Source organism: Trachurus japonicus, chromosome 8, assembly GCF_045865225.1.
Source record: "Trachurus japonicus isolate A0001 chromosome 8, Traja_1.0".
Classification (NCBI taxonomy): domain Eukaryota; kingdom Metazoa; phylum Chordata; class Actinopteri; order Carangiformes; family Carangidae; genus Trachurus; species Trachurus japonicus.
The window spans coordinates 9,674,824-9,735,771 of NC_140914.1; the positions used below are offsets into that span (position 1 = coordinate 9,674,824).

General features: G+C 42.0%; 3 protein-coding genes across 5 annotated transcripts; all 3 read right to left on the reverse strand.

The window, feature by feature from the left end:
• Positions 1-12,900: 12,900 nt before the first annotated feature.
• On the reverse strand, positions 12,901-30,155 carry foxk2b (forkhead box K2b). Of its 2 annotated transcripts, none has more exons than XM_085783659.1 (9): positions 29,606-30,155; positions 23,211-23,405; positions 21,464-21,617; positions 20,231-20,377; positions 19,305-19,498; positions 18,825-19,027; positions 17,604-17,849; positions 16,834-17,034; positions 12,901-14,767 (listed from the first exon to the last, which is right to left on the reverse strand). In XM_085783659.1, the coding sequence occupies exons 1-9, from the start codon at positions 29,920-29,922 to the stop codon at positions 14,562-14,564; spliced, it is 1,863 nt and encodes a 620-aa protein (XP_085639785.1). In that variant the 5' UTR covers positions 29,923-30,155; the 3' UTR covers positions 12,901-14,561. The 2 variants fall into 2 exon arrangements, with proteins under 2 accessions (XP_085639785.1, XP_085639784.1); XM_085783658.1 differs by having other exon boundaries at positions 12,901-14,773.
• Positions 30,156-36,653: 6,498 nt separating this feature from the next.
• Positions 36,654-37,433, reverse strand: tmem238l (transmembrane protein 238 like). The gene has a single exon (XM_085785380.1). It carries the CDS (start codon positions 37,290-37,292, stop codon positions 36,780-36,782), a length of 513 nt encoding a protein of 170 aa, XP_085641506.1. The 5' UTR covers positions 37,293-37,433; the 3' UTR covers positions 36,654-36,779.
• Positions 37,434-39,463: 2,030 nt separating this feature from the next.
• On the reverse strand, positions 39,464-41,653 carry pirt (phosphoinositide interacting regulator of transient receptor potential channels). Of its 2 annotated transcripts, none has more exons than XM_085785382.1 (2): positions 40,941-41,054; positions 39,464-40,481 (listed from the first exon to the last, which is right to left on the reverse strand). In XM_085785382.1, the coding sequence occupies exon 2, from the start codon at positions 40,463-40,465 to the stop codon at positions 40,058-40,060; it is 408 nt and encodes a 135-aa protein (XP_085641508.1). In that variant the 5' UTR covers positions 40,466-40,481; positions 40,941-41,054; the 3' UTR covers positions 39,464-40,057. The 2 variants fall into 2 exon arrangements, with proteins under 2 accessions (XP_085641508.1, XP_085641507.1); XM_085785381.1 differs by lacking the exon at positions 40,941-41,054 and adding an exon at positions 41,191-41,653 and having other exon boundaries at positions 39,466-40,481.
• Positions 41,654-60,948: the final 19,295 nt, after the last annotated feature.

Consider the following 60,948-nt stretch of genomic DNA (forward strand, 5'->3'; position numbering starts at 1 on the left):
CGCCAATTTTTTTGCAGCTTTTGTCGCCATTTTTCCATAAACAGATTAAAAAGGACTGAAACTTTCAGTCATAAAAAAAAGCACATCTATTAAAGGAGAATTCCGGCCATTTTTGACCCCTAAATCGTTTTCCTGATGGTCACCCAGTGTTGGGGGGAAAAATTGATGCAGGCACAGGAGTTACACCGTGGTTACCCAGCGCTTGGGATAGTAACAACGCTAACCCATCTTTCAACCACAACAAACACTCAAAAAACAATCTTGAATCCTTACGAGACACCACTGAACTCATATAGTGTACAGTATAAACAGTATAAACTTTGTGTTTTTGCATGTAGTCACTCACCTCAGATAGCCTAACTTTGAAACGTCCTGGAAAGACATTACTATCCGATCGCAGAGCGCCTGCTCTTCCCGCCACAGAAACACTTTTTCCTTGTTGTGATGATTTAGCCGGAATTCTCCTTTAACCTACTTCCAGATCTCAGTTTCCACTTCTGCAATAGAAATGTGAAAATGAGATAATAATCTGATGGTAAATAATGGTGGTGCTTGTAGAGAAGGATATTTTTCCTCAAGATCCTCTAGTGGCCGTTAGAGATACTGCACCTTTTGGCTGGTGGGTTGAAATCAAGACATGAATGGACATAAATGTCATGGATATGGGTAGTTTCATATGAAGCTGCGAGACAAAAGCTTCTTTCCTCAGCATCGACGCCCTCACAGTGAAATATGTGTCAGTCGGCATTTCCTCTCGACTCCTGTTCCTCTGATATTGAGGTCGTGTCACGCAACGGAGCTGGGAGGCCACGGGAAGCAGCAGAGGTGGATGTGAACTGTGTATATGTGAGAGGGAAATGTAGGACACATTGTCAGCGCTCTACATCCAGCAGCAGGACGTATGCATGTGTATGTGTATGTGTATGTGTATGTGGTGTCGCTAAAAATAGACGAGTGTACACAGGGGCCAGGCCTAAACTAGGGTTAAGTTCATGATGCTATGGGAGGATGACTGGGCGCCCGGTGTCTCTCTGCCTGCTGCTCTGTTGGGATAGCAACACCTTGAGCATGTTCTGTACTTATTGAATAAGACGGTTGCCATGGAGACTAATGGACAAAGCATGATAACTACAACTGCTTTTTAAAAAATTGGTTCATGTATTAAAGCCAACCGGGACATGTTGGCAATTTGGACCAAATTCGGTCTGTAACCTTTAAAACAATTTAGATTTCACTTTAGATTACACATCAGCATATAAAGACAGCCGTTTATCATAGCACTGTCACTTTCATTCATCACAACTATCCTACCTGCTACACTGTTCTATTTCATTTAGTACTTTTCATATTCCCATTCTTATTTTAGTTGTGTATATTATGTAACCTGCACATATACTTTAGTATTAATTGCACTCTTGTTTCTTTCAGTACTTATTTATTCCTGTCCCTTTTCTTTAACTTAAGCTGCCAATTCTTTTAAAGTATGAATATAAGTATAAATTTCTCCACTAAGGAATGAATGAAATCTTATCTTCTCATCTTATTACATAAAAAACAAAACAAAATGAAAAACATCAATGTGTCTTAGGGTCAATAAATGCTTTTAAACTTTTAAAATCAAAATTGAATCCTACTTTGGTATCTTGTTAAATCAAAGTATTAATATCAGCTTTGTTTTTTTTTCATTTCTAATAAAACTGTTTGATAAAACAATGTTGGAACTCAGAGGTGCCACAGGTGGTGAATATTACAGTATCACTCTTATGCCCCTAGTGGCGGTGAAGGGAAACAGCTTAACTGGTGGAATAAAAATAACAACAATGTTTTATGTTTAGATAGATGAGGATTTAGGTGTGAGCTCATGATTTGTTGCATCTTCACTTTGACTGGGGGGAAAAAGGTTGTTTTTATGATGCATCTAAGGTTTGACTTGCCCAGCTGCTCAGAACATATGAGTGTTTTCTACCTTGACACGTAGAAGAAACACTGAACCGATCTAATTTATTAGAGAGGTCTGACTTCCATCCGCATGGATTAGCTGAAATTCTACACTGCTCTCTTGAATTGATTGAAGGATTATTGAGAGAAGACTTGACCTCTGCCCTCGGCCCTCAGCTGAAGGTGCAGCTGTCCACACATTGAGGATCATCAGTAGCACAGATTTGGACGTCTACTAACTGGCTTCTTTAAGTAACTGAACTCGGTATTATATCTACAACACAGAAATGGAAACACAATCTGTGATTTGTGGCTTTCAATTAAATCTCTCCTAGGGTCTCATTCTCTCCCTTCTCTTATGTTTCATAAGTATTACTTACCTTGACATCTCGTTATAGATAGATTCCTCACTCTCAGTTTATCCCTGCTTTCGGCAACTCTCTCTTCTCAACTTTCAGTGTGAACATTACCTATGACTTCCTGCAAATGTGTGTTAATCAGCTCCAGGCTGTTTGTGTTCTGATTTAATTAAAAAAACAGTATATATTTCTTTACCTTTGTGTATTTATGTATATAGGTATGTGCAAATGTGACATGACATGATTAAAGGGAGACAAGTTCACATTGTGCTTCTAATGTAGATACTGTACAAATGAACATATGTATTATGTTATTAAAAAAAAAACAATAAAAAGGTGAGAAAGAAAAAATAAATCTCGAGTAGTCCTATTTCTTTGGTGGATGTGTTTCCTCCATTCAGACAGATAGCTACAGGTGTATTATAGCCCAATAAACTGAACATACACAGGTACATTTAGCTCATTTGTGTGGCTGCACCACTGATAAGGTCACATTAAACAGATTTAAGAATCCTACAAATGTATTTTATCCTATATTTAAGTTACTTTATAGAAACCTGTCAAAAAAAGCTACATTAAAAAAGCTACATTAAACCAAAGAGAATAAAACATGAACACAATATTCCAGGAGCATGATTACAGATCATGCATTTTATTTTCATATTGGATGTTTTGGTAAATGATTCCTCCAAGATAACGTGGTTTACCTAATCCCACAGTCTCACAGCAGTCTGTAAAATATTCAAGAATTTAATGATTCATGAAGATCGACACACATTTCAATCAACTTGTCGTCACTTCACCGAGACGTGACGCATTGACTTTGTTTTTATTCACACTGAACCAAAACTGCAATCTTTCCTGAACCTTCATCCAAATGTTTTCACTGCCTTTGGACTCTGAATGTGAACGCTGTCTCTAATGTGACAGTTTGTGTTGCCTACACACACCAACCCCCCTGCAACCTTGTCGTTTTTAATGAATGCAGTGTGTCTGCGTCATCCATTCAGTAAATACATTTCCAACTGAAATCCATTCGATCCAATGCACTGAGAGTGAAATGCATTTAAGACTAAGGCTTGTGTTTTTCTATTTTTTACTTGCAGTTCAAATCCAATGAAAACATCCAAACCAACAATGAGCATTTACCAAAACAATACCACACAGCTGGATGCTCATAGGTGGTCATTAAATTTTTTATTCATTCATTTAATCTTTTTCATTTTAAGCTTAATTCAGATTAATTGAAATTATTTTAGAAAAAGAAGTATGATGATCGAGGGACAGGACAATGTGTGATACTGTTCCTCATTATGTTTTCCAATTCAGCATCAGACTGCAGAGCGGATGATGACACTGGAATGACTGTACACAGACATATACGCACAACCACAGGTTTCACAGGTGCATTTTCCTTGTTGACAACATGTGCAGTATCACATGTTACGAAAGGCTCTGCCATCAGAGATCGGTAGTCCTGGAGACATGATGCAACGTATTCAATGGCCTGAGAATTGATCTCTGCGGCAACAGGAAGTCCTACGTATGGCGGGGTTATGGCATTCAGCTCATTAGAAAAACAAAACAACTGTAATGCATTCAGTTGTCTGCATGTTGGCTGTGTGGAAGCCTGTGTGAATGCTTCACCGGCAGAAGCTGAGGCGAAAAAAAAAAAACCTGCTGCAGTGTGAAAGCAGCTTCGTCGTTTCCTTGGGAACTGAGAGGAGGCCTTCAATCTCTGAGCTGAGTGCTGGGAGAGAGTGACACTGACCAATTAAGAGGCGAGAGGGCTGGCAGCGCTGAGCCTCTCATACGGCCTCGCTAAATTATCTTCAAGAGCTTTTTCAGTCACCTCAGTGAAGAACGTAATTAAAAAGCAACCAGGCAAAACTTCGGGGCGTTATTAAAGCCTTTCCCTCTGCTCTAGTTTAAGTGCAACCAACTTTTTTCATCACCTTGGATTTCTCTTAAAATGTTAACCATAGCAGCATGTTTTACATTAATGGAGTGGCACTCAAAGTCTATTAGTCTATTCGTTGTTTTTATCCAAATACCTCATAGAAAGCTCAATAAAGTGAAGGTTTCAGATGTAGATTCCTCTTTGCACACTTCAGTTCTTTCACTTTGCACTGCTGAATATGAAGATATCTGTATTTTACAAGTTCCTGTGCGCTGGTGTGGTTTCTGTTGCCCATTTAAATGAGGTGGAAAAATTATCTTCTCACCTCTGAAAGAAAACCCAAGAAAAAAAGAAAAGAAAAAGCAAGTGAGTGGTTTTTGAGGATGTAACAGCTCTTATCTCATGATATGAAAATCTTGGTGTCCTTAAATTCTGAGCCAAGGTTAGGTTAGGAGCCAGAAAAAAAGCTTTTGACCTTAAACTAAAAATGGTCTAGTTCTTTGTGAACATGAATGTGTCAATAGATTTCAAGGTAGCCGTTTTAACATTTCTTGTATAAAAACCAAGCTAAACTGACACATTTTTGGTGTGAGAGAAAAAAGGCACTAAAGAGCGAATAAAAAAAGGGCTTTAAGAGTAATTGAATGTATTACACAACAGGAGGATTTGTAATATGTGAGGAGTCTTTAACACTTCGACCTCATCATATTGCTTTCATTTCACAGGGGCAGTCAACTCCTGAACTGCGAAGGAACATCCCACTAATTACTCTGGACACTGAAAACAATTCAAAATAGATTAAGGATGAGAACCACAGTCTCTAAGCTTCTCATTTTGGATTAATGAAAATGAGATATTAGCTATCAGCTTTTGTCCCGTGGACAGTACCAGAAAGGTTCATCAAATGATGCTATATGAAGCCCTTTGAGACAAACTGTTTGTAAAAACGGGCTATACAAATAAAATTGCCTTGCCTTGCCTTCATCTTCAGGAGGAATGAATGTGCTCATGTCAAAGATAAAAAAAACAACAACAACCTTTCACTAAGTAGTTCACCTGCAGTTTGAGCTATTGATTGAAAGTCATGTTTGGATCCCTGATAAACAAACTGAACTCAGATGTGTCCAGGCTGCGTCTCTAAGTTCACAGGTCTTTAAATGAAAGCACAAACGCCTTCATCTCGAGCATTAAGATGAGGTTTGATGAAACATTATTCACATCGCTCACTAAGGTGAATACTTGATGGTATACAGAGAAGAACCGAGTATGTTCAGCTTTGTGGCTTCCTGGATTCTTGTGAATGTGCCAAGCAGACATGAGGTCTTGTGTTCTGCTCTGTTGAATCTTACTAAATAAATGCCTGCCTCCCTTAATCAGCCTTCACCAGAAAAACTTCCTCTTTGAATCTGACTTGTGTTCAACACATTTTATTATCAGGGGGTAATTACTGTAATGACTTCACAGTTAAAGGCATAAAGCTGAAGGATTCACACACAGGCCTCGCAGTCAATGAAGAAACCCAGACGTCTGACCACAAAGCAAAGAAAAAGCTGAGTAAACGAAAAAGATTATTTACTGATATGAAGGGTCATCGAGTCTCATATACAAACACATTGTCTGTGACCAATCAATATCTGTGCTGCCTCTGGAATAAACCAATCAGGAGGCAGCATCAGTGAAAATCAGCTGTCTGACCAAATAGGCTGCACTCTTGGATATGCAATAATCATGATATTGATAGAACAAACATGCAACACAAGATCTATAGCACTGGCTGTATTATAAGAGAGGCCGAAACATCTGTTGTCACAGTAAATACCCAAGCTCCCTTACATAGCTGTATTTTAATATGGTTTATACTGTCTAGTTGTTTGAAACATAACCCATCCGACGCATCAATAATGAAAGTCTCTTCTGTTTGTTGGTAAACAGCAACTTATCTTTAACCTGTCAATGGGCCAAAAGGAAATCTGGTAGAAATTTTGGTCATGAGATGAGGAAAAGGGAAACGGTTTTGGCGCCAATGCAGATTTTTTCCCCAACATTTATAACATCCATTTAGCACTGTCCTCACTTAACATGATATGTCATGATGGCTAAATTTGATTCGACAAGTTCAAGAAGCTCCGTCTCTCCAACTGGGTTGTACCATTTCAGAAGCTCCTATAAATGAGACCAAGAAATGCATCCTGCCTTTGCTGGATTTACAAGGATCCAACAGGTGAATCCCTAAAAATCCAAGCTTATTCAGGGTCCATTGTTCGATGGTAATGGAAATTATATGGCAGCAAACAAACAACACAGACAAAGGTTTGGACTTTTACACTCAGTTAAGCTCCTTACGACAAAGTTGTGTGACTTGTCAAGGTTGCTTTGCCACACGAGTCATGCTCTGTGGTGCATTTGCTATCATTAAAGCTGCACTAATCAATATCATTGAACTAACCCTCCGTGACTGTGTACAGTGGCGGAGCTGCGGGAGCTTTCAGCAGCCAACAGCGATACTGGTGGAGACCAAACTGGAGGTAAAAGCAGAGTGAAGATTGGGCTTAGATGGATGAATAATAAAGTTGTTTTGTGTCTGATGTTAAAATGTGTAACCCTCTGCTCATATGGCATCAACTTTATAGGAATTGTGTGTCTTTTATTTCGACATTCCTCGGCGGGAGCGTCTAAAAAACACTTTGTTGATGCCAGTGTGGAAAGTACCTCATACTCTACATAAATACTTTCCATGGAAACCATCAAGAGTCATTTGAAAGATGACAAAATCAAATAAAAATTCTTCACATGAGAGCTTGTAAATGACAAACTCTGAGGAATGTGCAGCCTAGTTAGAGGTCAGTTAGTTTCTGCTCCCCTGATCAGCCAAGACCAGTTCTCTACCTCGTGTCTAAACATTTGCATGTTTGCACAAGAATATTAATAGAAGGTAGAAGAGTTAAGTTTGAAATGTTTACGAGCCAACAAGACTGTGACAAACTTTATTTTTCACTGCAGAGTCAAACACACAGTCAGCCAGACGTGTTTGTGAACCTCTAAAAATGCAGTACGGGGTGGACAAACTCGCTGCACTCTCTCTTGAGCAGTGAGCCCCCCCCCTCCACCCCCCCTTCTGATGTCAGTCCAAGAGGATCTCATGTGATGTTTTCAGACCACTCAATGACCCAGAGGCTACGGCTTGATCCCGGCCCTCCGACACCCAGAGCGAGCAGCAGCCAGCCACATGTCCAAACCCATCCACGAGGGCAGCAGAGATAAAAACACGGGACAGGGAGAGGAGGTCAGAGTCAAGACACAGAGCAGAAGCGCCTCGTAATTCGCCTTTTCAAGGGTTTTTAGCGTCCCATTAGCATGTTAACATCAGTGGCGCGGCCTGTGTGTGTTGAGGCCTCTCACTGAGATGCCTGAGTGGCTCTCAGCGTCCATTTGCTGCTTCTGCTGCCAGAGAGGCTTTTTCAGAGCGCTTGGGGGGTGGGGGGGCGTTTGTGGGAGTCCTGTTAGTGTTTGGGGACTCAGGGATCCAGTTGTGGAGCAGCTGTTACCCTAGGTTACAGTCTCCACTGAGGGTCACAGGCGGCTCAGCTCATCCCTACGCTCCTCTGGCTGGCAACGAACGCCCACACAGCCTCCCAGAGTGGAGCATCTTTCCTCTACGCTCAAAACCACCCACATCTCTCTCTCTCCTTGTCTCACTTCCACTTTTTTTTCTCTCTCCCTCCCTCCCTCTCTCCCACTCTGTCTCCATCACACTCTCATCCCTCTGTCCTCGTTCCCCTCACTCTACGCTACTTGTGGAAATGGCTGCTGCTCGGCCACCGCCGGATGTCAGCGCCGATGAGGGGTAGAAAAAGAAAATTAGATTCAACATCTCAACATCTCCTCTGCCGTGCACCTCTCAGTCTGAACACCGGTGGCATCCGGTGCAGCACTTCTGTGACTGACTTTGTTCAAAAATGTTGTGCAGCCAAGTGTGTGTGGACGACGATGTGCAGATTTGCATGTTTTGCTCTGCACTGCCATCATGTGGTCGCAGGGAGCACTACAGCCATGCACCGGCTGTTTAAAGTGAATATAAGGAAGGTTTTTTTTTTCTGCTTTTAATCCTCCGATGATCCGACACAGCTGACCATAAAGACTCTGGAGGGACGACAGCTTTGCAGTCATCATGCTCTGTAACTCAAACCTCACATTTTTATTGGACAGTTCATGAAAGCTGTTGTTAAGAGGGAAGAATGTCTTTGTCGTGGAAAATCATCCAGACCACAAAGCAAAGTGTTTCCACTCCCAACAAAAAAAAAAAGCCTTTAGCTCTTCCCAGCATTGTGAGTTTTTCACCCTTTTAGTGGTGAAGCGTGACAACAGCAAACCACCAGGAGCAAAGACACAATCAGTGCAGGAAGGTGATTCACACTAAATGTGGCTCAAGTGTCTCTTTCATTGCGCCAGGAACTTATTTCCAGGAAAACGAAGCAATGAGTGTTTTTTTTTTTTCCACAAAAGCCGCAGGGAGAAGATTGTAGTTCATCCCTTTAAATGGTAAATCAATTCACAACGAAAGACAAACAAGCTGGCCAGAAAAAAACAAGTGATCTGCTTAGTAGGATGCACTCCATACCTTTGTACTGCCACTGTTTACATGCAACACAATAAGGAGCACTTTTTACAGTGTAGAGACTTTATATTTGGTGTTTTAGTAATAATAACAAAAGTGAAATGTGCCTCTTAGTGAGATATGCTTCTTTAAATATAAATATAATATCTTAAGGCATTTTAAACAGTCCTGAGAGCACAATGAGAGAACAGGGCTGTGTAAAATACCAGAAAAGCAAAAATAGAAATGAGCACAATGGATGAGAATGCAGTGTGGGACACACATACACACACACAGCGCATGAAGGAACTAATTTAAATAGAAAAAGCTTATTGTGAAGCAATAAAGACAAACTTTATCGTCCACCTGGGGCCTTGTGGTTTGTACAAAAACATAACGCACAGAAGATGAATAATGAAATAAACAGCTAAAAGAACATCAGTAAAAAAAAGAAAAAGAACAGAAAGGAGGCCAATATGAAATACTACACACAGTAACAGGTCTATTCTCCAGCTGCAGCTTTCACTGGGTATGAACTTGTTTCTGTGGAGGACTGAAAGGCTCGTTGTTTTTTTCCAGGCTTATGTCAAAACATGGATTGCAATAATTACCAAATAATTAGAGACAGATTTAGTCTCTTAAAAATAGCAGAATCACAAGAGGAAATCCACGTGGAGAGGGCACATTTTGTACGATCAGGACTTGCACTTTCATTAACTCACTCACTCACTCTCTTTCTCATCCATTCATTCACCCACTCTGGAGGAGAGGTTTGTCTTTTTATGGCCTCTCACGTTGTCCTCTGATCCCCGCTGTTGTTCATACGGTGAAGATTCGCCGCAGCTCCTCGTGGAAGCAGCAGCTTTAACATGCAGAGACAGAGATATTATCAGAGGATTAGAGTCCTGGAATAGTTTTCCTCAGGGAAGACAAACGGCAAGCAACCTCATGACCTGAGAGACCAGTTAATAAAAGACATCAGGCCCCAGTTTTAGATGAGCTCTTATGATTGGATCTTTGTTTGAGAGAAAGAAAGAGGGGGTAATTCTGAGAAGCGTTTTAATGAACACAAATCACGCAGAGAGGAGGGTTTTTGCTGATTTTGGCAGATGGTTTTCTCCTTATCATCTCGCTATAAGCTCCTCCAGCTTCTGCAGTATCAACATTCAATACATCTAGTTGCAACAAGCCCCTGGTTTCTATGGAGAGTCCACCTACACAGCCGGCTGGAGGCGACATAAATGTGTTCATAGTGCCAATTTCCCCCCCACACCCCCGGTGTTTTAAATGCCGCTGCTGCTTCCTTCCCACTGCTCGTCACCTTGTGTCTGTCAGTGCGCTGTGTGTGTGTGTGTCTATGTTGGAGCGTTTGGTGTGTGCTGTTGAATATTTAAAGCACAGATAGATCCCACAGATTGTGTGTTTGTTTGCATTCAGAGCAGCTCTGCAGTCTGGAGCAACGAGGTTATAGAGACTCATCATTAATTCGACAAACTAGCGCCTCGCTTTTTTCATTTTTCTTAGAAAGTCTGGGTCATATCTGCAGGTGGAGAATGAACCTGCTGCTAAATCATCACATCTTTATCCATTTTTGAAAAACTACCTTCAATTTTTAACTTGAAAAGTGAGTTTCTGAATAAAAAATTCATTCTGACACTCAACAACTTCCATATCGGTCATTTGTTGCTATGCAGAAAGAAAAAAATGTGGCTGGCACATACTTATAGACCACAGACTTGGACTAAATGTGATGTACACAGAGAAAATCTTGGTCACTACTACCAGATGATAATAGGCAGCCACATCTGGAAAAAAAACATACAGTATGTGGGGCAAAGGAACTGGCCACATGTTGGTCCACAGAGGTTTCATTTTGCTACAACCCCTGTAGGATCCAGTTGTATCCAGGGCTTTGTTGTCTTGGTAACAGATATAAATGCATAGCTAAGGGTTGAGGAAAGGTGGTTAAAGGGATAGTTCAACATTTTGGCAAATTGGCACATTGCCATAGGAGTAGGTTTGTTACCTTTAATTGTCGGTGCAAGCTGTTTTTACAACGGCGGAGCAGATTTACGCTACGGAGGCTAATGGGATTTCTTGGTTTCCCTCATCAAACACACAATCCAACAACTCTAAAATGCTCTGGTGGACAAGTTGTGACCTGCACATTCACCACGCTATGAGATAATAACAGAATGTTACGAGACAGAGTTGTTTTAGAGGCAAATGCAGAGACTGCTTGCTGAAAAACTGCCCCTAACAGGAACGCACATCAGTGGTTTTGCATGAATTTCCCTCTAAAACAACTCTGTCCCGTAACGTTCCGTTATTATTTCATAGCGTGGTGAATGTGCAGGTCACAACCTGTCCACCAGAGCGTTTCAGTTGTTGGATTGTGTATTTGATGAGTTTGATGAAGGAAACCAAGAAATCCCATAGCGTAGCTCTGAGCAGCTCACGGCTCTGCTCCACCGTTCTAAAAATAGCTTGCACCATCAATTAAAGGTAACAAACAAGGTCGTCTCCAGGGACAAATGACTTTATTCAAGATACTGAAAGCTTTTCCTTCTTGTTTAATATTAAATTCAAATTTGTAATCGCAGGACGGAAGTGGAGCTGCTCGGCACAGATGGACTTCAACGTCTAAAACTAATGCAGCCATAACAAATGGTCTGAGAGCTGCTGCATGAATCACCACTGAACATCTTCTGCTATTTAAAAAAAAAAAAACTTATTTATTTCTTTGACACAACACACACTAACACTGAAACTAATCTTGTGTTAGAATATGTAGAAAAATGTAAAACCATCACACCATCTTGTGAAATCTTTATCTTGTGATGCAGATAAGCAACTAAAAATACAACACACATGGCCACAGTTCAGTCCAACTATACTGTTGAGTGTAAACAGCCAGAGGTGCACAGGTGTTAACAACCGGTTTGTCTGTCTGTCAGCAAAGTATCCTGTTAGTTTGTGTTGTGCAGCATCTCTTCACCACTGTCAATGTGCTACTGTCAAAAGTTCAAACTTCAGCCACCTTTCACTTCTTTTTAACTGAACCATATGATGTTGAGGTAAAACAGGGAATTAAATCTTCATTTTCACACTAAATCCTGGATGCATTCAGCATCCGTCAAGGTTAATAACGCTGCTGCTGAGTGCCATGATCACAGTCTGAAGGTCTGTACCTCAGCACATCTGCTCGCTGCTTTGTTAACTGAATATTCAAGCGTCTTTCTGTGTTTGGCAAAGTGAGGAAACACCTACGACACAGCAGCTTTATTTAGCTCCTCCGACACAAAGCAGGAATGCAAGGGAGCTCTGCAGGGTGCAAACTGGATAATTGTTTCAGTGTCGCCGGGCGTTTGTTTATCCAAAAACACATCAGAACAACAGCACAGCTTTCATAAACCTCTAATGGCTTTATAATCTAATGAAGAGGGAATCAGCGCAGCGGCTCAGCAGCTTGCAAACCGTGGGAGGGAAATACAGGGGGAGTGTATTTGTGCCAGTTTTAAATTGAAATTGACAAAAAAAAAAACCCAACACAGAGTCCAGTCTGTATCAAAAATACACCTGCTGCTGTCAAATATGGAGAGAGATAGTGCGGCTAATTTAACGCTGACTCTGTCCAATGAAAAATAATGTATCGCCGCACACTGCCAAGAAAGGGAACAAGTGTTGTGATTTCATCTTGTTTTGACGTAATCCAATGCCTTTTCAATTGGTTTATGTAGTTTAATATGGAAGTAGGAGAGGTGGTGAAGAGTTTTCTTTCAAAACACCAAAACTGGAAGTGCACATTTCCTCTTCAGACTCTGACGATATGGAAAAACACAATAAACTGACATTTGTGTGGAATTTGTGTGACGTGATCCCTCTCCATTATAAACAAATTAAATTAATTACACAAGTGTTTTTATTGAGCGTGTGCACTCTTGCCTTAATACAGCCATCTTATGTGAAAGGACAAAGTTAATCTGCTGCTTTTTTTTTTTTTTTTACCCCCCTCGCACACACCCTGATCAACCTGAACATCTTTCCTCTGCTGCCCCCCAGTGGAACAAAGTGAAAGCAACACACACGCACACAGGTACAGAAAAAAAGGGCTTTAAATTAATTTATTAAAAAAAAGCATTTCTCCACTGAAGCAGAACAAACATCGTTTTTTTTTTCTTTTTTCTCTCCTTTTACTATTGTTTGGAACGTGTACAATCAGAAAACAGACTCACCAGGTCGCCAGAGCAGAGTAAAATAATCAAGCAAAAAAGAGAAGGAGGTGAGGATGAGGAGGGTGTGTGTGTTTGCGTGTGTGTGTGTGTGGGGAATGGGTGGCGGGAGGAGGAGGGAGTTCTGCCAACACCACAACATCAACACAGCTGGGAGGAACAAGGAGGAGGAAAAGGAGGAGGAGGATGGGAGAGATACTGAAAAAAAAAGAAAGAAAAAAAAAAAAACGAGGGAGGAGGAGGGAAATGAAAACACAAACATTTAATCAAGTGCAGGTTCTGGTTTTGGACAAAGCGGGTCTTTTTTTCTTTTTTTTTAACCTCTGTTCAATTTACAGTTAACAACTTCTCAGTCGGATACATGCAAGGTCAACATCTGGAACTACACATGGAGATTTCATATGCTTATATCGGTTATCTGTGCAAGTATTAAAATATGTAGGTATAACGAAGCAATTTCTTATGGATATGTCAGAACGAGGGGTGAGGGTAGTTTGGAGGGAGGGGGGGGGGGGGAGTAAAATATTACGAAAACTATTACACTGTTTCACTGAACAGAAAAACAGAAGTCCACTTAAAAAAAAAAGAAAAAAAGTGAGATTTCTAAACTTATTCACCGAAATGTCACCGACCTCACCCTTCTGTACTCTTCCTTTAATTAAATTATTACTTATCTAGGTAAGTGAAAATACATTTAAAAAAAAAAAAAAAAAAAATCCTATGCTCCACATTTTGAACAACAAAATACTGCGTATATCTACGTACAGCTGCGATATAAAGGAAGGTCAGTATTGTGAGAGGCTAGCTGCCAGAGTTTTCAGGAATATTGGCTCCGAGTTGATCCCTTTCTGGATGCGTTGACCGTTATTTTTCTTTCTTTAACCGTTTGGACGCTCATTTCTTTCTTTCTTTTCTTTTTTCTTCTTATTTTTGGCTCGTCACTCGTGCCAACGACGGATCCTGGTTTCGGGAGGAGGAGGAGTGAGGGAGTGAGAGGGAGGGAGGGGAGGATGTCGTCGTGTCGTCTTGCTGGCTGCCGGAGTCTCCTATCTGCTCTGAGGTAGATGCGACAGAAAGGTGGCGTCCAGCACTGAGCTGAGTCTCCCCGCTGGACCCGCGTGAGGTCAAAAGTCAGCTCTTTTTAAGGGTTAATTGTTGTTAAGGCTTCCTGTGGTCTTGGTTTTTTTTTTTTTAAGTCACTCTCCTGTTTCAGTGGCTCACAGGTTCTTCTTCTTTGTCCCGTTTTTATTTTGTTCTCAACCCACGTTCCAGTCTTTAAAGGGGTGGACTTTATTATTTTTTTCTCTCTTTCGATGCTCTTGAACAGAAAACCCAAACTGAAAATGAAAAGAATATCCTCTCCGTTTGGCACCTCTGGAGTCAGTGGTAGAAGGAGGAGAAACAAAACAAACGACGGAGCGGAGGGGGGGAGGAGGGGGCGAAGACAGGAGGGAGGAGAAAGTAGTGGTGGTGGTGGAGGTGGAGGTGGGAGTGGGTGGGGAGGGGGGTTGTGTGGTGGTGTTATGTGGTTGTACAGACTAGTTGTGGCCGCCTTGGTCGTTAGCTGCCGGCGAGTCCGAGTCTGCTGTGACTGGGGTCGCTTCCTCTTCTGATTTGAAGCGCTTGGCGTCCGGCTGTTCGCTCGCCGCCGCCGCTGCCGCCTGGTCCCCGTTCTGGCGCTTGGTGGGGAGGGAGGCCGAGGCCGAGGCGTGGGCCGCCAGCAGGTGGAGGGGGCTCGCCACAGCTGTAGCTGAGAAGAAGAAGAAGGGGGAGGAAGAAAGAGGAGGAGGAAGGGGGCGAGTTAGCGGAGGAAATATTTCACTGTCAGACGGCGGTTAACCAACATCTGGAAGCAGCTGGCCTGTGGGAAGTGTGGTTTGGCTCCGAGAGAGTGAGATAATAAAGACTTTAATTCAGAAGAGGAGAGAGTGTGTGTTTATTGTTCAACATAAACATAACTGTCAGATCTGTGGTGTGGTGGTTACTTATCCCCTGTAACGACACCAGTCATTAGAAACCACAACAACCTCCAGCTCAACCAGTCTGGTCCATTCATCAATTACTTCTTAATTAATCTGCCAACAGCGGCGCAACGCGTTAATGTGATGAATCCATCACGCATGTGTCTTCCTCGGCAGACATCTCATATCTGTGGCGCATGTTTCATCAGCTGACTGAGGATGATGAACAAAAAAACCCAAAAAAACTCTACGAGTTCAGCCTGGCTGGAGGCGGAGAAAGTTCGTCCACGTGCGTTCTCAGTGGATTCAAACATAAGCTGATCAGGTTTAAACATCAAGTAAAAGTGTTTAGCTTCCCATCTGCAACAGCTTTGAGACATTGTTCATTCTAACTTTAGTGTCTCTATGATGCATCTTCATTTTAACAGATGCCTACTACGTAAACGCACTCTTTAAAAACTTCCAGTTTGTGTTCATCTTTTATAACAAGACAGTGTTTCCTTTCCGTGGTTATTTTAAGATGTGGCAGTGATAATTAAGGAGCGGCAGGCTGCCACAGCTAAATGTATATAGCAGAAACCCTGCAAGAAATGTAACACCTCTGCTTTCAGACTGTTGTTCAAAAAGACATGACTTTGGACTTTACAAATTTATAAAAATCATTTTGTGATGTTTCATGGACCCAATGGCGAGAAAATAACCAGCTGAACAAACAAAAATGATTGTTTGCTGCAGAGAAGTTGTAATGAAAATCAGATGTTGACTGGAATGAATAGCTCCAACACCTTAAAGGAGAATTCCGGTAATTTTCTAAGTAACGCTCTACAGTTCTAGGTCCCTGAGTGCAACCATAGGAAAAAATCTGAGAAAAATATTGTGCAGACCCAACCTAGCTCTCCTCCTGCTAGCTGCGCTACACTGCAGTTAAACAGCAAAGTAATGGGGGCAGTTCTTCTAACCATGACGTTGGCCTCTATATAATGCTCAAAATATCACTACACATGCTTTTGGATGGGAAAAAAGCATCAATATGAAAATAACTGCTTTTTTTCCTCATCCAAAATCATTTTTCCCCTGCTAAATCCATGTTTTCCTTGTGTTTTTGTCTTTGATGATATGGAAACAGTCCCGAGCTCGACAGTCGACTAGTAAGGTCTACCCAGGAAGCTAGAGTAAACAGAGCTACATGATAAAAACACACTGTTAACACTGCTCTCTCATATTAACAGAGTTATGCACACTCTGTGTTGTGTGATAAGGAACTGGTGGATGTTGCAAAGCATTTGTAGTGATATTTTGAGCATTATATAGAGGCCAAAGTTGCGGTTAAAAGAACTGCCCCCATTACTTCACTGTTACTGTTACTTAACTGCAGTGTAGCGCAGCTAGCAGGAGGAGAGCTAGATCCGGTCTGCACATATTTTCTCTGATTTTTTCCTATGGTTGCACTCGGTGACCTAGAGCTGTAGAGCGTTACTTAGAAAATGACCGGTATTCTCCTTCAATGTATTTTGAATTTACAACAGCCCCACACGCACTGTGTTTCTTCAACTTCAGGTCCTCCAGTGTTGATGTTAAACACTCAGTCTGGGTTTAATCTGCTCACTGGAGCTTCCAACATCTCTGCTCTATGTTTTGATTTCTTCCCCCTCATTGAAGATTTACAGACTCTCTCTGAAAAACCCTGAAGCACAACATGAACTTCAGTTTCTCCTTTAATAATAAAAAAGCAACATCCCGATTCATCTGAAAGCTCGGGTATATTTTATTGATCCACTTCCTTCTACGATGAAGCATTCATTTATTTACACTAAAAACATCCCATACTGTTCCTTCCTGTGCGTCTCACCTGAGCTGACGGGTCCCTGGATGGCAGTGGTGATGCTGTGGGTGCCGTTCTGCGTGATGGCCTTGATGGGCAGCTGGTGCTGACCTAAGGGGGCCTGCTGCACTATGGTAACAGTCTGCAGGGGCGTGGCCGACTGGGTGCTCTGGATGATCCGACTGGAGCCGCCTATAGAGGTGATGGTGGGCACCGTCTCCACTTTAACTGAGAGGACAAAGAGAAAAAGGAGGGATTCAGTGATGGAGGACGGATTCTGACAAAACTATGGTGTCGAGGCCATAGATATATATACTGTACATGTAGATGCCGCATTCGGGCTTGTCAGGCACGTCAACACGGCCTCCATCTTGAGACGGGGTTTCTGACCATAGACGTCTGACAAGCAGTCAGACCCGGTCAGACCCTTGTAGAACAAATTTCAATGTATGTATACATGTGGGTGTGTGTCTGAGTCTGTAAGTGTATGTTTAATATATGAAAAAAAATTAAAAGAAATAAAAAATTATAAAAAAATGTTGTTGTTGTATCATAAATATATGTCAGACATTTATAATAAACCAAACGGCTTGAAAATCGGTTGAATATTCAGTGAGGTATGGCGATTTTAATGGTTGATATAGACCTCTGACTCTGTTGACTAGTGCAGTAAGTAGACACGGCTTCCTCCGACCCAAGATGGCGGCCGTTCAATGGACAGCAGCGTCAGAGGCGGCATCTATGTGTATACTATATCTATGGTGTCGAGGCGATGACATCGGGTTTCCTCGTCTCACCTTTGACCTCCGTGTGCTCTCCGTTCTCCAGCGGCTCGCTCTTGATGATGGTGGCTGGCTGGGCGATGACGGCGGAGCCGAGCGAACTCGCCGGGATCTGCTGCAGGACGTGGACAGTCTGGACAGCGGGCTGGGAGGCGCTGGTGCTCACCGGGGAGGCCATGGTGTAGGTCACCGGCTTGATGGTGGTGTGAGGTAACTGGCGCTGGACTGCTATGAGTACCGGCTGGTTGTTGACAGGCGAGCCTGGAGCGGGGCGGCAACACGGGGACAGTTAGATGGAAGGACGGAGGAACTAAATTCTGATAGTTAACAAAGTCGTGTGAAGGAGATAAACATTGTGTCCTAGGCTTTATGGGAAAACATAAAGACAAACATTTTAAGGGATAGTTTAACGTTGCCATAATCCCTATAGTCATAGCAGTAGGTTCATCAGCTTTAATTATCAGTGCATGTTGTTTTGAGATCAGCGGGGCAGAGACGTGAGCTGCTCAGTGAACACAATGGAGGTGAACGGTACAGGTCCCTCATCAAACTCGAACTGGACAAGTTTTGACCTGCACATTCACCACACTATGAGATAATCATGTTTAATTATGTAACATTATGACACACAAAGCAAATACTCAGAACTATCCGGCTGCATTTGCCTCTAAAACAACTCTGTCTCGTAATGTTACATTATTATTTCATAGTGTGGTGAATGTGCAGGTCACAACTTGTCCACCAGAGCATTGTGGAGATGTTGGATTGTGTATTTGATGAGTTTGATGATGGACAGGGGACCTGTACCGTTCACCTCCATTGTGTTCACTGTAGCTCACGTCTCTGCTCCGCTGATCTCAAAACAACATGCACCAATAATTACCTAAAGGTAATGAACCTACTGCTACAACTATAGGGATTATGGCAATGGGTGAATTTGCCAAAGTGTTGAACTATCCCTTTAAGTGCCGGCAGCATCAAATTAAGTTTTTCATATGTGACGCTGCCGTCGGTTCAAGGTCTGTAACTGTTTTAACTGGAGATGATAAAGAAGTCAAACAACAGTAAAGTGAGAGGCAATAAATTTAACAACCCTTTTATAGTTTTACAGTAAAAACCCACCGACACGTTGTGGTTGCATACGTCAGAAAATATCAGATAATGTTTTTACACCTGAACTCTGACTTCCTGTGAAGAGCGAGTGATGATGGTGGTGTTGGTGGTGGTCTCTCCTACCTGGTGTGTTTTGTGCAAAGCGTGCTTCCTGGATGACTGCCAGTTTGGGCTGGACTGCTGTGGTGGCGGCCGGGGCGGGAGCGGAGGACGTGTCCAGCTCCAGGGGAACCGGGGAGCCCTCTCGTGATAGGCTGTCAGGGGTCTGGACGCCGCTGGAGTGAGCCGAGAGCACCCCCGAGTGATTGGGAGACGCCGGTGCACTCCTAAAGGACGAGTCAGGGTGAAAACTAATGTTAATTAAACATTTAAAAAAAAAAAAGAGACTCACACTGCAGCCAACGGTGATATGTTTCAAGTTTATGTGAAGAACCATAACAAACAAACATTCACAGCGACACGTAAAGCTGTAGGTGTGACTGTAAAATGTCAGCAGCTTGTTTTATGACTCATGTGGAGCTGCACGTTTACAGCCAGTGTATAAACCGCTTTGATTCTCCTTATGAATCTAAGCACCAGTGTGTGTGTGTGTGTGATTCAGACCTGGAGGAGAGGGGTCCGTGTGGGGTCCTGAAGCAGGGGACGCCCCGGGGCCTTCGTTTCCTGAAGGCCTGCTCGATCAGCTTGCTCTCCGAGGACGGGTCTATCCTCCAGAACGAGCCTTTGCCCGGTTCCTCCTGCGACCGCGCCACTTTGATGAAATAGCGGTTCAAAGACAGATTGTGACGGATCGAGTTCTGCAGAGACGGACGGGGGGACAAGAGGACGTCAAAACTAAAAAAAAATACTGATTATAATTACCTCCAGAATGCTGAGATTATGTATCAAGTTGTGCACAAACTTAATCATGAATTATGTGACCTCGTTCCAAATCCGTCTACCTCTGCACATCTACAACACTAGAAACAAACACCTCATTACAGGGAAAAGGCAAAAGCTAAAATGCACCAATTTTAGTGTTGTGTGTAGAGGATGACAGATTTGGAACGAGCACGATGACACTCGAAAAACGTCACGCTGTATTTCAATCTTTAAGATAAACCTTAAAAAAACAACTATTGTCAATGCATGTCTGATTGATTTCTCATGTATACAAGCAGGTAATTTGTTGTATCCTGCCCCTTAACTGTTGTGTCTTTACTAGTTTTTTTCCTCACACACAAAGTTGCATTTGAAAGCTGGGAATGTCTGCTGTGTGTCTGTCCTATAGTGTGTTATTGTATTTAATGTCTCTTCTGTTAGTGTGTCTGTGAGGAATTGGGCCCCCTACTACAGTATGAGCTTTAAGTAGCTTCCTTGGGGTGACCCCGTTTTCACACACTGTTGCTAATGTAAATATGTTTGTAAGACTTTATCCAGATGATGTGTGCATGTGTGAAATAAAAATTAAATCAAATAAAAAATAAAAAGACAGGCTTTTAATTATTCCCTGCTGTATCAGATGAGGACGAGGGGCAGGCAACGCTCACCTGCCAGCCCTTGTCTGCAGTCCTGTAGTAAGGATAGTTCTTTGTGATGTGATTGTAGATTCCGTTTAGTGTGAGCTGCTTGTCCTGAGCCAGTGTGATGGCCTGGACGATCAGCTGTGCATAGGAGTACGGAGGTTTGGAGTCGTCCTGTGGAGCAGAAAGGAACAAAGTTCTCATCAATCACACAGCAAAAACAAAAAAAGAACAAAAAAGAGAGACTTGAACCGGTAGAAAAAAAGTATTCTTGTCGTTTTCGATTGACTGGTTGTATGTATTGCTTAAAGGAAAAGAGAGGAAGGAAAGAAAAGAAAAGAAAAGGAAGGAAATCTGTGGTGAGAGGGTTTTGATCTCTGCAGTCTGGCGTGTGCAATTGTGCAGTCTGTTTACATCATACGTTACTTCAAATATTTTATTTTCTTAGTTCAATGTGGGTTTAAAAAAAAAGACTCACTGAATATTTGGCCTTTTCATGCTTCTTGATATTTGAGAGAGACGCTGGCTTTTAAATTTTTCATAAAACATAGAAATGGATTCAACATTTTGTAAATATGATTCAAACTGAGTGCAGCATTTTACACTTGAAAAAATAAACTATTTCAGGTTTCTGCAAAATAAACTTTCATTTAGTCTAACTGGCTTCCTAATAACAGGTGCAATAAATATATAACCACGCAGTCAGGTTTTATTAACATGAAAAGGCTTTTTTGAGGAGAAGAATGTCAAAAATGATGACCAAAACATGGCTTATATTTAGTAAATAACCAGTATATATTCACAGTGTATAGTAGCTGATGCCAAATTACACTGTGGATTGTTTTATATATACAGTATATGTGTGATGTGTGGATGAGATGACTGCTGCTATTTATTAATTCTATATTTATGTATATGCATTTTGTGTTGATGCACCATTAGGAGTAGCATCTCCTCTTCCATTGTATCCGATACAATGACAATAAAGCTTCTATTCTATTCTATTCTATTCTATTCTATTCTATTCTATATAAAGTTAAAAAAAAAACTTTTCCATTTCCTCTAATTGTACAACAGGTGAGATCTGCCTACTTCCAATAATGTGAAAGAAACATTGAATGTGAAGAGTGTAAACAGAAAGTGCTGCGTCTGACATGTTTGTGATCATTTATGGATTTACTGTGAACAGTGTGGGGGCCCCAGAGACGAGCAGCGATGAATCACTGAATGAAAGCGAGCTTAAAGCAGCGTGAGCCTCACCTTGGGACTGTCCCCTCCGGAGGCCTCTTTGTCGTTCTCAGGCTGGGAGTTGTCGTTTATGAGCTGCAGCTCCGCAGAGCTGACCATACGACCTCCCATCCTGTAGCCTGAAGAGCCTGCGCCCCGCGGGCTGGAGGGGCACGAGTTAGCAGCACTGCAGGGAGACAACAAAAACAACGACACCTCCGTCAGCTGCCATGACACCTAGTGTAAATATGATTCACACCCAATCAAGAAATAAACAACCACATATAGGTTGGATTAAGTGCTTAAAACCTGAACTATAACGAGCGCGGCATTTCCCAGAAGGGGCGCGCTCGCGTTCCCTGGCTCGGCTCATCCGCAGTCTGTGCTGCAGTGGCAGGGTTTTGGCTGACATCTATGCAAATCGCCCTACCTCCCAGATTGTGTGGAAACACACTGCAGTCGCTTTAGGATCCCCGAAGCCTAAAGCAAGCAAGCGCATGTACGTTCAAAACTTTAATCAAGAGTGATTATCCAGTAAAATAGGCTGAATAACCAGGGAGATGAAGAGGCTTCCAATGTAAAGCACCATTTTCATATCTGTTCAGAGCGCAGTGTGTTGGCAAACCAAACAAGCAGATTCTCACATGTACAGCACCTGCCGCTTCTTTCATAACCCCCTGTTTGTGAAGTGTACACACATTTGATCATTTTAACCAACACAGAGGGGGAGACTTGGTCGGTTTTTTCAGCCATCTGGCCGAGATCAGGGGTTGAGCGGATCTAAGACTCTGAGGTGGAGCTGCCTCCCTCTCTGAGCCAGTCAGTCAGTCAGTGACCTAAGCCTAAGCTGATCACCACACAGAGGCCACGTCAAGGTCAGCTGACACCTCAAGGTCAACCCAGGCTGGGGTGGGCCGTGGGCGTGACTTTTCTTAACGCCCGGCACTAAACTGGGAGTGGAAAACTATAGGCTTATGACACTCGTGGAGAAAAAGTGCTCAACTTAGACCTTTGTGTGTCCCTGTGAGAGGTTAAGTTACTTTGAGTTATTTTAAATCCTTTATTGATACTAAATGTCTCACATTATCTAACAAGACATAAACAAAGTTACTTAACTAAATTACAGCAACCTGTTTTTATGCATTAGAGAACAAATGTATAAAATTTACAGACTATATCACAAAAAACGTTTTAATGGTCGCGATTTAAGATCCCTTTTCCTCAGCGCAAACTGTTTGCCTGAAAGTCACAGGACTGAAACGTTGCCACCATTAAATAGTTTTTTGTGCAAGTGAAGTGTCACAAGGGTCTGTATATTTTCTACATTTGCAGATCTACTCGTCCCTCTCCTATGCACATGTCAAATATATCGATGTGCAAAGTATTTTTTTCTCTATGATGCATGAAAGCGCAAAATGAATGAATGAATTAGTTTAAAAAAAACTACAAAATCAACCCTTGTTTGTGAGATTGTTCTTTTCATTTTGCTGATCCCTGAAGGTCAGTGAATGCATCGTTTTCCAGCAGCAGGTACCTGATGGTGCCAGTGGGCGATAGCAGCGGTTAAGTAATTCTGATAAATGCTTTATTGATAACAAATGTCAAGCCCTCAACAAAAATACTTAACTAATTTACAGTTACCCGTTTTTATAAAAACAAAACTCCACAATCAGCTCTCGTTTGTGAGATTGCTCTTTTTGATCATGTGAGTTTTTCCCCATTGCTGATCCCTGAGGTTCAGGGAATGCATCGTTTTCCGGGGGGTGGGGGGTGGGGGTACCTGATGGTGCCAGTGGGCGATGGCAGGGGGCTCATGAGGTGAGCGATGTTGTCTGGAATGTTGATGGTGAGGGGGGAGATCTGGGGCTGCACCGGCTTCACTGGCGACTCTGGAGCTTCACGCTTCACCTTCTTCCCACTGGACAGAGCTGTGAACGTGATCTTGATGTTTGTGCTGGGGAACCTGAACGTGCACCTGCAAAAAAAGAAAAAAGAAAACACAGAGAAGATTTAGGAAAATTATAATCAACACTGCATGTTTAATTTCTGCAGCTGATTAAAAACATCATTACAAAGGCAAATCACATCAGTGAGAACTTGAGAACGCCACACACACAGAGCTCTGCTGCAGTTTGACGACTTCTCCGCCCGACTTTGATTAGCCGACAGAGACAATGTGTAAGTTAATTAAATTTGAATACTGATGCAACGGCTCGATGAAGCGTTGCTAACCTGCAGGAGACTGAAGTTCAGACCGGAGCTATCTCGGATTCGTGCTTATTTTCAGAGGGAGCTGTCGCCTCAGAGGTGGAGACGCCTGAATTAGACCGAGCCGAAAATATAAAGACGTGTCCCCTCGGCACAGCGTTAACAACAACAACAACGACATACCTCAGGTGAAAATGTGTCGTTAGAGCACTGATTGATATATCTGTACACATGAAGAAATAGAAATCAAACTAAATTATGATGATACTTTACTGATGTCTTATCTCTGTGCGGGTTCGACTGTTCATCAGCATACCGGTATTAGCAAATTAAACAAGTGGCAATGAACTATAAGATACTGTACATCCGTGGGTACTTTACTGACATTACACAGACAACATGACGCATACCAAACTTTTAGTCGAGTCATTCAGAGCAACGTTAATCAATAGTTGATGCCATAACAAGTTATCTTATCCATCTGTGATATGAATATACCACTTATTTCTCCACTTCCTCCTGGACATTTCAACACACTACAGGATCCCATGTTGCTGCATTGAATTCTGGTCCAATGAGTTTTTGAATTTTTTTATTGCACATACAGCAGTACAGATTCTCAGTAAACTAGAAAAAACACTAAATAAAGAACTGAGAGAGCTGATCTGGCAGTTATAGGTTGAGGTGGTGAAGGTGTCTGAACCGTAAACTGATACTTCGACAACATCTCAACAAGGAAATGTGATTCATATCACTTCACCATGTGGTTTAGGGTTGGTCCATATGCATTGTGTTCACTGAAATTAGACTTTATTCTCATTCATTCAAAACCATCTCATCTCCTGAGGTTACATATGACTGGGACTTCAGCGTCTTGAACTAAGACAATACAATTTAATGCGCCATATTTGAGCCTCTGATGTTTTTTTTTTCTTTTTCAGTTAAAACAGCAGTAATGTTTTTTTTTTCTTGTCCCTTAAAAAAACCATCTCCTTCACTTCTGCTTGAGAAATAAAACTACATGGATGCAGTAATCACAAACTGAGGGAGATGAGAGGGTGGGATTCTGGTGATTAAAGTATTTTGGATTTGATAAAAACAGACTTGCTGTTGGTTTGGAGGGTGAAGAGTGAAAGAGTGATGAAGGGAAACTGTTAATGCGAAATCTTCTACAGTCACAGACGAGATCAGTGAATAGAAGGAACTCTTTAAAAATCAGTGTTCAGGATCAGGCTGTCCGACACCCTGGAGACAGAGCGGGCACACATTGCTTTTCATTTAGTTAACAAGTGCCAGGCACAGCAGTGTGTTTGTGTGTGTGTGTGCTCTTTTTTTTCTCTTTTTTGCCAGGCTCTCACAGAGCTGGCATCTGCTGAGAGAACCGTATCCCTGACACTTACATCTCAAATTAGCCTTACTGCTCACAGGAGGAGACTCAAACACTTCCTGGAGCCAGACTGGTGAGAGAGGGGGAGACACTTTCATTATGCATGGGCACCTCGGAGCACCCTTTGAGGGGTGAGGTGGGGTGGGGTGGGGGGAGTGAGCGTTGGAGAGACTTCTTTGCCTTTCTGATCAAGTTCTGGAGGATCTTTAAATAACACCGGAGCGACTGTGTCTGACTGACAGAGTGGGGACAGTGATATCTAAATATAACGATAAATAATAAAACATCAAAGACAACACAGCTCCTGTTTGTTCTGCCCCGTGTTTCATCCTCTCCAGCTCAAATATTAATACCAACCCAAACACAGGCTGCCTGTTAAACATTAGAGACACTATTAAGCTATAGACATAATATTATATGTCTTTTATGTTATATAACGTGGGCAGCTCCTAATAATTCCTGAGGGTTCAGAGTGTGTGCGTGGGTTTGGACTTAGTCATAATTAATCCCCAATTTTTCCCTGAAAACCACTGCAACGTGCTCATTCCTTCAAACCGTCCCTGGTCTATATGAGCACACAAGCAGAGATCATTGATCGTCAATTAATCTATGATGTGATGCAAATTTCCCAGATCTGATGATTTCATCCGACCGTCGCTACAAACCCTGAAGTCTTTCCAGTTAAAATGATTATTCAACCTTTAATCAATTCATTGTTCAAGTCATTTCCGTGGGAAAAGTGAAAAGGTGACAGCAGTGACGCTGCAAAAATAAAACAGGATGTTTTGTGAAATAATATAATACGGTATGATAACAAAAGAAAAGCATCACACTGCCTTATCAGAGCTCCGTCTGCACACTGGATAAAAATCTCTCTGTATCTTATACGATTCAGGCATTGTTTCATGTCAGGTATCAAAACAACACTTAAATACAGCGATTTGAAGAATATATAAAACTGATCTAGAGAATGAATCCAAAAAAACATTTTTTATACTGATGTTGCATTATTGTTTTTGTTTGGTGCTGTGCTTAAAAATTGAGTGTGCACTTCTTTCTGAAGGAAAATACACAAACCATTTTCACTATTTTCAGACACTGTGGGTTGTTTAAGTGACACAATAAGGAGCACATGATATTTGTTTTTAAAAACCAGTCTTAAAGTAGGAAAGCTTCTCAACATCTCATCAACAACTGTCAAGTTTTATGGAGCATGTGTTATTTCCAACTTTTCCACGTAAAGTACTTCTTGTCAACTCTGCTGTACAATCCACTGAATGTTTCATACGATTTAAAGTTTTTTTTTAATCATCTCTCTGAGGCTCATTGCTTTGTGTTTGTGTTACTGAACAACCCCCCCCGTCGGTCTACATGCATGTATTCACACTAACCTCTTCATCGACCCTATTTTGCTCTTGTGCGAATAACGGGGCCTAAACACCCAAAACACAGATGCACAGTTGCTATGCTGCTGCTAAGCTGTTGGAACAGCAACAAACAAAGGTTATTCAAGTGAAAACCTTCACTTGATTCTCATCCATACCCCCCTCCCCCCTCCCGCACTGCAAAAAAACAAAAACAAGAGAGAGAATGTAAACAAAAGAAGACAGCAAGACAGAAAGGGCACCAACTTGGGAGGGGAATTTGTGGGTGTGGGAGAGACAAGGGGGAGGGAGGGAGGGAGGGATGTTCCTCTCTGTTCGCTGTGTTTACATCACCAAACAGGAATCCCTGGAATACAACCGACCTGTCCCCTGGGCCGCGGCTCTTGCGAGTTCTCTCATGCTGTCAATCTGCTCCTTCAGCTGCACCCGGAGAGGCTGAGGGTCGTTTAGGACGTCTCCTCCTCTGGCTCAGGAATTACAGTGCAGCCAGCGTGTCGTCGTGTGTGTGTGTGAGCCCACGCTAAGGAGAAGTGTCTCAGGGTGTAATAAAGAGCGCTGCTGATTAAAAGCTCTTTATTGGCAGGCGGCCTGATCAATATGAGAATGTGAAACCGCTGCTGCTTCTTCCTAGCGTTGTGTTGCTTACATAATGAAATGGATCGGGTGTTATGGAGTGCAGAAACATCAACCTCACTAAAAGAGAATTTATTTTTCTGTGCAAAAAGCCAATTTAGAAATTGCATCAAGTCAAAACAAGACTGTTCTTTGTGCAGTACAAAAAAAAAAAAGTGGTTTCACATTGAAGGATTGCACAATAGCTGAGAGCAGACTGGGGAGTATGGCCAGGGTTGGCAGTCAGAGGCTGGTAGGTTTCTCCACATGACAGGACACTTTAGTGAATAAATTGGAACCACTTTTGTTTCAGCCAAAAACCCAAATAAACCTGTCTCATTGAAATGTAAACACGGCGGTTTAGTTTATTTTTGTGTCAAACACAAGCATCCTATTGTGGTTTGTAGTTTCAATTCTGTAAAAAAAGAGGACAGCTTTGCTCTTCTCTTATTTTATTTGACTTTTTTTTTTTTAATGAATAACAATCTACTGTTTTGTTTTAGTTTAGTTCATTGGATATTTTAAGAGAATAGGGGTAATATGACAGATATAAAACTGTCAAGGATAATACAAGGCTTGTTTTCAGTCTCATCCTTGTTATATAAATGCAACATGTTTGTTTTTCTTCCTTTTTTTTTTTTATTTTTTAAATTGATCAGTCTTAACCCAAAGATTATCAGAACTGCCTTTGATTACTTTTCCATTGATGAAATTACCCGTTCAGTTCAGTACTTCATATCTTGTTACTATCAGTATCAGCCATTCAAACATGGCCTACCTACATCCAAACTCAAGCAGGACATGACGTTTGGACGTTTGGAGTACAAGAGCCAACTTCTTCCAACTCATTGGAAACGTTAAACACACACACAGATCAGGGCAGATTCCTATGCGCGATAATAAATGTTTTGGAAAGCAGCAGATTTCACAACAGCACACACAGTGATCGACAATCACAGAAGTGAACACTGGCACTGGGTTGCAGGCTGCAACCTGCACAACATAGCTCAGAAACTTCCTCCTTGCAGCAGCTCAACCAAACTCTCTCAGAAAATGGTCATATTATTAAACTATCAACTCAACCTACAGTGGCACCATGCAAAAGTTTGGGCACTCCTCGTCAAAATGTCTGTTAATGTGAACAGTTAAGCAAGTGGAAGATGAAATGATCTCCAAAAGGTATAAAGTTAAACATGATAAACACTCTTTTGCAATATTTCAGGGCTTTATTTTGGTTGTCTGTCTACAGTGAAAAGGGGAAACAAAGCAGCAGCCTGCAAAAGAATAGGAAACTCAGGAGAGTTGAGCTCCTAGATAAATGTGATCAAGGTATCAGAAAAACTATTTACACACTGTACTAACTATGCAGGGTGCCCAAACCTTTTCCCTTTCTGTCATTTTGAAAATGTAAAAGATGAAAAAAACAAATGTTTTGGGGTGCACACAATAAATCGACTTGCAAAGCAAATATTCACATGTCTGTTTCATTCATGATCCTCACACACATTGGCCTACAACCTGTAATGACAGATTCCTAATTTTTGTCTTCTGTCCCATTTTTCAACAACAACACTGCAAATATACTGGTTGCACATGGTGCATGTAGGTGAAAAATTTCCTTGCACTGTCTCAAATTTTATTAGCAAAATGTCCCCATTTAGGAGCAGTCTGGAGCCCTGTAATATATTTTGTTTAAAATGTAAATGTAATGTGCCATCTGTAACTTTATGCCATTTTGGAGATCAATTAATCTTCCACTTCACATTATTAAAATACATTTTGTCCAGGCAGTGGCAAAACCTTTGCATCGTGCCACTGTGTCTAACGCTCAAACTCGAGTAAAAATAGTTAATATTGATCAATCAATGTTTAAATACAACAGGTTGCATGACTTTGGCTAACTTGTATTGAGGCCAAAGTCCGTCCCCCCCCCCTTTCCCCTCACCAAGCTCTGCTGCTGTTGTGAGCAGGCAGGGCGGGGACGGGCTGGTTGGTTTGTTTACGTTTAGGGGTCGGAGAGGAGCTCCATTCACAACTTCACAACTACTACTGACCACAGTGGTAAATGTTTACAGTATCACAACGACGCATGCATTAACTTTCATAGGAGTTGTTCACGTGATAGGAGAAAAAATATATTTAAAAAAAGAAAGAGAGGGGACACCACATACACACACAATAGCAACAACAGTGTGTGCTACCCAACAGTTGTGAGCTAGCCGAGTTGTCTTAGCTCACTAGCTCCAGCTCAGGAATGCGGCTAACGCTTCGTTAACCACGGGAGGCAATGTGGGAAGATGAAGGCAGGGCAGGCGGGCTAATTAACACCGTTGCTAACAAGAATGTCAACAAAGAAAGAAAGAAAACGGCTCTGGGAACAGGATGCGGAGTTTCTTTTCTCTCTAGCTAGCAGGCTAAAACAAACACGTGGTCCTCGCATCGTCCCCTGCTTGCTTGCTTGCTAGCCAGTGAGCACAACACAACCCCATCAGTGTGTTGTTGTTAACTGTTTAGCGTTGACTTTTAGCTGTTAGCGTCGCATCCACATGCTCAACCAAACAACGAGGGGAAGGGGAAACTTACATTCGTGGTAGCTGCAGAGGAGGGGCGCCCCGTCTGAGGAACACACCGTCTACAAACACCCCGTTTTTGCCGAGACACCTCAGGTAGAAATCGCCGCCACCACCACCGCTGCCGCCGCCGCCGCCGGTCCCATCGTCGCTGGCGGTGAATATCTCCAGATGCCTGCGCGATATGAAGCTCGAGTGGCCCATGCTCACGTCCACGGAGCCCTGCGACGAGTTCCGGCCGATGGTCACCGAGCGCTTCTTCATCATGTATTCGAATTCACGGCCCTCGAGCCGGGCAACCGGCCCAGACGATCCGCTCACCACGGCCATGTTTTGGAGAAGGAGGATGGGGGGGGGGGATAAAAGTCTCTTAAACGCTTAAATGCTGGGGGGGTGGGGGGGGTAAATAAGATAAGACACCAGTGTACGGATGCCCAACTTGCGGCCCTTCAGAGGCGTGTAAATGGAGCGAATCTACAAGAGGGGCATCAAATTCAAAACGGGTATTTAGAGGGGAACATGCGAGGCCAGGGACAGCGGCTCCTCCGACCCACCGCCGAGAGAAAGGGTAGCGGAGAGATCCAACCGAACGGAGCAGGAGGCGGATTTGGCTTGAGTGACAAGGCGCCGCAGCCAATCAGAGGAGAGAACGCCGCTACGGCCGCGACGCGCCGACCAATCACAGGCCAGAATTAATCCGAGGACAGATTCAAGGTCGGTTGGTGTGTAGCAGCACAGTACGCGCATATGCTTGCTTGCTCGGCGGCACGGAAGAGGCGGCGCGATGTGATTCAAACCGCACAGGAAGGGAGTGGACCGACCATTTTTTACACGTGCAGTGAGTCGTAATAATCAACCACCCCCCTCACCGGTAGATACTCGATAATCTATAATCAGGCCTCGGTAGCATGTAATAATAATGAATCCAATGAAAGAATCGATCGTGTGCACTGAAGCAGCTGGCAGGATTCAGCATCCACCTCAATCTCCACGTCGCAGCGGTGAAAAGCCACGGGGCATGTTAGTGTCCCTCTTCCACTACGGAATCCATGCCTGGGTTTCCGCCTCGCCCCCTTTGCAGCATCTTGTGAGTTTGTAAAAAGATGAGGTTATTATAGCGATCTTTTAAATTATCATCGACACACATCTGTAATCAGTGCAAACAAATCTTGTTGCCTTGACACTCCTGCCTGCACCACGTTTCCCCCCACCCCCCCTGGAGGAAAAGGCTGCAGTTTGTATTTTATTTCCCATAATCCTGAGCTGTTGGTCCGCTGCGGGCTGTGTTATCACCAGGGTGAGTGACCCTGCCATCTGTAGGCCACTTGTTTGTAAACACTGTCTGTGGGGGGGGGGAGTAGTGTGGCCGCGCGAGCACGTGCGCGCGCGTGAAGCAGCTCAAGGCCCCTCTATCAGATAATAACACCTCAGGGTGTGAAGTCATGATCAGGCGTTAACAGTCGGTTTCACCTGAATGCAACATGGAGATTTTTTTTTTTTTTTAGAGGACCTTGTTGTAAGTGTGTTTTTTCACAGCTAAGACCATGCAAAAGCAACATGCACGCAGTTTTCACAAAGTCTTCTTCATCAAGACAAGAAATAATGAAAAAGAAGGAAATAACTTCTTGTATATTCAGATTTCCCAACTATTTTACCATTTTATGTTTGTTTCTCTTGATAGATATATTGAAAATTTAAAACAGTGTATCAAACTTTAAGTGACTTGTTCTGCCACTCCTGCAAGATTATTAGTTCCTGTTTCTACGAGGTTATGACATCTTTATAGAGCTGAAGACAATGACAGGAAATTAATAACTGATTAATGTTAGCTATTTATCAAAAACGTTTCCTAATGGTGCCAGCTCCTCGCATTTTCAGCTTTTCACTGGTTTATATAATTGTAAATTAATTATGTCTGGAAACCTTTGGTCAAACAAAACAGTTCATTTGAAGGTGTGGCCCCGAGGAAGGGAAGTAATGACTTTGTCACATTTCATATGATAACCAGTCACTGAAGTGATTAAATCAATAAAATAGACTTGTAGAGACATATAAGAAAAAGTGACAATTGGTTGCAGCTGTAATGTATTCATGCACTGCTCAATAATAAAAACAAATAGGAAAGACTTTATGTGACATGTTTTGCCACATGTGAACATATTAGATGAGGACAGATTAGTTTTCTGTCACATTTTCTTCACCTTTTGCTGTGTTTCACACTTTTAAATTCTAAGTTGTTGTCATTATCATTATTATTATTTTTATTTCACTTCTTTATGTCTGTGAGTAGATGGTTTCTGGAAGGTATTGCTGCTAAAATATAGACTTTTTTTTATTTGATGAAAGTCAATGAAAACACAATGGCTACTTCAGCGATCCTCACTGATCCTCAGTGCAACATCAAAAACATCAATTGATGAGATTATTTAAGTAGGAACATCAAATGTAACCGTATAACCAATAAACCACAACAGTTGGTCAAAGAGCAGATACATTGTGGAAAATAATACATAATATTGAAATACTGAATATGCACAAATTAAATATTCATATATATATTCTATTTGATGAGGCAAATGTTTCTCAGTAAGACAATCTATTTACATTTTTTTGAGTGTATGTCTTCATGAATAATCCTCAAAAACAACAGAAAAGTAAAATATGTGCCAGTTGCGCAGTTGCCATAGAAACTAAGAAGCTTATGATAAAGTGATGCATTGAAATGAAAACATGTGATGTTGGTTTCTCTCCTGAAAAGACAAGAATGTGAGTTTTAATGTAGGTCGATTCCAGCCCTGTAGAGACAGATACAGTCTGATATACTGTATTAAGCAGGATGTCATGCTTTTATTTTGTTAATTTTTTTCCTTCCTACAGAAGGAAGTGAAGAGTGGAAGGAACCACCACCTGAACCAACCTCTAACTTCATCTTGACCGACCACTGGAGGGAGACATGCACCTTCACAATCCTCCACAGATGACATCATGTGAACTCGCCAGCCATTTTAGTCTGGAGCTGTGTTCACAAACTTTGCACTGTAATACACACACGCACGCACAGAGTAGCATCTCTTCATCATCTGCCAGAAGACTGATTTATGCACAGCCAAAGTCCACCAGCATTTATCTACTTATTAATACCAGCATTTGCAGAGTCCAGACCATATCAACATGAGCTGCCTGATGGGATCGATCTTTTTCCAACAACACGTTTGTTGAGATTGATTGTTTGAGCAGCTAATTTGACAGTACTTTTGATTCTGCAAATATCAGCTTATAGTACCTATCAGTGTGATTTAATAAAGCTATTTAGAAACCCACATCTGAAAAAAAAACCTTTTAATCAAAGACCTTTTTGCAGGATTGATCTATTTGTCTTGCTGTTTCCATCTTATTCTACTTTCTTGTATTTTTTTTAACACTGGTTTTCATTCCCACCATGTTCCAGGAAGAGCTGTACCCGCTGTGACACACTTCACGCCAAATCTCCTGCGAAGCTCCAAGCCACACAGCTGTGGGATTTACAGGCTAATATCTACTCGACATTACCTGCAGAAGAATATATGTTTTATAACTCCGTTGTTTGAGTTGATGGATGAATCAGCCTTGTTCTCAAGTTAAAAAAAAACCCTCATATAATCTGCATCTCTTATAAGCAGAGATATTATACATTAATGAGTGCAGGGATGATTAGGATTACATTGATTGCCATACGTTTACCATCCAGACAACCCGGGGATCTCAGTGTAACAGAACCAGCGGCGTCTCCTGGGCGGCAGGGTCTCCATCTCTTTTGCAGAGAAAGAGGGAAAGAAAGAAAGAACGAAAGAGAGAGAGAGACCCATTACGCCTCTTCTCCATTTCCTCTCTCAGGGGCAGGAACCAAATGGACACATTAATAACACTCTCCATGTCTGAGGGAGCTAATGGTGCCTTGAGTGCTGATTAAGGTTGGGAAGAATTGGGCGTGGAGGAGGAGTATTAGTTTCATTCTCTTGGCTGTGCTGTTTGTGGTGAACGGACTGACGCACGTATTCAGCATTCAGAGTGTATTTGTTTTTGCTTTAAAGGAAATGCTAAAAGCTAATTGGCAAAAACCTCCTCAGTAAATGTAATTAGGTGTTGGACATTCATTCATTGCTCTGAGAAAATAGTTTTTTCCCCTGCCATTAACATACCTTTGTTGTCGCTGTGAGAGAGGTGTTTATTCTGCCTCTCTGGCTTTGCACTGGGTGGATCTTACTAAAATAACCTCCAGCAAAAACCCACACTGCCTGTTTAGCTAGTTTTTAATGAGCAGCCGCCTCACAGAGAACACAACACCAGTTGTTTTAGACCATGTTTAGTTATTAATTTCACAAGCTCAGTTGTCTTTTGTGAACATGCAGAGACATGGTGAAACATAAATATCTCATTTCCGTGTATACAGGTGATAATATGGCATTACAATAAATAACACAAGGCACACCGTGGAATCACAGTGCAGTTTTTTTTTTTTGTCAAAGCTTCCTCCTCCTTTTGAAAAGTGCTGAGAAATTTTCCACTCAAACAAAGTCCAGGAATCACTGGCGCAAAACATGACAAGATGCTTTTACCCCGAAGTCAAAGGGTGGAATAGAGTTTTTTTTATCTTCCAGGATTATTCAAATGTGTTCCAGGTTGCGCGTGGATTTGAATTTATCACATATCCTTCACTGAGGCCAAAACCTCAAGAGGTTCAGGGATCCAGAGACTCACAGATTCATGATTTCTGGTGAAGCTTCTTCTCAGTCCCACCTGTCAGTCCCATTTTCATCATCATCCTCGTCCTCATCGTGTGGCCGGTTTAAATGAGTCAAAAGTCTTTTGTCTATATCTGACTCAGACCAGCTTCCTTCACACTGTCCACCATCACAGTATGTCATGTTTGGGCAGCAGGTTGAGCTCCTCCTCAGACACGGTGAGGTTCCCCAGGTACCAGAATATCCAGAAGACAAGGCTGAGGAAGATCAGCAGAGGCCCGGACAGCACGAAAAAGTCCCAGAAGCTCAAAGGCGCGAAGATGCCCACGAAAAAGAGGACGAGGCCGACGATGTCCAGGATGATAGCCAGCGACAGGAAGAATTTTGTACAATTTCCGTCCTCCATGGTCGAGCCTGGTGGGACTCACGCGTCGTCTGAAGGTCTGACAGGAGCCGGTGGCGAGTGTCTCCGCAAAAGTGCTTTCCTGTCCCTTTGCATCATTTCTTTTCAGTGGCAGCAGCACACCTTGCATTTCTTTCATAGCTCAAGACGTATAGTGGAAGGACTGGTATCCAACCACAACAACGGGTTGTTCTGCTCATTAACACCCACTGAAAAAAAAACCCTACAGTCCATCTTCATTCCTTTGCAGGGCTGACTTATAGACTATTTACACCTTTCACATCAACCCATTGTCTGTAACCTGTGTGACAGATTTATGCACATTCGTTTCGCAATCACCGGCCATTGAGCTCATGTTTACACATTGATAAGTCTGCTATAACTAATTGCTTCCACCATTCACCCTCTACCCCCCCTCCCACATCTTTTTGTTTGTGTAATGAAACTGCATCAGTGTGTTGCATCTTTTATCAGATCATCATTATAAAGCCTCCTCTTGACTTCACTCCCAACTGAGTTCAAAGATTTACCCCAGGAAGTGCGTTTATTCACCCTTTCTGTTTAGCTTGGGAGCAGCTCGGGGTGGGATTTGCTGCATTCAAGCCTTCCCTCAATATTTAATGATCCATAGTTCATGCCTCAGTACAATAACGATACCGGTCTATTGTGAAGTGACTGTCACAAAGAGGAAATGCACGTAATGGAAACTTCTCTGTCTTGTTTGACCAGTCACCCTGCCACTATTTGTCTCTGCTCTGCAGCTTTGACTTACTGCCCTGCCTACCACAACAGCAGAGAGGAACGATGCTTTATTTACAGGAACGCTCTCACCGCTCTGATCTCAGTGTCGTATATTCTGTCTGTCACACTCAAACTCCATTTGCATGAGGTGTAATAATTCAAATCTAAAGGCTAAAACTCTGCAGCTAAACCACTTCAACAGTGTGATTATTAGATATTCAGTAGATATTACACTATCTTATACAGGTTCTCGGGTTACATGTGATCCTCTGTTGAGGATTTTCAGGTTTGTTTAACCAACACCACACCACTGACACAAACCAGTCCGACCAGTGTGTAAGTTTGACAGTAAATCAGAGAGCAAACAAGGGCTCGCTTTACTCCACCTGACAGGAGCTACAGCGCGAGAGATGACAAAGCACTTCTGGAAAACAAATGGAAAAACATGTGAAATAGTGGAGGACAATCAGGTCTTTTTGGAACCTAAGGAGGAGTTTGTGCCACGATTCCTTAAAAACCTAAAGATTTTAATTGACAAATTCAAGTATTTTAAGGAGTCACATATGGGGCCCCATGGGATAAACATGAGCTCAGGGACCCTATGTTTCCCCCATTCTCTGTGCATTAAATCAGTTTAAGTTAACTTGAGTTAGGACAATATATATAATATATAAAAAAAAATGAAAATAGGATACCTTCAAACTAGGATCCCTGTGCAAAATTGAATAATTATGTCTTTGAGTTTTAGTTTATGATCTGTTCAAATGGCAACTTTTGACAAACCAATGTTTGATTAATTAAATGACCACAAACTAAAAGGCACATGCTATATCATATATAATATGATATTCAGATTGGTAATCTATTTTTGCCCAGTGGTATGATAGAAGCTTTGAAACAGCATTTTGGACATGAAATGTACATCAAATACAAATTAGTTTAAAATGAAAAATAATGATAATGTATGGACCCATGTTTTACAAACAATGAAATAATTTTCTGTTGAAATATTTATCTACGGGAGTTCCCAAATGAATATTCAGTCATTATTCCATTGTCAATAATGCACTGCTAGGAACACCCCTGATTTTCCCTGTAACTAAAAAATACACAGTTCTTTACAGGAACCTGTAGCCTATGTGATGGGAAATCACGGACCTGTGAAATAAAGTGGTACTGGAAAGTAAAAGATAATTGCACATATTCTATAGAAACCCTCTTTTGAGTGTCAAGATCAACTTTGTGGGTGACACTCGGTGTTTCTAAAAAGATCTTTGCCAATAAAGTCACAACCAACTTGTTCCAACATGTTTCTGCAGTCATCATATCGTGGTTGAAAACTCCTGTTTCATCATTTCCTTTTCTTTCTCTGCAGTGGGGGAGTCCAGGGAGTCATCGTACCCTTCATTGTGGTAGGCGGCGGACTTGCCCCACGTCACCCTGCTGGCTTTGTGTGGAGATGTTGACCCCACCTGGCTGCACCTGTCCTCCTCGGCGGCGCCCCCCTTGTTCACGGCGACCTCGTCTCCTCTCAGTTTCTGGCTCAACCTCTCGGATATCTTCCTCGCCAGCATCACCACCACGCTGTCTCGCTTCTTGCCCCACTCCTCATCCTCGGACACCTGGACGTTGCCCACGTACCACATGAGCCACAGGCCCAGGCTGAAGAAGGTGATCAGGCTGCCGGTGTAGATCAAGAAGTCGCCGTAGAAGCGTCCGTCGATGCGCAGGTTGGCGAATATCCCGATGAAAAGCAGGACCAGACCGACGACGTCAAAAGCGACGGCGAGGAAAAACAACCCCACGCAGCTGCCGATACACTTGACCAGCTCCATGGTGGGAACATCACAGCCGCTCTGAGCTCAGCTCGGTGTAACGGGAGGATGCTTCATCCTGCAGCACCTGAGCTGAGGCGGTAGCAGCGCACCTGCGGAGCGACGCCCCACCTTAAAGTGAACATAAACAGTGTATCTACACACACAGATCACTCACGCACACACACACGCACGCACACGTACACACTCACGTCCGCTTCAGGCAGTGTCGCCTTTTTGTGTTGTTGTTATTGTTTAATAGCAGCATCACTGACCTGACCTGCATGTCCAAATACCACAATAATGTAGTTTGGTTCCCATGATGCAAATGGCACAAGGCTCACGGGAGCAGTTGGATTTGGTAGTCAAATAAATGATTATGCATGACGCAGCTTTGTATGTTGCATATAATTTGTTTGTAGGCTACCTACCATCTGCAGGTGCCCAGCCTAGACTTCCACATAAAACCAGAAGACTAATATAAACTGATTTTCAGTCTATTTGAACCAAGTATTGGAGCTTAACTCCTTCATATGTTATTTTTGCACCCACAAGACATTCCCTAGTTTATTATTTCACACCCATTTCCTTGTATAATGAGATACAATATAACTATGGAGTTTAGCATCCTCAGATCATTATTTTTTTACACCTACATCAACATTTTATCTCTGTAAACTTGTTTTCTGCGATGGACATTCAGTATGAAATATCATAAAGATGAATTTGTTTTGTGCAGTTTTACTGAAACCAAACATGTTATAAATAAAAGAACCAATGGATTCAATAGCATTTTTAATTATCTTCTTGATAATTATAACTGACCAATGATCAAATAACAGCTTTTCTTTCTGACCAACAACCAGAAGCATATGTCAGATATCTTAGGAAGAAGAAAATATTTGCACTTCAGAAGCTGAACCCTGGAAGTTTTTATTTTTATTTTTTTTTAGCAAAATTACACAAGGAATTGTTTGATTATCAGAACTGTTGTGATTTAATTCTCTGTTAATTAACCAGCTAATCATTTCAGCTGTAACCTTTTAGGGCAGTGATGTGCATACAAGGTTATAAGGTCAGACTTAACATAATACAAATCTAATGGATTCAGAGGTCAAGTGGCTCCATCTGGAACAGCATTCATGGTTGCAAATGACCTATTACAGCGGCCACCGATTAATAAATATGAACCACCTTGGTATCTGTAATATTGACTTGATATAATCTAACATAGGTATTTTATCTCGACCTGGTCTGTCAGGTTTGACTTTCAGTTTTTCAAAAGCTAATTGTGTTGTTTTTGTGAGAGCATTTAGTTTCTGTTTTGTCAATGCACAGCTTATTCTGAACGATGATGTTTCTGACTTAACTTTTTCTTTTTGACCTTTTTGTCTGTCGCACTGCTGTCATGATGGCAAACTGTGCCACAGCTGGTGGTACAGGAGCAGAGGCACAGAGGAGCAAGGAAGGAGTTTTAACAAAGTGATGAGGACCAGGCTGACAGACGGACAGACAGACAGACAGGCTGACAGACGGACATGCAGACACACAGAGTTACAGCAGGAACAGGATGAGGATGAGCAGCACAGTAAAGTGAAACAAACAGAGATCACTGGCAAACAATGTCGGAAGCTGACGCGGTGAAGAAGTGGGCTGGTCTAAATACCAGGAAGCAAGTTAGGGGAAATGAAGGGTGGGTGTGCGGGTAGGCGGGGATTGGAAATGGGAACACAGGTGAGCAGGTGGAGCTGGAAACAAACAGGAAGAAAGTCAGGGGACATCTGGGGTGGAGCACGACAGGAGGATAATAAACAAAAACAGAGATAGATCAGGACATCTAACTCCTGAGAGTAATATCTTGGAGGGCACATACCATACAGTTGTTAATGGATGTTTTTGCTGCAGCCGAATACGCCGCTGAGACTGGTAAAGATAAACCAAAATGATGAAGTTGTACATCAGGAAACAAAAGAGCAGAATGAGACTAACAGGCTCCAGAAAACTGCAGAGGTGTGTGATAAATCTCTGCAGGTTCATCGTCACTATGGGTTATTTATTTCTTCTTTCTGCTCAATAATTCTTAATGTAAACATATTGACTATAGACGCTTTAAATACACAAACCAAACCTAATCCAAAAACACCAATAAACGTCCATTGCAAAAAGAAAAAAAGAAATCTGGGCCTGAAGGGGTTACTTAAACTTTCCTACCACATAATATTTGAATCTCATGAAAATGCACCTTCAGGTCACAGTAGTCAAATGATTTCTCTTTTACATATATTTGAGGATGAGTGCACTCGGATTCAAAGTTGCCCTCTCAGTGAATCTGTCCCACAGCGAGGACTGGACGCAGTAAACCGGGAACTGACATTAGCTCTCACAATCTTTAATTATTTATGAATTGGCATATACTGTACCACACAGCATTAGGAAGACACCCCCACCTCCCTCGTCCACTTTTCCCCTCATAAATATTCATACAGTTTTCTCTCTAGTATCCTCATCGCTAAATTGTGTGCAAATGTGTGAGTAATTGAGTTTCATACAGCACATTGTTGTCCTTGCACTCTCACCTTCTTTTCAGCCTGCCAGGGTTATTAATGCAAAATGTTGTCATGCACACTTGAGACTTGAGGATAAGTGCTTTGTTTTGTCAATCCTCTTAAATCAAAGGAATAAATGTAAATGTCAACACCAAGAACGCTCCCATGCTGAAAGAAGTACATTTCAATTCTTTGTGGCCTTAAAAGTTCAGAGTTTACTCCCCCCAAAACGTGTCCTCCTCACAGATTGAACACGGGAGGCCTGTAGTAGCTGAGCGGCCTCTTCATGGTGGACCGCTTCCTGTTCTCCTTAGTGATGGGGATGAGGACCACGCCCACCACAAAAACCATCAGCCCGATGGACAGCAGGGCCGGTCCCAGGATGGTGGTCACCTTCCTGCAGTGCCCGGCGAAGTACAGGCCGCTGATGATGATGCCGCACGCCAGGAAGCTGCCCCCGGTGGACATGAGGTGGATGGGGAACCAGTAGACTTCACATTTGCCGCGGGAGGCCTCGTTGGTCCAGAGGGACTCGCTGCGAGAGAGGCTGAACACGGTGCTCTCGGTGCGGCTGGGGGGCGTCAGCTGGTCCCGGGACTGGGAGAGGGTGCACTCTCCCAGGGGGATGTTCTCTGGGCTGCCTGGCATGGCCTCCTGGATGACTCTGTGGAAGTGACGTGCAACTAAGAATCAATCTGAGGGTGGCACACTTGTCTTTTGTCTCAGTTGTTATACAAGAAAATGTGAATTTGAAATTCTACTTCTCCATAAACAAGCTTTTAAACTGCGATACTGTCTTTAGAAATAAGAAAAAATAGAGATAACTCATCATGAATACTTTTTTGTTGAGCAGTTAAATCATTCTGATGATAAATATTTTAAAATCAGAGCTCATTTTTGTTAAAATATGAACTTTTCATGAACTCAAATATATAGACCAACATTTTTAGACCCTAACCCTAACCCTAACCCATCTAATTATACCATAGCTACATATTTATCCTTATTTAAATCACCTATCTCCATCATAAACTGCAATTATTTCCACTCATCGACCTGAACCGGGTAATAGTTCACATCAGGCAAACAGAAGTAAACAAGTAGACAGACAAGAAGCACCTACCTTCAAAATCTGAGTCAAGTCCCTTAATTTGTATTTTTAAAGATTTAGCAAGAAATTTAAATCTCTCAACCATCAGAAAACATCCAGAAATCTGAGGTGGAAGCTGAGGAAAAAGACAATCCGACCAGAGAAACCCGTAGAGTGCAATGCTACACATTCCCACCGAGCAGCCACCTACCCACCCACCCTCCTCTCGTCTCCTGCTCTCTCCACCTCCTCAAGAGCATCCTGTGACCACCAATCCTCTTACCATCATCCACCATCGCAGGCGGTCAATCCTGATGTTGCATCCAGGGCGAGGAGCTTCCCTTCTGGTCCCCAGAGGATATACATAGACAGCAAACCGCTTGCACTGATGTTGTCTCCACCACTAGGCTGTAAAAAGCTTTGGAAGAAAAAACAACAACAACAAAACAACTTATACAAACAGCTTGAAATGTCTGATATTTCCCAGGACTGGACAATGAGAGGAAAATATCTGCCTCAGTCTTTCCATACAAAGAGGAGCAGGGCAGGGCAGCGACTAGGAAATGGCTCTCTGTTATAGCCGGATTGATGCAGCAAGCAATCACCCATACAGAGACTTTCCAATACAGCCTGATATGTTGGCACAGTATTGATCCCAAAGTAGCCCCGGAGCAATTATCTGCAAGTTGTAGTTTTGTTCGGTGAACATGAGATCGATGAAATCTGTGTAGCATAATTAACCCTCAGAAAATCCAGGGTATTTTACAGAACTTTGGTCAGATTTGGAATTTATTCGTCTTTTCCTCGTTGTTCAGCCCCTCAAACTTCCTGCCGCGGATGCAAAAGGAGGGTAGTAGTGGTGGTGGCAGTGATGCTGGTGGGGGTGGGGGGAAGAAGGTGAGACCCAAGAGGGATGTTGCTGCAACATGACACTCCTGCTTCCATTAAACAGCCCTGATATTACATTTGTATCTCTGTTGCTTTCGTGTGCTCTTTTGGAAAGACACAAGTGGCAGTGTGAGGCCATTGATCTGAACATGAGCTCACTCTTTAACACAATTACAACCCCCCCACCCCCCCTAAAGAGAAGCTCCTGAGCCCTGAAGATGGCTCCTCAGCGCTGATACTTGTACTTGGTAAACACCGGAGCTCTGGCCTGATCTCATTACTGATGTCATCTGTTCAAAATGCACCATGGTACCCGTCCTGTGGGCCCGACAACGCTGCCAACAGGAAATCTGCCAACACTTGCAATGAGCCACATAATCCAGCAGAGGGCAGTGCTGACATGTGTCTTGGCGTTGGAGGGGAGGGGAACGCTGAATCCAGTTTAGCTGTATCATTAACTTTTAGTGAAATATTTCACACCAGGATTAGTTAATTAGTGGGTTAGTTCAGTGGGTTTCTTTTTTTTTCCCTAATTACCTCCTGGCTCCAGTTTGTTCTGATGCTCCTTACGGATCAAAGTCTTTTATTTTGCAGCCACATGTGAGAAACTAATTATCCATCCCATGTAATGTGTTACAGTATCTTGCGATTATGATGTGCCTAATTCTCCTTAATGGTCCGATTAAGTGGGTTGTTGATCATAGTCGTGTGAAGGTATTTTACACTGCTGAATAACCCCGTTCAACGATGAGGGGCAGCTGCAGACCTCCTCCTCACACACCGACTGTAGATCAGGTAAGAGCCTTAAAGGATGATTTTAACAAATTTAAGCACTTTAGCAAGGAGGTAGTTTGGGTTTTTTTTTAGCCTTAAGTGCAATAAAATGTGATTGATTCTGAGATTTAGGGCCTTAACAATGGATTGGTAAATGTAATGATCTTTATAAGTCATTCCTGGAAGCTTTCAGCTTCTCAAAAATAGATTATTTTTTAGGTTTTATTCTTCTAAACAACAAAATAACATGTTGGCACATAATCTTCTGCTAAAGGAAACAGTGACTGGCAGATTCTCTCCAAAAGACAAATCAAATAAGTTTTGAAAACAATCTGATCTTGTGGGCCTGAGGAGTCAGGGTCAAAAGTATACGGTACATTGATTTTGATTTGTCATGAGGCCCCTGGCCCTAAACTGTATCCACCAATCACAGAGTGGCCCCCTGATTGATCCAGTCCAGGCTCGCTGTTAATTTCCTATATTGTCGAAATGTGTGCATTCGGAGCTACATTTTCCAAATCCATACAACAATAAGTCTTATAGGGCATGAGACATTGAGCTATTTAGACATCCCAGTGGCAGAAATCGGCACCTAAAATCAGATCAGCAGCTTATTAATATTGACACTGATATTTTTAAAGATTTGTTGCCGATATTACAGTTCAATTCATTTAAATGATTTGCATTTAATCAGTGGTCATCATATGTTACCAGATGAGAAATGGACAGGCCTTAATAATAAGAATGTACTCTCAGATGACAAGGCTGAAAATGTAAAAAAAGACTTTATAGAGGATCCCATGTCATATCACAGGTGGATTATGGGACTTGACAGTGTTGTAAAGTTAAAAGTTGAGCCAGTGTATTGGTAAAGCGACATACAGGTATCAGTCTAATCCTGTTTGATAATACAAACACAGAGGGCTGCCAGGGATTAGAGCTAATAAGCCTCATCTTGAGTCAGCACGCTGACTTTGTTGGTTTTGGCAGGGGTTTTAGGACCGGATTCAAATGAACTGTGGACTTTGAGGTGCAGCGTGCACCCTCCGGTTAAAGCCACCAGAACTAAGATGCTCTAACAACTCCAACCCTTGCGTTTTTTTCGTCTTCTTCTTCTTTTTTTTTTCTTTCCGAGGCTGTGGATTAAACAGGAATACTTTTTTGGCCAAATGAAGCCTCGCAAAGAGCCTCGTTAACAACTGAGCAAATATCAATAAAACCCGTGCAGCAACTTCAGATATTCGCTCGAATGCAGACGAGTCACATTTCTGGTAATACGCTGCTGATTTATTAACACACGCAGCCTTTTTTTCCCCCTGTACAGGTGACCTTGGAAAGCTAATTAATCTGCTTTGCATATTTACAGCTTTTTGTTGAGTAATCCCAGGGGGGAGGGCATGCAAACAACTGTAGCATAAAGGTTCTTTCACCCGTTGAAACACAGAGAGTTCTGCGATACTCATAGTTCTGCTTTCTCCGTCAAACTTCTGCTTACAGAAAAACACCAGCCGCACACTTTAAGCCTCCCAATACCCACTTTTCTCACCAATTCACTGTGTTTTAGACTGAATTGATGATCACTAAATAAGAGGCATTATGTTCTTAGCCCCATGACTCAGAGCAAACAAACACAGGCAGTTTGGACCAACAGGGGCTTGTCTGTGCCAAGAAGTGTCCACCATCACTTCATCAGGAGGTCTAGGTCCAAATGAAACTACACTTAAAGAGAAACAGGACCTGGATCAAACTGAGACAAAGCACTGTCTCAAAAATGGACTCTAGCACAGGCCAACATATTTTAACCTTTTCCTTCCAGAGCGCCAATAACCTAAGGTGAAAGTTTCCCATGCGCATTTATTTTCCTCTGCAGCGCCCCAAACTTGACTTTGACTGTATTATTGTCATTGCACAAGTACAACGAAATTAGTCGCAATCCCCAGTGCAAAAAGAATATACAGCAGGAATAAATAATAGATTAAAGACACCACATACATATTGCAGATTGGTTTAAGCATTAAGGGCAGTTCATCTCTGGATATTAGTTTTAAAATGTGTAAAATCCTCTCTTATGATTCATCAAACTTATCTATAATGGCCCTGAGAGCTCAATCCACTGCAACAACAAGAAAACACACACAAAGACACAAATGTGCTACAAATTCACAAAACAAACACATCAAATTGACAGTGCATGCAGTGAAAAAAAACTCACAACATCTGCAAAAACACAAAGTTTTCCCACATTATAAGGTTGAAGCACATCTTCCTAATTGAGCAATTCAGACATTTATCCACAACCACTGCTGCTCATGTTAGCTGACAAGTGAAAAAAACAATGGTCAGAGGAGGAAACATCATAGATACTCGGTCAGAATAAGATCTGTTGAGACATGGAGCCATGTCAGACATATTAGTGCAGTTAGCATATTGTATTTATGTCATTTGTTAGCTTGTAACTAACTGTGGCTAACACAGGGATCAAATGGAAATTCTTCTTTGTCGCCCCTCTGTGTCAAGACTTGTTTCTTAGATGAGATTATAACTGTTTCTCAGAATTTCCAAGGCAGAAAAACTCACTCGTGGTGTTCACTGAGTATTTATTTATGATATGTCTTGCATTACATAAGCAATGTCACATGCATATGTCAACAATGTAAAAAAAAAAAAAAGGAGGGGCTGGGCTCTTTAAGTAGACCTCCTGTTCATGGAGTGGATGCTGTCACTGCTGATTTAATGCTTCTTCAGTGGCAACTAAATGGTGGTTATTCAGTGGACATTTACGATGACCTTGACCCTTGACCCTATAGTAAACATGAAAACAGCAACAACTGAAAAGTAAAGACAAGCAGGGAGAGCTTTCCCTGATACATGTTGTTTCGGCGGATTCCACATTTCCTGGATCGCTGTAATGTTTAGTGCAACATTAGTGTGTCCCCTAATCATAATGGCAACAGTAATGATAAGGTTAAAAATAATATCTGTACTTCCTTCCTTCAATTTCAGATGACCATTCAGTGAATTTATCTGGTGTATTGAACATCATGAGCGATTGTCTTATAGACTCTGGGCTCCTGAAAACACAAGGACTGAGTGACAGTGTGCAGCAGCTCTGGCCAAACGATTGAGCTTACAAGTCAATAATCACACTGTAGAGAAGATTCCCAGAGGCTGGTGAGGGGGGAAAAAGGTAAACACCTTCTCTTGAGTCCGTAACAGTCAGGGAAACATGTAGCAAAAAAAATTGTACCTCTGTGTCCCACCATCACTCTCCAACATCCCCACCTAGGGGGGTAAAAAAAAAAAGAGCCAGCAGAGAGTCTGGTGAACCCGGAGACCGTGAACCATCGGATCAACAGGAGTGTGGCACACTTTGTTCTCTGCCCAATTATCAGACTGGGAAAACAAATCTGTCAGAAATGAGATGTGGCTGAGCTATTGATCTGTTTATACCCTGCACATCTTCTCCGTTCCCACAGCATCTATTAGCACTGTGCTGCCTTTCCCCCCATCTTTGACATGCCACAGCAGGGGAGGCACAGAGCAGGGGCATTGACGTCACGGAGGCCCAAGCACCATCGGCGGCCGGCGGGTATACCTCTCCTCTAATTTCTGTGAAAGCATGTATTATGAACTCTATTTTTATGCTCACTGCGCTGAATCAACTGGACGACAAGAAGATGTATACATTAATATATAGAGATGCTGTGATCATCAAAGCAAGAAAATGCATGCAGTGAAGGATGCCTTCACTTTCCCCCCTGGAAATAGGCCGTGGATGGAAAAATCCACCATAACACATTCATTCACAGAAAATACACCCCAGTAAATCAATGATCTAAGGCTAGGTAATGTTTACAGATTCTTATATATTCCATGTTGCAGCTGTTTAGCTGTCACATTCAAAATGAGCAATGTTCATGTAAACATATTGGTAAGATGAGAAATAAATGGAGCCTTGTCATCCCCCACTCACAGAGGCGATTTTAGAGTCTGCTGGGGCCCTAAGCAAAAATCCCCAGGGGGCCCTCCAACCAGTGTTTATCACCATAATTTTATAAATAATCGAACACCAACAAAAAATGTATGAAATTTAAACTTTTTTTATTCCAAATGTCCAGTTATGGTGTAAGCTGGTGACATGTCGTCTTCATGATGGGCAGTGTTGCTGTCTCACTGGAGGTGGACGTTCAACTGATATGACAAAAAAGAAAAGACAGTTTTACTTTAATTGATAACATATGCCATGCCCTCTAAAGATTCTTTATGACAATACACTTACAGTTTTCACTGTCAGCACTGGGAGGAGGCACTTTGTCCTTCTGATTTGCTGCTGTCAGAAACCTAAATAATAATCCTGAGGAGAGATAAGAGAGTGATTTTTAAATGTTTTCCTTGGGCATAGCTTTCATAGCACCAATATATTACACTTTCATATTATTATAATAATAATAGGCTACTCACTTCAATACTGTAACATAGCTTTACTATGTCACCCTGCTAGCTAGCAAGTTAATAGTGTTGTTACTTGCTGCCAAGGAGGTCAGCAGATAACGTTAAGTTAACCTTGCTCTTTTTTTTTTTTTTTGTCACTTAACGACCAGTGGAGCACCAGAACCGCACGCACCGAGTCCCTCAGTCCAGTGCAGTCCCACTCGCTAACTGGTCACCACTGGTCTGAAGCTAACATTAGACTATTAGCATTTGTTCAACAGTTATTTACTGTTCACCTTACACTCTGCTCCACTTACCACCACTGTCTTGCATTCTTTTTTACTTCAGCCTCTTTTTTCTTCACGTCTTGCTCCCAGGTGGACTCTTCTTTTTCCCTCGGCTTCATTAGAAACTCCCGGTGATAAGGTGCATCATACAGGTTGACGTTAGCTGGGATCAGGTCCGGAGAATGACATGGGGCCCCGTTAGGGGGGTTTCCTACTGCGATGTCATTGCAAATCGACGCTATACGACGATACGGGGAGGGGGGTGCGGTCACTGCGGGTAGCGCATTTTGAGATATTTCTGTCGATAAAACTGCCCTCGGGTCCCGACCGTCGGGGGCCCCCTAATGGCTCGGGGCCCCAAGCAGTTGCCTGCCTTGCCTGTTCACAAGTAGCGCCTCTGCCCACTCACACCATTTATTGCTGAGGAGTTTGCTTATTATCTGTTAGACAGTCTGCTAATATTTGTGGAGAATCGTATCTTGCTCTCATCAAACTTCCTGCAAAGAACCACAGCACTCAGCCTGTTAATCTTGGATGAAATAACAAGATCTTGAATACAGTTCATCGGGTCTAATTGTGCTTTTGAATACAGATGCTAAAACACTCGTGGCAGTTTTTTTTTTCCATTATTAATCCCCAGTGGTGTTTGTCTGCAGCAGTAATAACCTGCCTGGTTCGCCTAACCTGATGTTAGACCAGGATCGCTTTTATTCCCACTGTTGTTTGTTAGGATTGTTTGTGCTGAACCAGCCCGGAGAGACAAACCACTGCTAACAAGGCAATTTAACATTCACTTATAATGTTGGTAATGTATTACACACGTTTGACCCACTTTTCAAGTCACTTTAAGTCATTACAAATACCCAGAGAGCTTGTTAAAATATCCTGCTGGAGAATCAGAATTCATCAGATTTAGCTTTTCTGATTAATTTTAAACGGTTGAATCTTCTATGTGTGTATAAGCACAGGGACCACACCAGATGAGCTTAAAGAGAAACTGTGCAAGATTTTTTGAGTAATTGTGATAGTTAAAACCGACCTTGTGCCTCCGACCCGGTGTCCTAAATCTCGTCTAGCGAGAAACATGGACTGTTTTACGGCACTACGATGCAAAAAAGTCCCAAAAGTGAAAATATGCACTCCGAAACTGTAGGAACCAAAACAGTGAAAAAGCTGGACTTGCCTAGTTCCCCTTTAAGCGTTAGCTCTGAGCCCACTAAAGCTATCAGGTTTGATAATAAGGCCTTATTTTTACTGGTGTTGAGTTCAGTTTTGCAGTTTTACAACTCTTGCATTTTTACAACACAAAGTGCACCAACATTTTTCCTCCATAACGTATGTGAAATCCCAGCCAGGTGCCTCATCGAGACATGAATCACAATGCAGAAAGTGAAGAGGAGACTCAAAGGAATTTGTCTGAATTCAGCTAAAAGAACATGTTTGAGGACTGAGAGGTGTCTCAAACCGCCTCTTTAAAAAGGTAAAATAAAAAAGTGTGGTGTCTGAACCCGGAGGTGTCGGCTCATTTCCACAACTGTCAGTGGCAGCCCGTGTGAACATGGTGCTTCAGGTGAGAAATCTGGCAGAATTAACTGGACGCCGTCTTTCATGACAGACCTTGTCTCTGCATATTACTCTCTCCCAAACACACTGGGCCGGAGGAGCACACTTAAAGGGCAATTTTCACAAGTGAAATGAATAATTTGATGATTTTCCTAAAAATGTTATCTAATAGTAATGAGTCTATGATGGTGAATCATACATTTTAACCCATTTTGAGTTAGGAAAAGTCTCTAAAGGGAAAACACAGCAGAGGAAAAACAAGTATTTTTTTTCAAGACACATGTTGTCAGAGAAGCTTAATGGGAACCAAGTACATTTTTTGGGTTTGATGTCAACCACATTGATTTCAACATATTTGGTCGTCTGTGGAAAACAGAGCAGTGGATGATGAAATGATTTCTAAAAATAACAGCGTCTACATTTCAATTCAGTCTTCCACAGTATACTCCATACAGATTTCATCAAAGAGCATCAGAGGAGCTTTATGTATGGAAGATGAGCACTTACATGTCGGCAGTGAGCATTAAAGCCTTGTTATGTACACTTACAGCTTTGGCCAGAAATATATACAAGATTGTGTATGATGCACTCAAGGTGAAGAACCTGTTAATCAAGGCTGTATGGAAGATTTTCTGTGGTCCTTTTGCTAATGTATACAGTCTGAACAGTGTTATCGATGCTACAAGTACACTGTAAATGATGTTGTTTCCCTCTAAGTGAGCATGCATAAAGATAGGTATAAGAATAAGGATCACACTTGACATTCAGGTCTTGATATTATTTGCATTAAGGCAAAACTTTCTTATATATTTAGCCAGTTGTAGGACTTCCCTTGCTTTAATAGTATACTTCACACACTTTCAGTAAGGAGAGGTGGCTTGAGGACCAGTAATGTACCTCAAGGGGCTCCGAAGTTTGTATCAAAGTACAATGTGCAGGTCCTTTATGACATAATTTCTTACAAGTCACTTTTTCCATGCAAACCTTATAAAAATGAAAAAAAAAGTTTCTAATATACACAGTTATAATATTTCTTTTAGTTTTAATTATATGAAATGACCTGTTCAAAATTTGCATGGCCGAGAGAGGCAGTCGCCATAAAACTTTCATATGTTCATTGTTGTTTGTCTTCATTTTCTGTTTTATTTTGTAGTAATGTGAGTATTTTGTCAAAAGTTGTTTCCCCCCAGTATTTTTCTCACACACCTGTGCCTAGTAAGTGATTAGTCTTGTCCTATCTATTCTCTGTGTTTCCATGTGTCCTCTGCCTGATTGTCATCATGGCCGTAGTGTGCACATGCTCTCCAGCTTTTGTTCTTTTGCGTTTGCCTGCCTGGTTTTCTAGATTTTTGTGCTTCCCCCCGATTGGATTTGGTTGCCGACCTGTGTTTGACTTTGGACCGGACTAGTAAAAGTTACCTTTTTACAAATCATTCAAGTGTCTCCTGGGTGTTTCCTTCTGCACCTGCATGACTCTAAAAGTGTTGTGCAAGAGTTTTACACATTGCTGACTCTCGCAGCACTAACCCTAAATGGGATTCAAACCCCTGAGCCTCCTCCCAAACCAAACTCAATTGTGAACACAACACTGATAAACTGACGTGACAAACAAACATTATCATCATTTGGAGTCAGTCCAATATTTATTCTCCTATTGCTCTGTTCTTTGGTCTCCACTAGGGGTGACCAGACCCCCGCCCAGAAAAACTAAAACAAACGTGGGACAACCATTACCAGTGAGAGGTTGTGTCAATGTTAAGGACCTGCCTAAAGAGACAGTGGCCAAGCTGGTTGATGGGGAGCCTGCCACCATGATGGCTTAACACACCCAGCTGGAGAGTGGGTAATGGCAGTGGGTCTCATTCATGAAATGTGAGCAGCACGGATTTGTGTGTAAACCCTGAGCAGCGCAAATTTACGTGGATTTCCGCATTCATCAATCTTTTAGTAGTGCAGATTTTTTCGTAGCTACTCACAAAATCTACACCTGCTCCGGACTGTGTGTAGCGCTTGTGTAAATGTAGGAATGCAAATAAATACTGCTTGTCACTGTTGAAAATTACAATTTTAATCTGTATTACTCTCTCTCATGTTCAAAATAGGCCGACACCTTTGAAACACGTAATTTAAACATGACAAACAATTAGAAATATTTGGAGAGAGAGACGTTTTAGGGATCGGACACGCACAAACACGTCAAGGCTCCATCTAATGATGATAATAATCTGATATAAAACCGGAAAAAAAATGTTTGTGTTGCAACACGCTCGGTGGACGCACACTTGACCCTGCGCAGCAGCGCAGTCGGCACCGGTTTGGATGGAGCTGTGACAGACGGCTGGTGCATCTGTAACAATATAACCTGCCTATATAACTTCATGTGTTGATACAACCATGCTCCTCTACAGCTGAGGCTGTGAAGAGCCTCCTCCTCCCGTCGCTGCTGTAGCTCTGTAGTTGTGTGTTTTTTTATTTTTATTTTTTTTCACGTTTCATATCGAAACTATTCTCTGGCTTTACTTCGTTCTTTAATCAACCAAGGATAGGCCTACTTAATTCACTAAATCTGTTTCTTCTCTCCACGCCTTTGACCTGTCCCAGTCACACCACTACCAACAGAAGAGAATTAAATATTTTTTCTGGACTCCACTTCACCCAAAATGACTTCGATCCGTGATCTCTCTTTTTTTCTCTCTCTCCCTCTTTCCTCGTTTGCGTCATGGCCGCAGGTGAGCAGGATGCACCTACCTCCTAATATGGTGGTCAGGATCTCCTTATATGGCTATTCATGTATGGAGATCTATGCTAATTGCTGATCACCGGGGGCGTGTTGTTAGTTTACGATGGGTTGGCATTCATCATCTTACACACGTGTTTACGATCAAATCTGAGTTTCCCGCACCGTTCATGAATCCGGAGTAGAGTTTTAGTAGAGTGAGCTTTTATGTGCAAATCTACACACAGATTTACTCACGTTTCATCGTGAGAAATGTGAGCAGCACGGATTTGTGTGTAAACCCTGAGCAGCGCAAATTTACGTGGATTTCCGCATTCATCAATCTTTTAGTAGTGCTGATTTTTTCGTAGCTACTCACAAAATCTACACCTGCTCCTGACTGTGTGTAGCGCTTGTGTAAATGTAGGAATGCAAATAAATACTGCTTGTCACTGTTGAAAATTACAATTTTAATCCGTATTACTCTCTCTCATGTTCAAAATACGCCGACGCCTTTGAAACACGTAATTTAAACATGACAAACAATTAGAAATATTTGGAGAGAGAGACGTTTTAGGGATCGGACACGCACAAACACGGCAAGGCTCCATCTTATGATGATAATAATCTGATATAAAACTGGAAAAAACTTTTTTGTGTTGCTACAATAGCCTACACGCTCGGTGGGCGCACACTTCACCCTGCGCAGCAGCGCTTCGGCACCGGTTTGGATGGAGCTGTGACAGACGGCTGGTGCTTCTGTAACAATATAACCTGCCTATATAACTTCATGTGTTGATCCAACCATGCTCCTCTACAGCTGAGGCTGTGAAGAGCCTCCTCCTCCCGTCGCTGCTGTAGCTCTGGAGTTGTGTGTATTTTTTTTTTTTTTTTCATGTTTCATATCGAACTATTCTGGCTTTACTTCTTAAACGGTTCTTTAATAAACCAAGGACACTTAATTCACTAAATCTGTTTCTTCCCTCCAGCCTTTGACCTGTCCCAGTCACACCACTACTAACAGAAGAGAATTACATATTTTTTCTGGACTCCACTTTGCCCAAAATGACTTCAATCCGTGATCTCTCTTTTCTTCTCTCTCTCCCTCTTTCCTCGTTTGCGTCATGGCCGCAGGTGAACAGGATGCACCTACCTCCTAATATGGTGGTCAGGATCTCCTTATATGGCTATTCATGTATGGAGATCTATGCTGATTGCTGATCACCGGGGGCGTGTTGTTAGTTTACGATGGGTTGGCATTCATCATCTTACACACGTGTTTACGATCAAATCTGAGTTTCCCGCACCGTTCATGAATCCGGAGTAGAGTTTTAGTAGAGTGAGCTTTTATGTGCAAATCTACACACAGATTTACTCACGTTTCATGAATGAGACCCAGTGTGTTTATTTTGCAGCTGGTAAATCACTTGTAGCTTATAGCAGCTTATAGTGACAGAAATTATTTTCCATTACTCTGTTCTGTTTTAAAACTCAGTATCTGTTACCTCAGTTAGGGGAATAAAATAGCAGTAAGCCATGTGAATACAGAAGGCCAAATAGGGTTTGACTCTTTTCACTAGAGGTCCTATTGTGTTGCTGTTGTGTTGCACCTGTGAAAACATGTAACTTCACCTTTGCACACGTGTCTAGATATGTGTAAAAAGAAAAAAAAAGAAAAGAAAACTGAAGCTATAACCTGATGATTGATTGATACGAGGAAGACAAAGGAACAAGCACCACCCACATCAAGTTAAATGGCATCAGGAGATAAAAACCCAAGGACACCGTTGTCACAGGGTTTGGACGGTAATTGATTAAAAGGTGACCTCTGTGAACCGAAGCGCAGAAACACCACAGCCGCCCGGAGGAGGAGGAATTCACCAGCTGTCATTTTAGATTCTGGATGAAGATTTTCCAGCATTTATAAAATGAATTAGATACAAACTGGCTGCAAATATCGTCGCAAAACGTCAGTTGCTCTGTGATTAAATGCACTAAACACAGTGATGGGAGAGGACGGATGCAAGAACTTGAGATGCCCGAGCAGCGTTTGATGCCTTAAAAAAAAATGTCCAGCGTGCCACCTTCACTTCTCTATGATCCTCTTAGAGGCAATAAAACCCTAATGATGTCAGGCCAGAGACAGGGCGGAGAGCTTTTGGTTGAGGTTACAAAAGAAGTGAAGCAATATACAGCAAGTTATGACTCTGCTTGACAAGAGAGACTCTGACATCTAATTCCATATATATCAAGAGGGCCTGGCTTCCTGAACCATGGGAAATAAGAGCAATCTAGTCAGGGGGTCAAAGGGATAAAGGCGCTGCAGTTGGACGGCTGTTACCCAATATATATGATTGAGATTCCACAATCAGTACTCCATAATGCTGCAGGTTTCCACTGTGACTGGGCTGTAAAGCTGCCTGGCGTTCGGTTACGGTACAGTCTGTCTTCGCCGAGGTGCAGAGATCACAGGTCAAGGCTAAGGCATGTCTCACCTTTGATGGAGAAACCCTCTGGTGGATGTAATATCACGGCTGTAGCTGGAGTTCCTTTTGAAATGCTAATACCCCTCGGAGCAGAAGGGACCGATCAATGATATCGATCCACGTGCCCATCAGCAGCGGGGAGAAGATCCTGCGCTCGTATGGATAAGTATTTTACATCCCCCTTTTCCACCCTCGCAGACCTCCATATTTTACATGTACGCTGAGCAGGCTAAGGCGCTAACGCTCGGTGACACTTCGAGGGTCGAGGCTGCACAGATGTTCACACCTAATAAAGATAAATGGGAGGCTTTTGTTGCATGCTGAAAAAGTCACTACGGTGGTCCTGCCGAGTTACCTGGAGAGACTCCCTGTGGAGCCCGAGGCCTGGCAGACTTTAGATTACTCTGAGGGAACAGACTGTCACGACAAGCAGCAATTAGCAAGTTTTCTGGTTCTGTGATTTCACCTTAAAGGAGTTATTTTAAAAGTTTTGCTCTTGGTATAACTAATGTTAGCCCTTATCAGCTGTTTACTTACCAGTCTAGAATATATGTATCATAAAAAGTGACAGGCTTTTACCTTTGGATAAACACAAAGAGACCATAAGCCTGGACATGATGAAGCAGTATTTACACATATTCTTTACAGAGATAGTTCAACATTTTGGCAAATTGGCCTATTGCCATAATCCCTATAGTCTTGGGAGTAGGTTTGTTACCTTTAATTGTCAGCGCAAGCTATTTTTAGAACGGTGGAGCAGAGCCACGAGCTGCTCAGAGCTACGCTACAGAGGCTAATAGGATTTCTTGGTTTCCTTCACCAAACTCATGGAAAAGTTGTGACCTGCACACGCTATGAGATAATAATGGAACATTACGAGACGGAGTTGTTTTCAGAGACTGCTTGCTGAAAAACTGCCCCCGACGGAAACGTGCATCAGCTGTTTTGCATGAATTTACCTCTAAAACAACTCCGTCTCATAACGTTCTATTATTATCTCATAGCGTGGTGAATATGCAGGTCACAACTTGTCCACCAGAACGTTTTGGAGTTGTTGGATTGTGTATTTGATGAGTTTGATGAGGGAAAGAAATCCTATTTGCCTCCGTAGCATAGCTCTGAGCAGCTCGCGGCTTGGCCTGGCCACTCTAAAAAAAGCTTGCATTGACAATTAGATACAGGACAGGAGTAGGACAAGGTAATGAACCTACTCCTAAAACTATTGGGATTATGGCAATAGGACAATTTGCCAAAATGTTGAACTATCCCTTTAACTTATCATAAAAGCCTGATTTACTTATTTTTTAAGGATTCCTGCTTCATCAAAAATAGGGAGTTTATCATTCACTATGTTTATTTCACCTAAACGTCCTGGGTTGCTGTTTATCACTGAGGCTTGGGAAACGTCCACGTGTCTGTGATCACATTACCCTTCATTTCAAACCGTGACGTAGAAATCACCATTATCCGCTGCGACCGTGAACTGCGACCACAGGGGCCGACTCTCACAAACAATCAGCGTGATGGGCTGTTTGGGGCCTCTTGAGGAGATTTCATTAATCTGTGGCTCAGTGTGGAGATGGCACAGTGTTAGATGAAGTTAGACTGGCCCGTTCAACTCGCTCCGTTTATCTGTCACTCTGAGCCCAGGATGAACAGCTCCGAAGCAGTTTTGCTGATTTGGTTGTTATTTTTTGTTTTTGTTTGGACAAAGCAAAGAGAAATTCATGAGTCACTTTGTGTCCATGATCATAATCACAAGCACCTCTGAATTTTACTTTTTCTGTTTCTGTTTTCTTGGAAGCTTAACAGTCCCATCATGATCAGTTGTTTTCATATTGGACTATATCAGTCAGTATGTTTACGTGATACTTGAAAAAGACGAATTATGGCCTTAATCTGTCTATAACTGGACTAAGACTGGACTTCTTTAGATCCGACTACAACCCCCAGATAATGCTATTGGAAACCAATCTTCTTTTGAATGTACACCTTCATCTGACTCAAACTGGACAATGCATGTGCGCTTGCTCCACAATTTCCCACACTGGCCTTGACCCTAGAACCAAAACACCGAACAAAGCCAGTTGCAGAATTAGTGTAGTATTAGCGTACGGCGGTCTCGTTGAAACCAATGACCATCGTGCATCTCATCTGTTCTATAAGCAATGCATACAGTATATACAAAATGAACAAAGCTGCCTTCTCCATGTTCTCACTGTTCGAAATGACTCATTTATCCAATTGTTTATTAATAACCCGCTGAAACGATGCATATCGCCACCTAGAGTTCAGGAGGTGGACATGTTTCCATCAACTATTCGATTTTCCCTGTTGCATGTGTGACAGTGGTGGTCCTGTCACTATGCCTCCAATTGATGATGCACCCTGGCTACTTGGCCAAGGTGCTGTCCCTTTGGCTGACTGGCAAGCACGCATGACTTTTACCCGGGAGGTGTGGGTTCAATCCCCGCCCGGGCCCTCTTCACTTTGCCACACATGTAAACTGGGACAAGAGCAGAACTACGATGAGATGCTATGAGCATAGTCTGGTTATTTATCATGGACTCATAAAGGTATGAAAATGTATAAAACAGTGCAAAAAGCATTGTCATATTTTGGCTTGAAAATGGTTTCAATTAATTAGACTAAAATCTAATTGTATTATTTCCTTTGAAAGTTAAGAGTTAAGAAAACCTTTTTTTTCCCCTTAATTCAATACATTTTTGAGGCCAAATATATATATATATATTTTCTGTCAAATGTTACTTTGGGGTCAGGATACCTTTTTTTTTGCTCAATCTGCTGTTTTAGTGCATATTAAGAAACACAATATTGCGAAATGAATAGCAATAAGCTGTAACAAACAATTCCCACTTATATAAACAAAAAATTACTTTGTTAAAAAAACCCTTAATGAATAAAAACTACTGATATGTTTGATTAGAAAGTCTTTATTGTTCCCAAGGAGCAATTTCATTTGCAACAGTGGTCAACACAACCAGTATTACACATCATAAAACAATACAATACAGTAAATAGAGACATAAATCCATTTAGCATACAGTAGATTGCATCGTAATGAGTTGCAGTATGATATAAAGAGCTTTTCATTTGCAATTAGAACAACTGATGTGTTTTCATTTTCATCACTTTTAACTAGGGATAGATCCACTTGTGGTGTGCAAGGTTTAGTGTGTGTACGTGTGTGTATATGTGTTAAACACTAACATCATTGTCACATTGTTTTGTCACCATTTATCAATGAGCGCCTCCATCAGACATTTGGATGATGTCATATATCGACGAGCTCGGTGTCTGACGGTGGGAGTCTCACTTCCTCTCTGCCATTTGAGCTGTGAAAGATTTCATTCAGGTATAAAGATTTCATTCAGCACTTCTCGGACAAACAAGAACAGGAACACTTACTCCCTCGGATTATGTCAATAAAATTGATTTTTCCTCCTCCCTTCATTTTCATCTCTCCGTCGAGACAACATTGATGTTTTCTCTCTCTCAGTTTTTTTTTTTTACTTGCTTCATTTCAAAAAGAGGAACAGCAATATAATTACAGCAGCTCCTCAGTATCTGTAGATTCAAAACTGTACACCTAATTTTATCTGTCACCGCCTCTCGGCATGCCTGTGTTTTCTGCTTGACTCAAACATTGTCAGTATCAACACGTTCTTGGCAGCTTTACTTTCTTACACTCATAGCTCATTATAAAGTGCCGTTTGCTGAAAGACTAACATTTTGAATTATTCATGAGTGTACTCTTTTTCTCTCAAAATTGTTTTTGTTTGCTTCAAACTGTCATGCCGCATTTTAATTATTCTGCAAGCCTCTCCAGGCTTATAGAGGAAACACAAAGAGGTTTGACCTTAACGGGGGGAAATCTTGTTGCCATTTCAGATCAAAAGAGTTACGATTTTCTTTCTTTCTTTTTTTCTTGAGGACATTGCTCGCTGTGCAGGACATTTGAAAGGCCAGATAAAGAGAATTCACAAAAAGAAACTGCTCATTTTCTCACCACTTCTTTCTCTTTCTCTTTTTTGTCGGTGGTACACAGCAGTTAAGGTCAACAGTCTTTTTTATCAGGCTCAGCAGTGAGAGTCGGTCCAGGGAGGCACATGTTTAAGAATTTCTTGATGTTATTCCTTTTGCCCTCGTTCGCTCAAATCAATATATGTGACTGTGAATGATTCTCCAAAAGCCTGAAACCGCAGACAGCCAGGACTCAAATATGTGATATCATCAGGATTTCTTTTTTCCGCGCTGCATGGCCCATCGACAGTAAATTAGAAAAGATAGTGGGGCTGAGTGGTGGGGCTTCCAAGGTTATTTTCTGGTGATATACAGTAAAAGTACAACTGCTGACAGCACAAGGAAGGGAAGAAAAACACAGAAAAACAAAACAGAAAACTCTCACAGTCATTTACATTGATTTTCAGAGTGTATGTAGACAAAGACTTGAGGTAAAAACAACTAATCTATATTGTTATAATATGTGATTTCTGTCTAACCTTCTCAATACAGTAACAATGCCAGTATTTCAATACTTTCTGATGGGTAGACACTCTAGGTGTGTTTCCTATATTACCGTAGACACCACCAAAGGAAATTATCGTTAAAAAAAACAACATTTTAAAACCTTTTTTTTTCTTCTTTTTTTAGCCAAAAGCATCAGTGGATCATGCACATAAACACACAGCAGCAATTTGATAAGCAAGGATGCAGTTTTCCTAAGCTTCAGGTAGCCTGTGCAGTGCTGGAGGGGGGAATTAGCACCCAGATTTGACAAATCACAGGAGTGAAGCCATGTTAATTAGGGTAGTGGTTAGCCTGGTTTCCACATCCCAGGATTCAAATGTTGTACTTTTCATTTAGAAAATTCATAGAGTCTGGTTTGAGCCCCTCTGTGAAGTGATCTAACACAGTGTTTGAATTTTTCATGGCCTGTGACCCCGCTTTAAGGTCCCAAAAATTCAGGTTTTTTAATGTTTAATTAATTAATTTATTTACAATATTCTGTTTTTTAGAACAAATCTCCACTGTATAATGTCCCCAATACCATCCAGTTCAGGAAGCTCCGTTTTAGCACCTTTAAGGGGGCCACACTGAGACTATGGAAAAATCTTAAGACATAAAGACATGGCTGAGGTCTATGACTGCTTTGTTGTGACATCACAAAGTTACAGAAATCCTGACAACTGCTTTTAAAGCTCTGTTTCTGAACACAGGCTGTGTGAAATTCCCTATAGACTGAGGCTTTGATACTCTCTGAGTATTAATATAAAAACTAGTCTGCTCTATAATCAAAAAGACATTGAAATCTATCTTTATACTGCAGTTTATGGGACCTTTAATGCTTTGCTTAATCTTACACATACAAACATGACACAGTTACTCCAGTTTCATAATCCACCCAACACGTGTGCCCGTCAGTATCAATAACTCCCAGGTCTTCTCTGCTCCTGCCTCCAAACTAAAGTAGGCTGTGCCAGATCACACTGCTCAAGGTGCAGCTTTTCCTTTAGGCTTAGGGAAATAAATCAGAGCTCTGTAGGTTTCTCTCCTGTAGAAATCAAGGTCATACAGTGTCTTTAAAATCTAGGACAGTTCGCCTCATGAGACAAGCTGTTCATCTACCTCACATTACCAGGGTGGCACTCCATGGAAGTTTACACAACCTCGTCACTGCACACTTTATAGTTGGACTATTCTTTTATTTATTTATTTTAATTTTTTTTTGCAAAGCTGCACAACTTCACTTCAAAACAAGTTCAGTTTTATGAAATGCTAACATAAATACAGACATCTCTGCACTCTCAGGATGCAGTGATCCACTGAAAGATCGCAGGCCTCATGTTGGGCCCTCTGCAGGATCGCTGCTGTTGATTGATGAGTTTGTGATGTGAAGTCTCTCACAGCCAATCTGCGGGAGGCCTCTCAGAGCTGTTTACTGTGGAGAAATTTATGGACCATGGTGAGTATTTTTCTTTGCTTTTGTGTGCTTACTTTGTGCCCCTCCAGTTAAAATCCTCTGAGACTCCTCTATAGTTGCCCAGACTAAAAACTTCTTCCTGCAAATGGTCGGTTTGAGGTTCATACAATGAATGTTAAAAAAAGAAGAAAAAAATAAACTTCAAGGAAACTTACTGTGTTTTTTTTAACTACTCACATCTACAGTCTCACACCCAGCTCTTGAAAAACAGGAAACAGTATCTGAACTATCCCTGACACACTTTGACAAATAAGCAGCAAACACACGTGCAAGCGCACACACACACACATACACAGAAGCATCTCTGTAAACAAGTGCTGCTCTCTGTTGGTGGCTCCCTCAGTCAGATAGTTCTCAGCAGGATACAGTCAGATCAGCAGCATCTTGTTGACGGCTTGTGAACATCCTCGTTTCATCATGTTCAAACAGTGGGAAGCCTCGCACCTCCCCTCAGCTCCTCACACCGGAGAAAACAGGAGGTCCCACATCTGGTTCCTGTGTTGCCACCAGAAACCAGACTGAGACCAGGACTCGTATCCTTCACAGAGCTGAGACCAGTGGAAGTCGGCAAAAGAGCAAAGCAGCTGTTGACTGTTTTCAGTGCTGCATTGGCATGGTGATGTTTCTCCATCAAACTGGATAGATACATTGTTATAATCATCACTAATTGGTTTTGACAAATGTTTTCTGGGGGAAATTGATTCTTGAACAGGAAGGTCATACAAAGTTGTGGTGAATGGGGTGTTCATGAGGTGTTTACGCCTATAAGCAACAGAAAAGACTTTTATAAAGGTAACACCTTTGGGTGCTAATGGTAACATTGGCAGGTTTTGACAGGAACTTTTATGACTTCACATGTTTTCTCATTAGCTTCATAAAAATGATTTTCAGC

Bases quoted from the DNA above. Each gene is read 5' to 3' on its own strand.
- foxk2b (XM_085783658.1), bottom strand. From the start codon at position 29,922: ATGGCCGTGGTGAGCGGATCGTCTGGGCCGGTTGCCCGGCTCGAGGGC. The intron at 23,406-29,605 runs GTAAGTTTCCCC...CTTTTTTTGCAG, and splicing joins CCTCTGCAGCTACCACGAAT to GTGCACGTTCAGGTTCCCCA. The intron at 17,035-17,603 runs GTGAGACGAGGA...TTGTCCTCTCAG, and splicing joins AGAGCACACGGAGGTCAAAG to TTAAAGTGGAGACGGTGCCC.
- pirt (XM_085785382.1), bottom strand. From the start codon at position 40,465: ATGCCAGGCAGCCCAGAGAACATCCCCCTGGGAGAGTGCACCCTCTCC.
- tmem238l (XM_085785380.1), bottom strand. From the start codon at position 37,292: ATGGAGCTGGTCAAGTGTATCGGCAGCTGCGTGGGGTTGTTTTTCCTC.